The sequence below is a fragment of the Stylophora pistillata genome, chromosome 5, assembly GCF_964205215.1.
Source record: "Stylophora pistillata chromosome 5, jaStyPist1.2, whole genome shotgun sequence".
Taxonomy (NCBI): Eukaryota; Metazoa; Cnidaria; class Anthozoa; order Scleractinia; family Pocilloporidae; genus Stylophora; species Stylophora pistillata.
The window spans coordinates 16146429-16207482 of NC_142523.1; the positions used below are offsets into that span (position 1 = coordinate 16146429).

General features: G+C 38.9%; 3 protein-coding genes and 1 pseudogene across 3 annotated transcripts; all 4 read left to right on the forward strand.

Annotated features, from left to right (window-relative positions):
- The first annotated feature begins 1554 nt into the window (after positions 1 to 1554).
- Positions 1555 to 8482, forward strand: LOC148730540 (uncharacterized). Its single transcript, XM_088761304.1, has 3 exons — positions 1555 to 1729; positions 7399 to 7806; positions 8025 to 8482. The coding sequence occupies exons 1-3, from the start codon at positions 1601 to 1603 to the stop codon at positions 8373 to 8375; spliced, it is 888 nt and encodes a 295-aa protein (XP_088617430.1). The 5' UTR covers positions 1555 to 1600; the 3' UTR covers positions 8376 to 8482.
- A 22047-nt stretch (positions 8483 to 30529) lies between these two features.
- On the forward strand, positions 30530 to 34276 carry LOC148730541 (uncharacterized). The gene is made up of 3 exons (XM_088761316.1): positions 30530 to 30727; positions 32643 to 33047; positions 33266 to 34276. The coding sequence occupies exons 1-3, from the start codon at positions 30599 to 30601 to the stop codon at positions 33623 to 33625; spliced, it is 894 nt and encodes a 297-aa protein (XP_088617442.1). The 5' UTR covers positions 30530 to 30598; the 3' UTR covers positions 33626 to 34276.
- Positions 34277 to 51028: 16752 nt separating this feature from the next.
- On the forward strand, positions 51029 to 52039 carry LOC111319353 (collagen triple helix repeat-containing protein 1-like; annotated as a pseudogene).
- Positions 52040 to 57963: 5924 nt separating this feature from the next.
- On the forward strand, positions 57964 to 59550 carry LOC111344992 (uncharacterized). Its single transcript, XM_022952249.2, has one exon. The coding sequence runs from the start codon at positions 57964 to 57966 to the stop codon at positions 59548 to 59550; it is 1587 nt and encodes a 528-aa protein (XP_022807984.2).
- Positions 59551 to 61054: the final 1504 nt, after the last annotated feature.

Below are 61054 nucleotides of genomic sequence, written 5' to 3' on the forward strand. Positions count from 1 at the left end.
ACTAATTTATTCGTGTTTTTCTCGTTACTATGTTCCCAGCAATCACGTAGCTCCTTTTTCTACCTTTAAAAGCACACACAATCCACAATTCCCCCATTCGCTCCGACGAAGGGCTAACGCTCGAAACGTCAGCTTTTATAATCGTAACGGTGGCCAATTTACCATTTCAACTTTGTTGATTTATTCAAATTATTTCGTTACCCCCACCGACGCAGCCCCAAACAGTTTCTTTAGACACTATCAGCCTTTATTCACTTTCATAAATGGCTGCCGGATTAATATTCTCTTGTTTAAATTTAAATTAGCCCTTCTGGCCTCGCTTGAGATAATGTTTCTTTTGAATTTTGTACTGGAGAACGAGGCCAGAAAGGCTAATTTAAATTTAAACAAAAGAATATTAATACGGCAGCCATTTACGAAAGTGGTCTATAAATCGTGCCAACAACTAATCGCTGATCGTTTATAAAATAGTTATGAAAACTTTTAAGTTAAAACTATTGATGAGCGTAATTATTGTTATCATCACTAGAAGTTTCAAGAAAATTTTGTGTTCTAACCTCTCGGAATTAAGTTAGATTTTTAAATAAAAGCGGGTTAACTATGGAATATATTTAATTCCCTACTGTACCAGCCAGATTTGCGATCATCAATCTGCTAAATTCATTGTTTTCGAAGCACTTGGGACTGCTCTATATATATTTAACTAGAAGGCAGTCATAGGCCATTGCAATAGTTTTCGAGAAAACGACCACCAGCCCCTTCTGGTGAGCACAGGCTACAAACAAAATGTCGCCAATTTTTAATGCGCATACGTTAGCGTGAAGTTATATCTAGGAAGAAGTGAAAATAGAGCACTTTTCGGCGCTAAAACGCGCTTCAGGTCTCCAGGAACACCACACTTTACATCCGAAGGCTTTCCCGCTTTTGTCCTCCCACATTTTTCGAATTACAACACGGTTATCTGTGATATTAATAACGAGCTAGGTCAAACTAACTTAATCACCTATAGCTATTTCCTCATTCAGTCACATTATTGTTTCAGTCAAACAAGATACTTGGTAAGACACGTCTGCAATGTGCACCTGATGATCAAAACTCATTCATGAACGGAGTTTAAGGATTAAAACTATGATCTCGCCTCAGAGTGAATCTAACGCACGGCGTTTAAAACGTTTAAGAATTGATGCAGACTACGTGAAACTGTCCAAAGACCAAACTAAGATCATGTCACACAGCATATCAAATGTCTCTTCCTTCTTAATATGTCACGTTTGATAAGAAGTGGAAACTTAACCACGTGGCCCAGATGTTGAGAGTAGTTTCTCTAAACTTATGGGGATTATTTGTCAATACGTGCTTGACCAATGAACGCGACAAGGATATCAGAATTAAGTTTTTTACCCGTGTGTGATTTCAAGTAGTTTCAGACTTCCCGTTATCATTTAGCTCTGTCGCTTCCTTAATTAAGTTCTCGATTTAGCCTGGTAACTAACAGTTTACATTTCAAGGAAATTCTGTAGGATATAAAAATGCACACACATTGGAAGATATTTCATAACGAACATAAAGTATTCAAGCAAAGTAACCATCCGGGCCTAGTATGACGAAGCTTCTGATAGTCGCTGCTTTGTTATTTTTTTTACCCAAACCAGGAGTAAGTTCAATGGGAACAACTACCAGTCCTCAACAACAGAATCCTCAGGCTGACGCTGACAAAGAGCCATGTCAGGTAAACTTTGTGCTTTATTCTAGTAGCTCTCAAGAGCGGTTGAGACTCACGCGAATTAATTAAATCTTATGCTCTTGCGCTGAAACTATTATTTCTCACGCATTTAAAGTGCTACTGAAACGAAATTTTCGTATCTAAAATATTTGCTCTAACTTGTAGTTTTGAATATGCTGATCATTATGAGATAATTTGCCTTGGCCAAAAAGAAGCGAAAGATATCTTTTTTAACCGCTCAAATCCAAAATTTTACACAAAACCATGTCCGGGCCCTGGTACCGAGCGAAATGGATTGATGACGTCACTGGTTGTGTTCAGTCCGATAGCGTGGTTTATTTCACTCACTGTTTGTTTGTATTCGGGGGCGAAGGAGATAGCAGACATTGAAGTTTTGTCAAGTGAATCTTCTTCTGAACGAAGCGAAGTTGTCTCCAGTAGCGAAGACGAAGATGGTGGCGTAAAATGGGGTTGATAGGCCTACACGACTCCCAAGCGTGTGTTTAGAGTAGCCTATTCAAAGTTTAGCCCTCACGATTATGTCTTTGAGCGACCGCCCTCTTTTGTAAGCTACGAGCGGCGGATTTTTGTATAGTTCGCTCAGTAGTGGTTGTGTTTCTATTAAATGCCAGTTTTTCATGAGAATTTGCTTTATGTGTGGCACTCAGTACGCACTTCAGGGATTGCGTCTTTTTCGAATCGTTCGCCTTTGTAGATGTACAGCTATTTTTTTTACTGTCTCGATCGTTAAGTTGTCTGGATTGCTTTCAGCTTGCGCCACGCGTGCTGATTCGATCGTACTACAGTTCTTAGTGTTCAGTGTTCCAGCCGTTTTGGCTCGTTTTCTTTTCTTTATTTCGGTATTAAAACGACCGATTTCACGTTCATAGAAGCACATGATCGCCTTTACTGTTTCTTGCTCCGCGTTGTTAAGGATTTGCGTTATCTCATTTTTTAAATCCTCGTCTGCTCTTAGTTTGGCCCTCGCCCTATATTGTAGGGATTCTGGGCATGTTCTGCAAGGCATTTGGTACAGAGGGATTTGTTCGTTATCCTCAGACTTGCCGAGTAGATCATCTTCAGTGGCGGTGTCGTATGAGGCTTCCATGTTTTCTTCATTCTCTGAATGGCATTGCTTTGGCCCGGGGCGTTTAGTAGCCCATCTTCCGTTATAATGTCTTTCGAAATTTTCTGTTGATGGTCAGGCAAGACCGCGGTTTCGATCCTAATCTTGTGGATCTCGTCAGTTGCCGATTAACTAAATAGACTAGTAGAGATTCGTTCTCGGTATCAGTCGGGAATTTTGCTTCCTATCCAGGCGAACCTCTCGCAGATAGCCAAGATGCCGATGTGGCCGCCGATGAATAAGACGAGGATGGCATTTTGCCCGAAATCCTCCTTTTCGGCCTCCCAACATGCAAGCCACACTCCATGCTTAGACCCCTCTTTCACAGAAGTACACAACCAGTGACGTCACAGGGCTGTTTTGGCCGCGCCAAGATGGCCGCCAATTTTGATCTCAGCCGATCAACTTCGAATGCTTAAAAATGTACTTTCCGGTATGCGTTGGCCCAAAAAAAGTACACAGCGTTTGCAAATAACGTTCAAACTCTATTATATTGCAAAAATCTCGGATATGAAAATTACGTTTCAGTAGCACTTTAAGGTTTCTGATTAAATTCTGATTACATATAATGAACTCCTTGTTTCCTTTGTGCTCGCTTCGAACAGTCTCGTTCAGAATAATGAAATGTACGTCTTAGCAACTAATTTATTTTTATTTATTCGTGTTTTTCTCGTTGCCATGTTCCCACCAATAACGCAGCTCCATTTTCTGCCTTTAAAAGCACACACAACCCACAATTCCTCTATTCGCTCCGACGAAGGGCTAACGCTCGAAACGTCAGCTTTTGTAATCGTTACGGTGGCCAATTTACCATTTCAACTTTGTTGATATATCCAAATTATTTCGTTACTCCCACCGACGCAGCCCCCAACAGTTTCTTCCGAAACTATCAGCCTTCATTCATTTGTAATTTATATTTTACTAAAAAATTTTACAGGGGGGCATGGCCCCGTATCCCCACCTTCAGGAAAGTAATCCCTGCGGTGTCGCAATCGAATGCTATGCGGTCCAAATCCTCACTCTTCGCCACCAACTCAACTTTAGAGCTCCTGAAAATAAAAAAACCAGGAACTAAAAACAAAATTACCACTCATGTCTGCCAAGCTGAGTGCAAGAAAAATCGTTCATCCATCATTAGCTTTGGAAAATTTGTTGATAGTCTCATAAACATTAACATTTTTATCACAGTGAGTTGCCTTGCCATTGAAAACTAAACAGGGGTCGTAGTGAAAGTCATTTTGCTAGAGTCTGTGTGCCAAACCAGCACTGTTGTTCTTTGACTCTGACAAGCGTCAGATGGTGACATATACCAGCTTCATTCAAAAAATGTTTCAAAGTTTGCTTGAAAATCTTTTAAATTACATTTTTCATTATACGCAAATAAAGTAATATTCGGTGAAGTCTCTTTCTTTAATTAACAGTACCCCGGTTTTCTATACTACCAATTCGCTGAATGATCGTTCTGCTTATGGAGGATTTTGCCGGACAGTACCTGCTATTGCCACTGCGCACTCCATCTGCGCGTATGCCATTGTCGTGCATGCTCGGGTGGAAAAACTCGTCTCCCGTAATGATCACGCAAGAGACTAAACGCAATGAAAGGGATGTTTAACCCTATAATTTACGGGTCAAATTGGTTTAATCGTGCTGCCTTTGGTTAAAACCGGAAAAGAAAATTTATTGGACCATTGATCCCCATAAAAAAAAAACAAGAGGAAAAAATTAGAAATAATATTTTACCCATTGACTTCAATCAAACAGCACTTTACGGGCATACCATAGAGTAGACATGATATTTTCTGGGCTGTGGAAAGGTCAGATTTTCACTAGGCCTTACTTAAAGTAATATAGTTCGGGTTTCACTTTATAGCCATAATTCGCATCGCACCTAAGAATCGGAATGTCGTTGATTCAAAATCTATTCCGTCGCTTCTAAGACTTTGATATCAATTATTTTCCGAACAGAGTATTCGATGGCATTTTCACTCTTCATTTTGAGCCCCAGAAGTCAGAAAGGAACGGAAAATCCTATCTGAAAATTTTTTTAAGTCCGCTGCGTGGACTTCAGTTTAATCATTTGCCGGTTGTGATCGCATTAGTACTACTTAGCCTGGGGAGGTAGGGGGAAAGCCTCTCTCACACGAGACAATCGCGCTACATGGGTGTCAATGTGTTTCCTCATAGGGGAAGTGTTAGGAAAGCTTGAGCAAAATGTGACGACAAACGAATGAGTTGCCAGTAATCGATCCTTGTGTTTGCGCAATGATTTCTGGGACCGCCACGGGGCAAACATGGCATTCATTCTTTATTCACACTTATTCTACTAAAAAATACAACAACGAGAAAGAGAAAAAGTAGCAAAAAAAAAGAAGAGAGTTCTAACTATACACGAGTTTACACAAAGCAGTGGAAAGAGTGTCTAGTAGCCAAAGGAGCCAAGCTTTCGAGTTGGCTACTACGAGCATCCCGCTAGAAAGAAATTATAGGAGAGAGGTTATCGCTCTTTAGCCGCTGTTTTATCAGAAATTGATTCGGGTCACGTTGATACAATGGAAGCGTAAGTTTTTGTTTGAACAGTTACGAAATATGTGGTAAAAAATCGACCGATAAACTTTTCACCATGCGCAAGGTATATTGCGACATCCTTGATGGTCTCAAAATTTCGAAATATTAGCTATGAATCGCCAAGAAACAACTCGTTTAAGCCTTTTCAGTTTTGTTTAATTGTGTTAAGTGTACCTCTAACTATTTTTAATACAAAAGAGCGCTGAAACAGCTACCTCAGATCAGCACGAAATTGAAATTGTGTGCGTGAGCATTAAATATCATCGTGATACGCTGAAGTAATTAAACACCTACATTGCTTAATTATTAGTTGTGATCTATAAGAACGAACCAGCGACGATAATCGGCTAAAAACTGAACCTTTTCTTCTGCGATGATGAGTAGTTACAAATGGGTCGCTTAAGGAGCGATACACAACTGAATTTATGTCTACAGGGATTACTGTAGAAGGTGCTGCTGAGGTTAAGGGATGTTTTAAATGTAATAGAACAAGATGCGATCTTTGTCGCAATTTCTTGGTTGAATCGAATTCACTTTAAAAGTTTTCAAACAGGCAAAAGTTACAAGATACGATCGAAACTTTCCTGGGATTCTAAGAACATCATTTATTTGGCTTCGCACAAGAGATGTTGCCTACAATACACTGATTCCACAACAAATGACTTTAGGGTTAGATTTCGCAACCATAAGTCTGCTATGGTCACTAAGAAAAAGACCTGTGAAGTAGCGGTACATTTCAACAAAACACCACATGATTTAAGCAATGCATTGATCAAGTGCAGGCGACCGTAAACAATTCAGGTAACATCGAGAAACTTTTAATTACCAAACATGCATATTGGAGCGCACAGTTGTTCTTTCTGGCACCTTTCAGCTTGAATAAGCGCCAGGAATTTCACTCCGAAAAAAGAATGAACTATGATTAATGTGGAGAATTTTTTCAAATTGGGCGGGCTTGTGACACTGCTAAAATATTTGACAACAAAGGGCAATAATTACTGAAAAACAATAGCAATTTCGCGTACGATGCCCAAATCAAAATCAAAATTGTTAATCGTGCTACCTATGGTCAAAACTGAAAGAAAATCTATTGGACAATTGGTTCCCATACAAAAACAAGATGAAATGAGAAATGATATTTTACACATTAACTTCAATCAAACAGCACTTTACGGACATACCATAGTGTAACCATGATATTTAATTTACCGGGCTGTGGAAACGCCAAATTGTCACTGGGCCTTAATTACTTAAAGTAAAGGCTGATAGTATACTATAAAGTAGTATAGCTCGGGTTTCACTTTATAGCCATAATTCGCATCGCATCGAAGAATCGGAATGTCGTTGCCTCGGAAACTTATTCCGTCGCTTCGAAGACTTTGATATCCATTACTTTTCGAACAGAGTATTCGATAGCATATTCACTTTTCATTTTGAGCTCCAGAAGGTCTATTGAGGTCGGAAAGGACCGACCTTAAAATTTTGAAAGTCGGCCGCATGGACTTCAGTTTAATCATTTGTTGTGATCGCATTAGTACTACTTAGCATGGGGAGGTTGGGGGAAAGCCTCTCTCACATAAGGCAATCGCACTACGCGGTTGCCAATGTGTTTTCTCACAGGGGAAGTGTTAGGACATCTTGAATAAATTGTGATGACAAATTTAAAAAAACCTCAAATAGCTTAGAAAACGTGTGATGACCGCTTTTTTAAGGCACCGAACAACAGTTAGACCTCTACAAACACACAGTTAATTTTCCATTCAGGGAAAAAACTGTTTTGCCAGGATTTATGATTGTGTAAGTGAGAGTGATCAGTATTAAGCATTAAGTATTTTATTTTATTCTATGATTTTATTTTATAAAATCCCCTGATGAGTGAGCAATCACGAAATAGGCTTTTAGGGATGAAAGCGTAGTCTTTGTATTTTTTCTTACTCAACACTCAATCTACCACGTCGGTCCGATTACCTTTTTTTCTTTCCAGAAATCCATCTTTGCTCGGGGATTTTCAGGGATTCCAGGATCCAATGGCATACCAGGAATGCCGGGAATTCCTGGGTCCCCGGGGTTGCAAGGACAACAGGGAAAAGATGGAGCCAAGGGAGAGCCTGGTGCCAAGGGACCAAGAGGCATGACAGGGACAAGAGGAGAAAAAGGAAATCAAGGGTCACGTGGTAAAAATGGTGTACCTGGAATGATGGGAATAAAAGGAGATAAAGGCAATGAAGGGTCACGTGGCAGCGGTGGACCGCCAGGAATGAAGGGTGTGAAAGGAGGACTGGGGCGTAAGGGAGAGAAAGGAGAAAGTGTGAATAGTGCAGTGTCACAGACCAACTGGAAACAGTGTGTGTGGAAAAATATGAATGATGACAGAGATAGTGGAAAGATCAAGGTATAGAAATATCTAGAAGATGCCATAAAAGTATTTGGGAGTTGGATTAAATAAACATTTTTAAAATTTTAAAATGGAAGTTAACAAAATTAATTTGTATTCAATTCTGTGCTTCATAGCAGGGAGGAAAATTACAAAGTCATTGAATTCTTCCCTAATGTGTACCATTATTATAAAAGTTTTTTGCAAGGATATTGTCTTCTTCCCATTTGTTCCAGGATTGCTCATTCAACAAGCTACAGTCTGATACAGCCATTAAAGTCTCATTCCAGGGAAATATGAGAGTCTATGGCAGGGATCAATGTAACCGGTGGTTCTTCAAGTTTAATGGAAATGAATGCAGTGGACCAATGACAATTGAGGCTGCTGTGTACAACTCTTGGCCATCTGGTAATCCCCAACTGCTTCACCACAGATCATTTGAGGGATTCTGTGAAAACATCCCACAAGGCAGGGTTACTGTGGAGTTATGGGTAGGAAAATGTCCCAGTGGTAGTACACAGGGTGATGCCTACACTGGATGGGAATCAGTATCCCGAATAATGATCGAGGAAGTCTCTAGAGCCTAGTCCTAATTACTCCTGTCGTTTTCATACAAGGAACGGTGAAGACTATTCCATTTTGTTTTTTCCGTCATCCTGGCTCTCAAGATTTTCTCCAAGAGCCATAATTGGGACTAATTATGGACCAGTTATGGCTCTTGTTTTCTCCTATTATCGAAGTCCCGAAGTAAATAATATATTCTTTTATGTCGCTGAAAATGTTTTCTCTGAACATGTCTCCTACTTTTCGCGTGAACGAGATATAAGATGACTTCATTTTATTAACAGAGTTAACAAGGTTGCTGATCTCTTTTCAGTCGCGTGCTAGACTTCGCCGAGATGAGGGACTACTCGTAGTCTATAATTTACAAGTTTTCACCAAAGTGGAGGTGTTAGATATTTAACGAGCTGTGAAGGGGTGGAGTAAATATCCACCCTAGAATTGAAAAGTTATTTTCGTATAGCACAAAAAGATGAATTTAACTCGTTTATTCCTGCAACAGTTACGATATTTTCGGGCGCAAATTTCGTGTGCGTTTCCAAGAGGTGAATATCAAAAAATAATCGGAACTTGAGTAGTCAATCAGAGCGCGCCCTAAATGCTATCCAGTGTCTCGGTAAATACCAAAAGCAATTATATTATCATTACCATTGTCATTAACAGTACTATTATTGTCATTAATGTTATTATCAAAGAATTCTTTTAAATAAAAGTTAATCGTGCTCGAACATCCTGCAGCTACAAAGCTTGGTCATATTTCAGCCATTATTCATTGACCAGCCGGCTAGATCAAGTGACATGTATTGGTGGTTCCGTTTACTGATAGGAACTTACCTCAAAGAATTTGTTAAACTTAACATAAAGTGTGCTATCAACCTCTTGGAGGCTAGATTTTGAACTGAAGCGCGGGGTCACTATGCTAAGTTTAGAAAGACGAGTTGACCATGGAATACATGTAACTTCTTGTTGTATCAGCCAAATCTGTAGTTATTACTCGGCTAAATCCAATACTTTCGTAACGCTGAGAAATTCGCTAGATATTTCACGTAGCGAAAACTTCTCTAATTCCAAAGAAGGCCAAGGCCACTGAAAAGTAACAAAGATAAATCATGGCGGCAATTTTGGGCATAATGCTATGGTCAAAGTATTGAGCATAAGGCGGGATGATGACTTAACTTCATTTACAGTTAACTGTAGCCTGAGAATGTCAATGGTAAGCCTGGTCTGCTTTTCTTGTTTCCACTCTAGAAATTTGATGCAGCAAAACGTTGTGTTCTGAACTCTGGTAGACCTTTATTGTTAGCAAGGGGGAGGGGATCAGCTTTAAAAACTGTCCACGGTGGCCAATCAAATCAACTGTTCAAACCAATTATCTTGCAATACACCTTACTGATACAGCCCCAGGTTTCTTTAGAAAACTACCCTCTTTGAACATCTTGCCCTCTTTTATCCTGCGCACGCCCGTTTTTCAAATTACAGCACTGTTATCTGTGATATTAACACTGAAGGTGGTAAAACTAATGCTATCACTTATCTCGTCAATCAAACCGGTTATTGTTCCAGTTTTATTAGATACTCAGCAAGCCAACTTATTAGGACCTTAGGAGGGAAACTATAGCCTGAACAAGTACGCTGAGTGCAAGGCACCACATAAGCGCTAGAGCAGGGACGATGGGGGCTGTAGCCCCCTCCCCCTTAGAACAAAAATTTGGGGGAAAACAACCCCCTCTCCACGTTTTGGTGCCGAAATATCGCTTAAAATTTCCAAATTATTTAGTCTCGTGATTTTTTTCACAAATCGTTACATCAGCATCGTGCTTGTCAAAATAATATGTTGTAAAACATTTTTTGAACAGCTCCGCAGTTCAACTGCAGCAATTTCCGTTAAACTGGACAGCACATCTATAGGAAATTTGGGAGCGAAATCGAATGCGAAGCTGAAAGATTTTAGGATGTGCTATTTTAGAATCTGTCTTGAATACGTGAACACTATAACCGACTGGAGTTCAAAACAATGTTGGGACGCTAGTAGGAAAGTACCTTAAGCAAACTCGTCAAGCGGAAGGCGCGAAGAGCCTTGGATCACATAGATCAAAGATTAATCTTTAATGTATCATACCTAGCTGCTGCAACGTCTGGTTTCTCTCACTGATTAATTCAAGCTCTAAAGTCTTACTCCAACTCAACTTCAACCCCTGACTTTTAACTTCATGATAACTCCAAATACAACTTATCGCTATCAATCGAAAGCTAGACGCTTATATTCTCACTTGGTTGTGTTCTCTTAACTTTGAAAGTTGACACCATACCTGTGACTTTTGCGTGATTTTATGACCGTGTGATAAACAATCTACCCCATCAGAGGCTTAAATCAGTGATAAACTCCACGATCAGAAAACAATCACTGATGCTAACCTTACGTAAGAGAATATGAACAGTTCAAACTTTCTTGCCTTACGCTGATAACAAGGCGTTATTAATCAAGCTTGTTCGGTTAAGATGGCTGGAAATTGGCCGAGCTCTTTTTTCGCATTTCTATGGACGGAGACAAGGTCGAGTTCCATAAAAATTCGAAAAAAGAACCCGGCCAATATCCAGCCATCTTGACCGACCAAGCTTGGTTAATAAAGGATTTATTATATAGCAAAAAGATTTCGCTTTATTGTTTACTTCGAGAGCCGAGAAAGAGAGCCAACTGTGTTTGTAGCACAACAAACGCACGAGAGTTGTTTCTGTTTTCTTTGTTGTGACTATCTTCTGCCGCTCTTTGCGTTTCCATCGCCGAAATTCTCCAAGAATTGCGAAAGTATTTCTAATTCTATTCTTTTTGTGGTTTTTCTTTTTTTTTCTTTTTTTTTTTTTCTTTTTTTCATGCGCGGAATCAATGCAGGCTATCCCGAGGGGGCAAGGTGGCCACATCCTTCCCGCTCGGATAGCCAATCAGAACACAGGAATCGCTTCATGTGGCCCACGCACGCTGTGAGCGATGTAATACTTAGTTCTTATTAACCGAGCGGAAGGTCTGTATGGGAGAATCTTGACCGAGGTCGTTACTACAGACCGAACGCAGTAATGTCTATACCAGCGACCGAGGTCAAGATTCTCCCATACAGACCGACCTAGTTCGCTTATTAAGACGTTTATCATATGGCCGTGTCTTATATGCCAATTTTTTATATTCTTTGTACCTTTTTTTTTCTAGACCGGTCTAGATGCCGGTCTAGATGGGAAAATCTAGACCGCTTTCAATATTGATTTCAGCCAATCAAATTCGTGAGTTAGGTAGTTCCCAGTCCTTGTGAGACACAGTCATACAATAAAGCAGCTTAATGCCCTATCTAGATAAAACACATAAGTTAATGATAATTGTAGAAATATCATAGTTGAGAACAAATCAACAAGAACCATAAAAAATAGCATCTTTAATTTGAACTACGCAACACAAATATGCAATTTGTATCATTAAGAGGTTTTGAAGATGAAATTCTACCACACCGCCTCATGATAATAGTTGATCAAACAGAAGGTGTTTAAAAAGTTTTGTCCAATTTCAGAATTGATCCAGAATACATGAGTATCAAAATCGACCAAAGTACAAATAAATATGATATCGGATTCTTCAGGTCTGCTTGCCTCAACACCTAAGTGACATAAGGACTTGACCACTTTTATCCCACCGCACATTGCAAACTACAGCATTCTTAATTGTGAATAACAAGTCAAACCAACCTGAGTGTGCCATCACCCGGCCTGTTTCCTCAATTAAACACATAATTAAATCACATGAACAGATTTTGAAGATGAAATATATTTACACCGCGACGGTGTGGATCTAACACGCGATGTTTTATACTATTAATTTAGAATTCATCAAAACAAAATACATGAAAAGACAAATGAACATCATAGCACAGACTACGTTTGAACAGAATAGGAAGATGGCATTGCCCGTTTGTTTTCTAGATGATTTAGATGAATCCATAGGAAACATTGGTCAGTAGGTGCTTCATTACGGATGTTAGCTGTCTCTTCAATCAAACACATCGTCATTTAAAAGACTTGATGTAATAAGTCTTGAATTTCATTATCCAATGATCCAGTTTTTAGTAATAGCAATTAATATTAAAAACTGGATCATTGGATAATGCAATTCAAGACTTTTTATTGGCTTAGCCATTATGGTATATGAGCCAATACACAATAATTTAATATCTGTACAATGTAACATCCGGTTTCTTATTACAAAATAAAGTCGAGAAGATTTGTCTAATATCTTAGGAGTGTTTTTTTTTAATAAAACAATTATTCCACTCGCGCTTGTTGGATATGAGATGATTGTAGCCAACTCGGCGCTAGCGCCTCGCTACCTATCATCTGTCTCATATCCAACGCGCGCTCGTGGAATAATTGTTAATTATTAAAAACTGAATCATGGCATAATGCAATTCAAGACTTTTTATTGGCTTAGCCATTATGGTATATCAGCCAATATACCATAATCTACAAATATGGCAAGCGTACGCGCCAGCTTAAAATCAAAAGGGAGCTAAAAAATCCATTTTCTTCTTACAAAATAATAATTTCTTGGGGACGTTTTTAATAAAACAATTATTCCACTCGCACTTGTTGGATATGAGATGATTATAGCCAACTCGGCGCTACGCGCCTCGTTGGCTATCTATCACCTCATATCCAACGCGCGCTCGTGGAATAATTGTTAATTATATTATTATGATACTTGTTATTGTCAATACTATTGTTATCATTAATGTTATTATCAAAGAAATGTCTTTAATAAACAATTACGAAGGAAGTGCCTATCCTTTACTTCAACTTGTTCATGGTGAAACATTCTGCAGGTATAAAGCATGGTGTTTCAGCGACTAATTTTCAACCGGCCGGCTAGATCGAGCGACAGCTAATTGGCGTTTCCTTTTACTACCAAGAACTTACCTCAAAGAAATCGTCAGACCGAACACTGACAATGAATAAAGGCTGAAAGTTTCTAAAGAAACTGTGGTGCTGCGTTGGGGGGGGGGGGGGGGGGGGTAATAAGATAATTGGTTATATCAACTAAGTTGAAATTGTAAATTGGCCACCGTAACGAATAAAAAAGCTGACGTTTCGAGCGTTAGCTCTTCGTCGTTACGTTGGCCAATTTACAATTTCAACTTAGTTGATATAACCAATTAACATACAATGTGCTATTAACTTTTCGGAATCTTGATCTAGAAATAGAAGGGGAGGGTCACTTTAGAAAATAGACCATAGAATACATGTAACTTGTTAGTGTTTCAGCCAGATCTGTAAATCTGTAATTATTACTCTGATAAAACTATTACATTCGTAGCACTGAGAAATGCATTATATATTTCACGAAGAGAAAAGTACTCTCGATTCCAAAAAAGCCTAAACGAGTAAATGACAACTTCTCCCCTCCGAAAGAGCACTAGTTAGGAAAGGTCAGATAAATTATGCCAGAACAATGACTTAACTTAATTCATTAAAACTCCCTTGATGTTACAGTTTACCAAGAGATAAATTCTGTAGCCCGAGAAATGTCAACATTGGCCTGCTTATCATGTAATACCCCTCACTGACACAGCATCAGATTTCTTTAGAACATAACCTCCAGCCGCTCGTTGCTGATTACAACACTGTCATCTGTGACATTTGATAAAGGGGTCAAACTAACTTAATGGTATCACATTTCTTCTCAATCATTGCTCCAGTTTAATTAGATACTCAGCAAGCCAACTTATTGGGACGCCAGGGGGAAACTATATCCTGAATAAATAATGTGCCGCTAGCACTATAAACACAAATGGTGGAACAGAGTTTTCAGAGTTAATTCTCTGTTCCACCATTATAGCCTGAATAAACAAGCTGAGTGCAAAGCACTAAATTGGCGCCGGAGTAGTGGTGGAACTTTGGGGGCTAACAACCCTCCCCTCCCCCCCCCCCCATATGCACGTTTTCATGCTGAAAATATCGCCAATGCAGCATAAAATTGGCAAAATATGTAATGTGGTGATTTTTTCACGAATCCTTATATCAGCATCGTGCTTGGCAAAATAATATATTGCAAAACAGTTTTTGAACGGCTCCGGCCTATGTCGGAGAAGTTTTTCAACTGCTGCAATTCTCCATCAAACTAGAAAGTGTGTCGATAGGAAATTAGACATGATTTTAAAGTTTTTCTCCGTGGGAGCCCAATCGAATGCTAAGCTGAAAGATTTTAGACTGTGCCGGAAAAAATAGAGATATATTTCATCCATCCTGTTTGTTCCTGTAAGTCCTTTGGATTTAGCGGTACATCTGGGATTTCCGGTTGATGAAAAGTAAATTACTAAGGACCAGCAAGCACAGATAGCCCAAACTCAGTTGTAATCAACAAGAGCATTTTCTCTAGTCAAAACATGAGATGTGAAAAGGCAGTCTCATTAAGAAAAACATAACAACTTGATTTGAAGAAGGAGGCTTCGATCCAGAATACAGTGCATTAATAACGTAGGCGGAAACTAGCTTAATCAAACTTGCTAAGCGGAAGGGACAAAGAGTCTTGAATCACAAGAGGTTCTTCCTTGATGTATCATGCCTTGTTGCTAGAACGTCTCCGGTATTTTCCCTCTGGTTAATTCCGTCTCTAACTCCAAAATTAGACTATAACTCCACCTACAACTTATTTATTAATATAAAAAAACGCTTCGTACTTTTGTTCTCATTTGCTTCTATTCTTCACCTTGTAAGGGGACACCACATCTAACAAATAGCGGCACATATGACCGTGTGATAAACAATCTGAAACACTAAAAGTTAAAGTTAATGATAACCTCTATAATCTGAATAAACTCACAGATGTGAACCTTACGTTCATCAAAATGCTTCAAGTCTTCTGCAAATCTTTAAAACACTTAAAATAATGATGATCTGATAGAAATAACACATTCAAGAACGGATCACATGAACCACAAAAAATCGTTCTTCATTTTATGAACTACACAACACAAGTCTGCAATTTGTACCACCAAAACACATCGACTGCCTCGTGATAAGCGTGGACCAAACACACGGTGTTCAAAACGTTACGTGCTACTTTAGAATCGCTCCAGAATACATGAATACTGTAATCGACCAGAGTATAAAACAGTGTTAGGACGCTAGGGGGAAACTACCTTAAGAAAACTCGTTAAGCGAAAGGTATGAAGAGTCTTGGATCACGAAGCACAAAGCTTTTCGTAATGTATCATGCTTGCTGCTACATCGTCTAGTTTCTCTGATTAACTCAAACTCTAAACTCTTACTCCAATTCAACCTCAACTACGTTTGACTTCATTTGACTATTGACAGCTCCAACCACAACTTATCACCATCAACCGGCAAAAGCTAGGAACTATGTGGTCAAAATATTTAATTCCCTAGGAGATATAGGGTTCCCCTGGGAAACACCCATTTCCTGCATTTTTTGCATAATTAATTAGCTAAATTTGCATTGCTGCTGACAAACTGAAAGTCCATCTGTAAATTGAATCAACTGGGTTGTATTCTATATCTATCAGGCTTAAAGAAAATTGAATTTCTTTAACTTTTTCTTTTCATTTCTTCCCTTACCTCTGGCTTACGTAAAGACGACTTTTTCCGGTTTTGACAAAGTCCAAAATTTAGGGTACTTTAAAGCCCAATATCTCCGATGATCAACCACTTCTGATCTTTATTCTTGTATGGGCAGTGAAAGCCATCACTGGACTTCCAAAATCGGTAATAAAATTTATGGGCAATCTATTTTATAACCCATGCTGACGTGAAATCCACATCTACCTCCGGCTTTTTAGTCTAATCATCAAAATTCCGTACACCACATCTTTGTTTTACTAACTTAAAATAACTTGAAATTTCCAAGAAAATTTGATGGATCAAGTATTTGATATTATTACATCACTCGCAGTGCCTGCGGGCAAGATGAAGCAGATCCTGTGTTCTGATTGGCTACTCGAGTGGGCAAGATGGGCCCATCTTGCCCACTTAGTATTGCCAGCATTGAACGCACGCATGAAAAAAAAAATTGAAGCAGAACTACGTTCATAATTCTTCAATTTCGGCGATGTAAACGCAAAAAAGTGGCAGAAGATAGTTAAAACAAAGAAAACAGAAACGACTCTCCTGAGTTTGTTGTGCTACAAATACAGTTCGTCTTCTTTCCTGGCTATCTAAGTGAACAAGTCATTCTTAATTCGTAATAAAGTGAAATCTTTTTGCAATATAATAAATCCTTTATCAACCAAGCTTGTTCAGTCAAGATGGCTGGATATTAGCCTCATTCTTTTTCCACATGGACCTTGACTTCGTCTCGGTTCATAAAAATGCGAAAAAAGGAACTTGGCCAATATCCAGCCATCTTTACCTCGCGCTTCGAGGTTAACAATGCATATATATTAGACAGTATACTCAAAGCAATCTTTAATAATATATTGAAGTTAATTATTCTTAAGGTAGCTCGTACCGGTTTTCGTCTTTTTGATGGTTTGTAACTTTGAAAGAATACAACAGAAAGACTGACCAAGGCCAGTTGAACACTTTTACGGGGTTGAATTATATAATCATTGGTTATCCAAAAATAGGTGTCATTTCGTCACAAGCAGTTTCCATGGCAACGCTTTCATAGGCTTATTCAGACGTATTTTTTAGCTTGTAACTTAAATAATTCGAAAACTAACCCGGTGGCCCAATGATTTTTTTTCAGTGATTGCTTTTGGCACTTGAAAAGGAAAATACACAAAGATTTTAAAAAAATTCTACGGAACGGAATTTCAGAAAATCTAGAAAAAAGACAATTTTCAGACAACGCAAATTTCCTTCCGTAGAGTTTTCTATTTTTTTTTTTCTGATGATTCCTTTCGACGTTATTATCATATTGGAACAATAAAAAGAAGGGGTCACCGGACTTGTTTTCATGCAATAGCTTTCGTGAGTTTAGCAGTTTCCACGCGCGTTCTCGCGCATTTAAAAATCTGGATTCTATAAGATCGACATTTGCTCATGATCTGTTATAGTTACCGCTGACAATTGCGTGTGCTCGCGCGCGCGCCTACGATCTGATGTTTACAGACGTTTACAGCTAATTAAGAAAATCATTAAACAGCTGTCAAAGATAGCCTCCCGGGCTCATCTTAAAAATCCTACACACGACTTCTGGCCATGTCATATTATTCTCCTTTAAGTTTCAAAGTCTTCCTCCACTTCAGGTAGATTATCCTTCACTGGAGTTCTTCTTTTTTCGCCGTCGCAAGATTTCATATCGCTTGAATATTTCTTTTAAATGTGAAGTGAAGCAACCTTTACTTGTCCAAAACTCGTTTTCTGTATCTTAGTTTCTATCTCCTGCATTCACAGAAGTCGCTTAACACATCAAACACAAGCTCTTAGGTAAACTTCTCACAAAAGTAGAAAAAATTCCACGCGCCGCCATTTTTGTTTTGAATTTTCATCTTTTGATCTCGCGCTTCTTTCGCACGTTTCTCTCGCGCGCGTCACGCGTCCCGCGTCCCGCACGAGGAAACTGGTACGAGCCACCTTAAATGACAGCTGCAAACATTTTATTTGATAACTTTCGTATTCATCTGTAATGGTCAAGATCTGTTGGAAAAATAAACTGGATGTGTCAAAGAATTTTGAGAGATGTCTGATGTGAAGTTTTTCCATTGCTTTGTATTTCTCTATGTGGCTGGGCGCTCAGTAATTTTGCTGCGTAAGTTTCCCTAACAGTAGCCCTCGCAGGGCTTTTTCAATTTCAGTTCAGTAGTTTATGAACTGCTATTATTATCTGTTATCTCTGGATAGATGATGGACTTCATTGAGGGTGAGTTCCTTAAGGAGCAAGTGGAATCCATCAAGAAGTTCTCTGACTTCGTCACCAACTTGAAACGTGTTGGTCCAGGACTGGGTGAATTCCAGTTCGATAAGCTGACGCTGGGTGATGATGACTAAGGGTTGTCAGCAACGTCCCTCCTCAGACAGATGGGCTCTAGACATTAATTCACTTAAACTGGATTTGCCGGTATGTCACCTTTTTTTTCGTTGACTTTTTTTTCTGTTTTGATTTAGTATTATTTTTGTTTCATATTTTTTTTTCACAGTAAACATGTACATGTACTGGTCATGAAAGTTCCTGTCAATGAGAAGATTTTTGCCCATATGTTTGTCAAAGGTTGAACATTAAAGAAAAGAGGAGAGCAATCGTATGTGTTTGTCTACTGTATTCCCTTCACAAGCTGTACCTCTGCAAGCAGAGTAATTTTTTTCCTTGTTCAAAAGGAAATCTGACAAGAAGAAATAGAGCGTTTTCACTCACGTGACCAAATTTCTTTATCGTCATAGTAACCGACTTCATCCGCCATGTTGGTGTTCCATGATAATCAGCTGTGAGTATTGTGATAGGAAACATTTGGAGCACATTTTACGGTTTTGAGAAGACAATAGTGTAATATTTATATTTTCTTTATCACGGTCCTTTGCCTTGTCATTAGCTGTGGGAACAAAACAGGGAAGAAGTGGTCTAACGTAGAAAAAGTAATGTTTTTTCGTGTCCCACGTGTTCAGTATAGTAAAGGAGAGTACACCGAAGAACTTACTTCTGAGCGAAGAAGAATGTGGATCTGTGCGATAAGTAGAGATGGACTTAACTGATGATATTTAAGAACGCGATAGGGTCTGCAGCCGGCATTTCGTTTCAGGAGAAGCTGCGAAAGATTGGGATCGATTCAACGTAGACTGGGTCCCTACCCTCAATCTTGGGCATTCAAATATGCAGGTCCATTGCATCGGGCAACTATTTTATTTTCACTATAATAAAGTGGGTATTCTTTCTCTCCAAAAATGTTTTAATTGTAGATGTACCTCAAGCAGTCTAAAATTTATGAAACATTTTCAATACACCAGATTTTAAAGACTGATATAAATGGTTTCTCATTTTAGGGACATCAAATTGCATTGTTTCAGGGTATATACCATAAGCAAGGCATGTAGCAAAGGTGGCAGCAAATACTACACAGTCACTGCTATTTGTCTGTTGTTGCACAGGGACAACTTGAATGCTAGTAAAATTTGAACGTCCAACAAGATTGAGTACCTGCTCTTGTACTTCATTTAGAATAATGTTATGATACAAACTGTCATACAAGTTGACAGTGCCATCTTCACACCCTACTGAGCTTACACATACCCAGTGGGCTTTACCAGTATGCAGAATCTGAATAAATTCCCCAATAACCTGATTGAAGTTTCTAACAGGGCCCAAAGTTGGTCTCTGAAAGCCCTCCACATCTGGATTAATGTTTCTTAGACAAACATGTACTTCATGGATAATATCACAGTCAAGCCAACCATTGGGTGACGAAATCAATTGGTAATGCCCATCATTCAGCTTTGGAAGTGATGCTCTCTTTTCTGAAGAGCACTTTGAAACACCAGTTATCACAACACTATCATCAGATGTATTGAAAGAGTCATAACACAGGGGCGTAGCCAGGATTTTTCAAAGGGGGGGGGGTCACAGAGGCTACTCACCATTAACACCGCTCCTCTCCCGCGTGTATCAGCGGGCTCAGTCGTATTATCGAGGCATGAAGGCCCACATTAACTAAGTACAAGAGCCGTTGACGAAAATACTTTACAAAAAAAAACCAAATTTTAAAAAAGTGGGCTTTTCAACAATGGCTTTTACGGCCAAGATATTGTTATGGTGTTTTCGCCACCTGAATATTGTAGGTTGTTTGCTCTAAAGAAGGCCTACCAAGGGGGGGTCACGGGCACCCCAGGACCCCCCTCCCCTGGCTACGCCCTCGTAACAACCTTTGTTCAGTTTTTCCTCCTGATTTACACACCATACATTCCCAAGTTGTCATTGCATTGTTCAGCATCCGCTTGAAGTATAAGTAAGGCAAATGAAAAAACTTTCTACCTTGACAAAATGGGTTCTGGCATTTCAGCAGTTTATCTGAACACATGTGCATGTGCATGTGCAGATAAAATCTAATTTGAGAGCTTCATCCAAAATATCTCTCGTCTGTTTGCATTTTGATTTTTCATTTTTGGCTGCTGGTATTTTTAGACACAGGGGACAAAACCACTTGTTGGGTACTTTTGTAATTTTCAAACAAGATAAATGAAAAGTAGAGATGGGACATGCTTGGTTTGTGCATATTACCACTGGCCCTCTAGTTGCCAGTCTGCAAAAACAAGCAGAATTGGCATCAGGGGATGAATGAGACAAACTTCACTTTTGAGTATACCACCTTCCCAAAATTTCTGGTAGCACACAGTATCTCCAGAAGTGATTAAGTTTGGAAACAACAGAGTGCCAGTGGCTGACATCAGGCAAAATTCTTTCACAGAAGAGATCAATTTGCTCACGAAAACCACAAACAACAAAGTCACAATAAAGCTTTTCAGCAGTGAATATTTACTGCTGGATTTGGTAAAAGTAGGCATGCTCCCTTTTCAGACTTGAATCTCCATTTCTGACTTCAAACAAGAGTTGCATTTGTTAATATACTGCTCCAAGTCTGTATCCTTTAAACAATAGGGGTAGTTGACCTCCCCACATCCATTCCCACAGCAATCACATCTACACAAAAAGTCAGGTGTGGCATGTAACCATGGATATTGTTTATTGATAAACGTGCCACATTTCGTTACCTGAAAGTTGATGTGCTTTTCCTTCATGATCTTTTCATAAGTCTCAATAGCAACACTTTCATGTTTACATCCATGTTCTGTAGACTTCTATACGCCTTAAAATGGTCCTTACTGTAATAACTCGTGTCAAGCACCAAAAACAACAATAAATCCATCGATTCGACCAGAGGCAGGCACTCTGGATCGTATTTTTTTGTCTGATAACAAGAGAGGATCGATACTAACACAAGAAATTTTCTCTAAATAACGTATTTTCACGTGGGGATCGAGCGTGTTCGCATAATCTGAGAGAGGATATCCCGCCATGTTGAAAAATGTGGAACACCAACACGGCGACTCAACTTTCCCGCGAAAAATGTGAGGTCATGTGAAAACGCTCTATAGAAACCTAGCAACTTTATCCTTAGGCTTTGCTCTTGCAAAGGGAATCTGATATTGCAAATAGTATTGACCCGGTATACCTGATGTTAACATCAGTATGCATATTCTCCATACTGTTCTCTGTAAGTTACAAAACTTTTCCCGTGTTCATGATCAGTCCGCGCGGGACTGGTAATTTACGTCTTGTATTGTTTATATTATGGTATGGACCATGTGCTCGGACCTCCAGAAGTCAAGGTTCGGTCCTAAATGTTTGTTTATTTTTCTCATGAATGTTTTCTTCACGTTTCCTTCGAGTCCACAAATCTTGTAAGTATGTTGTCACTGTAGTATTTTCGTTTCGCTTCGTTTTGTTTACGTTTGTTTCCTTTTGTACAGTCAAACCAGATCTTCGTGAAATTAACAACTTATTCGAGCATTCAAGTCTACATTCTCTATACATTTGCTAAAGTCCTGACAAGGAGAATTTAGGAGGGATAAACAACAGGTTATTAGATAACAAGGGATAATCAACAGGTTATTAGATAACAAGGGATAAACAACAGGTTATTAGATAACAAGCCAACAACTCCTACATTGCTATATCATGTTACACCTGATTTCCACTATCAGTTCTTTCTTCAGGAGTATACTTCCTTGTTTTAATGGCATTAAGAGTCTTTACAGGAAGAATTTGTTTTTCTGAAGGTGGTGGATGTGACAATGCCTTCAGTAAACTAAAGCGCCCTTGAGTCCCCCTTAAGTACATTCGGTACGACGACTGCTTGAGTATGCAACATAAATTGTCCTCTGTATATGTGGTTAAATCTAATATACATACTAAAAACCATCTCTTTGTCACGTGCATCTTCCGGAAAGCATGACCTTGAAACATGAGGATAACTTTATTTCAGGAGGGTAACGCATGACAGTAATTCAATTGATGAATTAGTGACCCTAAATCCTAAAAATACCATAATTAGAGTGTATATGAATTAATTTGAGGATTATAAACAGGTCTAAAAAGAATGCAAGCTGAAAACTATATAAAATAAAGTATGCCACATGGGTTGGGTTAAAATACATTATGCTGCCTGGGTTGCCTCGGTTTCACGATTGAAACGTGGGCAGGTGAGATTTAATTTACAATCACATTCCGACGAGTGTGGACAAAACCTGGCCTAGGCCATGGCCTACCCTGTGGCCTACCCTATGGCCTACCCTATGGCCTACCGGTGGTCAGATTTTTAAGAACATAAAAATAACTCAGTAAGATTCGAACGAATACGCTGGTGTACAATTATCCGTCTCTGAAAAGGGTATACTAAGAGGTCGCTAACACGATTTTCAACGTCCGAGGGAACGAAACGCTGCAAATATCACAGCACTCAACCATAACGGTAGGTTAAGGGGGAGGGGAGAGAAGGGGCCAATATTGCGTGGTCGCATAGGATATACAAAATGGCGGCTTTATGATGCAGGCTGTCAGTTGGTAACATATAGTGGAGTGCTGGTGTAAAAGTGTAATGAACGGCGTTATGTTGGAGAGCATACATATCCAGGTAAGAAAACGCAAACATTACGTGCCAGGCCAATTTTTTAAGTGCCCTCAAGTGCTGTAGAGTATTGAATTTGCAACGAGCACCCCCGGACACGCATACATCGCCGTCGTAAAGATTTCGCAAACTTTACTTGCTTTTCCAAAGAAAGGGCCAGTATTGCACTAATTTGAAAGGAGAGCTGATATGATGATGTTAGCCCGAAAGTTGCGTTTAACCGGCTTCTGTTCCTCGATTTCCTTATTCTATCAGAAGGTTAAGAAATTTTGATCAGAATGTGGCCGCCAAAACAGCAGAAGAAAGTCGTTGGTTAGACAGAACTCAGGAAAACGTTGAAAAGTTTCCAGGAATGCTATCCTTTTAAAAATCTGACCACCGGTAGGCCACAGGGTAGGCCACAGGGTAGGCCATGGCCTAGGCCAGGTTTTCTCCACACCCCATTCCGACTAAAATGTTCTACTTCATCATAGCATTTTAGGAAATGTCTGTACAGGGCCTTTCTTTACGCAGCAACTGCTGTTGCCTTTTTCTAGGTTAGTAGGTAGCTGGTTCCACAGCGTTATCTCGGATATGCTGAAGGTCCTCCCTCCCTTGGTTTTGCAATTGAAGTGAGGGCAGGCGAGGTTTAATGTACTAAAATGACCAGTTTGTGAGTGTGGCTCTGCATTAAATTTAATTATGTGATTGTGAGTGAATAAAATTGTTATTATGTACCATCGCCCCTGTGTGTGAGGATTGTTTTACTTAAAATACCCCCCACAACCAGAGATTTAAGGGGTGCCCAAAAAGTAACTCAAAACATTCTTAAAGGAGACACATTTCACAACAGCAATTCTGTCTCCAATGAGACTGTCAAAAGTGGACAGTCAGCTAGCCCATTAAACCATAGCTAAACTAATCATTCAGCCACAAAACTAAAACTTCGACCAAAGCATTGAGAATCTAAGAACAAATGAAATAGTAAAGTGTCACGAAAATGAATATAAAACAACTTTAATGAAACATCCCAACTTGACTCTTACAATAACCTCTCCTCAGTTGTTAAAATCTTCCCCCGCTTCCCAATAACAGCGGTACCATCCAGCAGTACCTCAATTCCAACAGATGCAAGCCAACGGTAATATTTCTTTCATTAACACAAATGAATGAAATGATAAACAATTTTTAATTAATCATATCAATATCATTTTTCTGTCCTTGCAGTCTCAGACGTTCTTTTTGGTAGCCTTGCAGTCAAACATATCAACAAGGATAGCCCTTCCATGGGAGATGACGAGGGTGTCTCGAAAACTCAGCCCTCGAAAACTTAGACCCCAGACCCGAAAAACTCAGACCCTCTGGGAGCCGACTTGTTTACTGTTCGTCGATACAATGGCATTACATGCACTGATCATGAAAATTATCTGCCGAGAAAAGAAAAAAATCCTTGCAGTGTTAGATACATGCAATGATCATGAAAATTGTACTCAACATTCGTATAGATTTTTCTTTTCGTTATCGTATAAGCCAAGTTTATATCCACAACGTGTCTTGTCGTTGGAAGCCATTCGCGAGGTGTGTTGCGTGATGGTTTCCTGTACAAATACAGGACCGGCGTCACGCGACAGTAGCGGAGATAACCTTTCGCGGTCCTTATACTTCGAGAAATTCTCGCGATTGAGTCTCCTGCATTGAATTTTGAGCAGAATAGACCATTAATGGTCGAGGAGAAGTCGTTTTTGTTAAACGTAAAATTTTTCCTTGTTTTCCCAAAAAAAAAAACACTCTTTCTATTCGTTAATCATTAAAGTTCTGGTGACGTGTTTTCCCGCCACTTTTTCATTTTACATTTGGTCATGCATGGCGGTCAAAGGTTTAAGGTAAATAATTCATAATTTCCGATTTGAAGATGGCTTTTAAGTTGCCTTATTTTACCAAGAAGGCAACTGTAAATAAGGTGACTTATTTACCGCAAATTCGGAATGAAGACTTTAAGGAAATTGGAATCGTCGGACGCGGTTCGTTTGGAGTTGTCGTCAAAGCTAAACATCTCGTTCACGGCCACGTGTCAGACCACAGGGCACCCATGCAATCTGTTTGTGTAGCCGACCGTTGTTTTATAGTGAATGTACCAGATTTACCGTTTACATCACCTAGAGTGATATATTGCTGACTATGTACATAAATCATTGATAAATAAACGTTGAATTACTTTACCTGTGGTGCATAGTCGTCCTTTTGCCTCAAAAATGTTTTTTTTTTGAGCGATTGTGAATAAGTCTGATTTCGTCGTTAATGTAATGCATTAAAGAAAGACAAGGGTGGAAGCCTTGTTTGAAAGAGTTCAAGCGCCCGAGCGATTTTGAACCCGAAAATCGCATCGCTCCGCTTTCAAACTTCGCAGCATTGAGGTCAAAAGATGCACGATTCTTCTCGTAACTTCCAATCGAAAATCCATCCAAACGGACCGGAGCTAGCCCTCGAAGAAAATCAAAATCCCACAGTATTTTAGCGTCTGGGATGCGTAGCAAGATTCTCATATGCCAGCCAGAAACCGCAATTGCATTAAAAGTAAACAGGTCACCCGGCAACATAAAGAGGCCGAACCAGGCTTTTGATGAAAGCATAGGAAATATCGCTGCACTTTCCCATGCGCACTTCTCGCAGACAAGCGACGAATAGCTAGGCCTTGTCACAGCGCCATCTTTACGGGTAGGCAAAGCGGTCATAAATTACATTGTTTGTATGAGATGGCAAATAACTTTTCCCAAAATCAAATTTTACGCAATTTATGAATCGCAACGTTTAAACACTGAGCAGAACATTGTATTCACCAAGTTTGGAGAATGTAGGTTCGATAGAAGACGCTCAATTAATTTTTCTAATTTTCCATACATTTGTCTGTAATTTTCCGCGCCGCCCCTTCTACCCTGCGAAAATTTCGGTCTGTGCATTCAAAGTCTTTTAAACGATCAGCCGGGTTTGCAATATTTGAATACTAAACAATCTGTTTCCCTGTTCATTCATTGGCGGACGCGAACAATGGGCGAAAATGTAAGTTGCTTCCGGTGAGCGTCAAGACACATGACCTGAGTCTGGTGGGTAAACTGTTGAGGGGTCACTAAACGCCAATGGTTCCCCACCCTCGTTACATATTTTGAATTGGTCCTCGTTTAACGTCGTCCAATCAGAAAAGGGAAATTAACGTGACAGTTTCTCGCTGGCACATGAGAATCTTGCTACGCATCCCAGACGCTAAAATACTGTGGGATTTTGATTTTCTTCGAAGGCTAGCTCCGGCCCGTTTAGATGGATTTCCCATTGGAAGGTACGAGGAGAATCGTGCATCTTTTGACCTTAATGCTGCGAAGTTTGAAAGCGGAGCGATGCGATTCTCGGGTTCAAAATCGCTCGGGCGCTTGAACCCTTTCAAAACAAGGTTTCCAACCTTGTCTTTCTTTAATGCATTACATTAACGACGAAATCAGACTTATTCAAACTCGCTCAAAAAAAAAACATTTTTGAGGCAAAAGGACGACTATGCACCACAGGTAAAGTAATTCAACGTTTATTTATCAATGATTTATGTACATAGTCAGCAATATATCACTCTAGGTGAGGCAAACGGTAAATCTGGTACATTCACTATAAAACAACGGTCGGCTACACAAACAGATTGTATGGGCTCCCTGTGGTCAGACACAGTGGTTGTGAAGAAGTTACTGGAGGACAGCGGACCAGCAGGAATTCATCAAAGAGGCTAGAATGCGTCCTAGCCTTGAGCATGAAAACGTTGTTTCATTCAAAGCATTCTGCCAAAGGCCTTGTGCTATCATGTGGGGATATGTATCTTTTGATTTTTCGCCGTTCGGTGATGACATCGATAAAAAAGTGCATAGCCTTCAAGAATTTCTGGGTTTCGTGGATAAACAAGATGCATTGGAAAGCTTTAATGAGTGTGGATTCGTCGCTAAGATTGCCAAAGATGTGGCCAGTGGCTTGCGTTACCTCCACAGTAAGGACATTACTGACATTGTGCATAGAAACCTGAAAACTGCTAATGTGTTGGTGAGTAACCAACATTATAGCAACAGTACAAGCGAAGAAGATCTCTCCAAAGAACTGCAGGAAAACCCCATCATGTGCAAAGTAACCGACTTTGGGGAAAATCTGATAGATTACCAGTAGTCAGTGGTGTACCGCAAGGGAGTGTACTAGGAGCATTATTATTTAGCATAATTTGTGTAAACGACCTTCCAAACATCTGTCAGAATTGTTCAACTCAATGCTATGTGGACGACACAAAACTTCTATTATCCTTTAGTGCGAATGATTCTGCCAAACCTATAGAAAGAGTGAACTCTGATCTACAACGTATACGCGATTGGTGTTTCGACAATTGTTTAATGCTTAATCCTGAGAAGACTAAACTGATGGTCTTTGGCAGTCGAAGAATGTCTCTTAAAGTTCCAGACTTTAAGTTGTCCCTGCTCGGAAAGGAAATCATCCCAGCTCAAACAGTCAAGTATCTTGGTGTTATTTTCGATCCCACACTATCCTTTGACAATCATCTGCGACTTTCTCATCTTGCATGTCGAAACTATCCCAACTAAGTCTCATTAGATTCGCCTTTAACAAAGATCTGTTTGAAACTATAATTAACGCCCTCGTTTTCAGAAAGATGTACTACTGTTCGTTAGTATGGTCGTCCACATCAGCTTGTAATGTTCATAAGCTACAATATGTTCAAAATTTTGCCGCCCGAATTATTTGCAATGTGAAGAAGTACGATCATATTTCTTCCACATTAGGGAATCTACGCTGGCTACGGTAAAAACAATCCTGTACTATCGTGACGCTACCTTATCATTCAAATGTAAAACGGGCTAGCTAGGTCCCATTTTGATACCCATGGCTACTGGGACCTAGCTATGCCAATCTTTTTGTAGGTTTTGTCGAACACCAATTTTTCAGCCAATACAACGGCTCCAAACCTGAACTCTACGGTGGCTACATCGACGACTGTATCGGCGCCACCTCCTCTACCAGAGAGGAGCTGACTCAATTCATAACCGCAGTCAGTTCTTTTCACCCGGCTCTGAAATATACCTGGGAAATTTCTGGCAATTCTTTATCCTTTTGAGACATCAAAGTTTCAATTGAAGGCAACGGTTTATGCACTAGTGTGTATTACAAACCTACAGACTCGCATAATTACTTGTTGTATTCGTCTTCTCCGCATCCATCTCACGTTAAGAATTCCATTCCTTTTCCTCAGTTTCTAAGACTTCGTCGTTTATGTAGTGATGACCCTGATTTCCACCACAAATCAGAGTCAATGTGCCAGTTTTTCGATAAACGTGGTTACCCTGATTCTGTCGTTCAAGCGGGTTACCACCGCGCCTAACTTATTGATCGACATTCAGCACTACAAACGTCACAAAAGGAAGATTCCGACCGCATTCCATTCACTCTCACGTTTCACCCTCATAACCACTCAGTTAAATCCATCATTCTTAAAACCTTTAAATTACTTCAAAACGATCCAGAGACAAGCACTATCTTTACGCATCCTCCGCTCATTTCATTCAAACGCGACAAAAACATAGGCAATTTTTTGGTCAGAAGTTCTTTTCAGACTAATGACCAACCATGCACTTTTAAATGCGCTCGTGCACGATGCAAAACGTGTCCTTTCATTCACAACACTGAGAAAATATCGGGACCCAAACGATTCATTAAGATCACCTATCACTTCACGTGCACCTCCGCCAATGTAATCTATTGCATAACTTGCACTTATTGCAAAAAGATTTACATCGGCGAAACAGGCAGAAGACTAGGTGAACGATTCCGAGAACACCTTCGCGACGTGGAGAGAAATGACAAGGACACATCGAAACCAGTCGCTAGACACTTTAATTTACCTAATCATTCTAAGCAACACATGGCAATCTGCGGTCTTTCCTTACACTTAGGTAGCACAGAAAGCCGGAAAACTCTTGAACAAAAGCTCATCTTTCAAACCGGCAGTCTAAATCCCACAGGTATCAACGAACGCTTTTCATTCCACTAATTTATTCGTGTTTTTCTCGTTGCCATGTTCCCACCAATCACGTAGCTCCTTTTTCTGCCTTTAAAAGCACACACAATCCACAATTCCCCTATTCGCCCCGACGAAGGGCTAACGCTCGAAACGTCAGCTTTTATAATCGTAAAGGTGGCCAATTTACCATTTCAACTTTGTTGATATATTCAAATTATTTCGTTACCCCCACCGACGCAGCCCCAAACAGTTTCTTTAGAAACTATCAGCCTTTATTCACTTTCATAAATGGCTGCCGGATTAATATTCTTTTGTTTAAATTTAAGTTAGCCCTTCTGACCTCGCTTGAGATAATGAATTCTTTTGAATTTTGTACTGGAGAACGAGGCCAGAAGGGCTAAGTTAAATTTAAACAAAAGAATATTAATCCGGCCGCCATTTACGAAAGTGGTCTATAAATCGTGCCAACAACTAATCACTGATCGTTGATAAAATAATTATGATAACTTTTAAGTTAAAACTATTGATGAGCATAAATATTGTTATCATCACTAGAAGTTTCAAGAAAATTTTGTGTTCTAACTTCTCGGAATTAAGTTAGATTTTTAAATTAAAGCATGGAATATATTTAATTCCCTACTGTACCAGCCAGATCTGTGATTATCAATCTGCTAAATTCGTTGTATTCGAAGCACTTGGGACTGCTCTATGTATTTAACTAGAAGGCAGTCATAGGCCATTGCAATAGTTTTCGAGAAAACGACCACCAGCCCCTTCTGGTGAGCACTGGCTACAAACAAAATGTCGCCAATATTTAATGCGCATACGTTAGCGTAAGATTATATCTAGGAAGAAGTGAAAATAGAGCACTTTTCGCTAAAATGCGCTTCAGGTCTCCAGGAACACCACACTTTACATCCGAAGGCTTTCCCGCTTTTATCCTCACACATTTTTGGAATTACAACACGATTATCTGTGATATTAATAACGAGCTAGGTCAAACTAACTTAATCACCTATAGCTATTTCCTCATTCAGACACATTATTGTTTCAGTTAAACAAGATACTTGATAAGACACGTCTACAATGTGCACCTGATGATCAAAACTCATTCATGAACGGAGTTTAAGGATTAAAACTATGATCTCGCCTCAGAGTGAATCCAACGCACGGCGTTTAAAACGTTTAAGAATTGATGCAGACTACGTGAAACCGTCCAAAGACCAAACTAAGATCATGTCACACAGCATATCAAATGTCTCTTCCTCCTTAATATGTCACGTTTGATAAGAAGTGGAAACTTAACCACGTGACCCAGATGTTGAGAGTAGTTTCTCTAAACTTATGGGGATTACTTGTCAATACGTGCTTGACCAATGAACGCGACAAGGATATCAGAATTAAGTTGTTTACCCGTGTGTGATTTCAAGTACTTTCAGACTTCCCGTTATCATTTAGCTCTGTCGCTTCCTTAATTAAGTTCTCGATTTAGCCTGGTAACTAACAGTTTACATTTCAAGGAAATTCTGTAGGATATAAAAATGCACACACGTTGGAAGATATTTCATAGCGAACATAAAGTATTCAAGCAAAGTCACCATCCGAGCCTAGTATGACGAAGCTTCTGATAGTCGCTGCTTTGTTATTTTTTTTACCCAAACCAGGAGTAAGTTCAATGGGAACAACTACCAGTCCTCAACAACAGAATCCTCAGGCTGACGCTGACAAAGAGCCATGTCAGGTAAACTTTGTGCTTTATTCTAGTAGCTCTCAAGAGCGGTTGAGACTCACGCGAAACTATTACTTCTCACGCATTTAAGGTTTCTGATTAAATTCTGATTACATATAATGAACTCCTTGTTTCCTTTGTGCTCGCTTCGAACATTTTCCAACAGTGGGAAGTCTCGCTCAGAATAATGAAATGCACATCTTAGCTACTAATTAATTTTTTTACTGAAAAATTTTATAGGGAAGCATGGTCCCATATCCCCACCCGCTCCAAGAAAGTAATGCCTGCGGAGTCGCAATCGAAGGCTTTGGGATCCAAGATCTCACTATTTGCCACCAAATCAATTCTAGAGCTCTTAAAAACTAAAAAATTTAAAAACTGAACAAAGACTTTTACCACTCATGTCTGCCAAGCCAAGTGCAAGACAAATCCTTTATCAATCATTAGTTTTAGAACATCTGTTGAAAGATATGATTTCATAAAGATTTACATTTTTATCACAGTGACTTGCGTTGTCATTGAAAACTAAACAGGGGTCAATCTTCGTAGATTGATCGTCGATGGAAGGAAACAATACACAAAAGATCGTCGTGACAGTCATTTGACTACAGTCTGTGTGCCAAACCAGCCCTGATGTTCATTTAAACGTTTTATGGGCTTTTTTTCCTACGCTTTCTCTCGTTGACAAGCGTCGGATCGTGACACCGGATACCAAAAAATGTTTCAAAGTTTTTTAAATTACATTTTTTATATATACGCTAATAAAGTAATTATATTTCGGTGAAGCCTCCTTCTTTAATTTTCATTGCCCCTGTTTACCATACAACCTATTAGCTGAATAATTGTTCTGTGTATGGGGGATTTTGCTCGCTATTGCCACTGCGCACTCCAGCTGCGCATAAGCCATGTTCGTGCATATTCGGGTGGAAAAACTCGTCTCCCGCAATGATCACGCGAGAGAGATCAGCCACGATGAAAGGGATGTTTAGCCCTATAACTTACGGGTCAAATTGTTAATCGTGCTACCTATGTCAAAACTGAAAAGAAAATCTATTGGATAATTGGTTCCCATAGAAAAAGAAGATGAAATGAGAAATGATATTTTACACATTAACTTCAATCAAACAACACTTTACGGACATACCATAGTGTAACCATGATATTTAATTTACCAGGCTGTGGAAACGCTAAATTGTCACTGGACCTTACTTAAAGTAGTATAGTTCGGGTTTCACTTTATAGCCATAATTCGCATCACATCGAAGAATCGGAATATCGTTGACTCGGAAACTTATTCCGTCGCTTCTAAGACTTTGATATCCATTAATTTTCGAACAGAGTATTCGATAGCATATTCACTTTTCATTTTGAGCTCCAGAAGGTCTATCGAGGTCGGAAAGGAACGGAACATCCGACCTTAGAATTTTGAAAGTCGGCCGCATGGACTTCAGTTTAATCATTTGTTGTGATCGCATTAGTACTACTTAGACTGGGGAGGTAGGGGGAAAGCCTCTCTCACACAAGGCAATCGCACTGCGCGGTTACCAATGTGTTTACTCACAGGGGAGGTGTTAGGACACTTGAATAAAATGTGATGACAAATTAAAAAAAACCTGAAATAGCATAGAAAACGTGTGATGACCCCTTTTTTATGGCACCGAACAACAGTTAGACCTCTACAAACACACAGTTAACTTTCCATTCAGTGCAAAACCTGTTTTGCCAGAATTTATCATTGTGTAAGTGAGAGTGATCAGTATTAAGTATTAAGTATTTTATTTTATTCTATGATGTTATTTTATAAAATCCCCTGATGAGTGAGCAATCACGAAACAGGTTTGTAGAGATGAAAGCGTAGTCTTTGTATTTTTCTAACTCAACACTCAATCTTTCTCGTCGATTTAATTGCCTTTTTTTTTCTTTCCAGAAATCCATCTTTGCTCGGGGATTTTCAGGGATTCCAGGATTCAATGGCATACCAGGAATGCCGGGAATTCCTGGGTCCCCGGGGTTGCAAGGACAACAGGGAAAGGATGGAGCCAAGGGAGAGCCTGGTGTCAAGGGACCAAGAGGCATGACAGGGACAAGAGGAGAAAAAGGAAATCAAGGGTCACGTGGTAAAAATGGTGCACCTGGAATGATGGGAATAAAAGGAAATAAAGGCAATGAAGGGTCACGTGGCAGTGGTGGACCGCCAGGAATGAAGGGTGTGAAAGGAGGACTGGGGCCTAAGGGAGAGAAAGGAGAAAGTGGGAATAGTGCAGTGTCACAAACCAACTGGAAACAGTGTGTGTGGAATTATGCTGATCATAGAGATAGTGGAAAGATCAAGGTATAGAAATATCTAAAAAATACCATAAAAAAATTTGGGAGTTGGATTAAATAAACATTTTTAAAATTTTAAAATGGAAGTTAACAAAATTAATTTGTATTCAATTCTGTGCTTCCTAGCAGGAAGGAAAAGTACAAAGTCATTGAATTCTTCCCTAATGTATACCACTATTATAAAAGTTTTTTGCACTGATACTGTCTTCTTGCCATTTGTTCCAGGATTGCTCATTCAACAAGCTGCAGTCTGATACAGCCATTAAAGTCTCATTCCAGGGAAATATGAGAGTCCAAGGCACTTCAGATAAATGCAACCGGTGGTTCTTCAAGTTTAATGGAAATGAATGCAGTGGACCAATGACAATTGAGGCTCTTGTGTACAACCATTGGCCATCTGGTAATCCCAATCTGCTTCACCACAGATCATTTGAGGGATGTTGTGAAAACATCCCACAAGGCAGGGTTACTGTGGAGTTATGGGTAGGAAAGTGTCCCGGTGGTTATACACAGGGTGATGCCAATACTGGATGGGAATCAGTATCCCGAATAATGATCGAGGAAGTCTCTAGAGCCCAGTCCTAATTACTCCTGTCGTTTTCATACAAGGAACGGTGAAGACTATTCCATTTTGTTTTTTCCGTCATCCCAGCTCGATCTCAAGATCTTCTCCTATAATCGAAGTCCCAAAGTAAAAAATATATTCTTTTATGTCGCTTAAAATGTTTTCTCTGAACATGTCCCCTACTTTTCGCGTGAATGAGATATAAGATAATTTCGTTTTATTAACAGAGTTAATAAGGTTGCTGATCTCTTTTCAGTCGCGTGCTAGACTTCGCCGAGATGGAGGGACTACTCGTAGTCTATAATTTACAAGTTTTCACCAAAGTAGAGGTGGTAGATGTTTAACGAGCTGTGAAGGGTTGGAGTAAATATCCACCCTGGAATTGAAAGTTATTTTAGTATAGCACAAAAAAATGAATTTAACTCGTTTATTCCTGCAACGGTTACGATATTTTCGGGCGCAATTTTCGTGTGCGTTTCCAAGAGGTAAATATCAAAAAATAATCGGAACTTGAGTAGTCAATCAGAGCGCGCCCTAAACGCTATCCAGTGTCTCGGTAAATACCAATAACAATTATATTATTATCATCATTGTCATTAACAGTACTATTATTGTCATTAATGTTATTATCAAAGAATTCTTTTAAATAAAAGTTAATCGTGCTCGAACATCCTGCAGGTACAAAGCTTGGTCATATTTCAGCCATTATTCATTAATCGGCCGGCTAAATGAAGTGACATATATTGGTGGTTCCGTTTACTGATAGGAACTTACCTCAAAGAATTTGTCAAACTTAACATAAAGTGTGCTATCAACCTCTTGGAGGCTAGATTTTGAACTGAAGCGCGGGGTCACTATGCTAAGTTTAGAAAGACGAGTTGACCATGGAATACATGTAACTTCTTGTTGTATCAGCCAAATCTGTAGTTATTACTCGGCTAAATCCAATACTTTCGTAACGCTGAGAAATTCGCTAGATATTTCACGTAGAGAAAACTTCTCTAATTCCAAAGAGGGCCTAGGCCACAGTGAAAATTAACAAAGAAATTAAAACTTGTCCTCTCTGAACACCAGCTAGCTAGGGTCAGATAAATCATGGCGGCATTTTTGGGCACAATGCCATGGTCAAAGTATCGAGCATAACGCCGAGATGATGACTTAACTTCATTTAAAGTTAACTGTAGCCTGAGAATGTCAATGGTAAGCCTGGCCTGCTTTTCTTGTTTCCACTCTAGAAATTTGATGCAGCAAAACGTTGTGTTCTGAACTCTGGTAGACCTTTATTGTTTGCAAGGGGGAGGGGAACAGCTTTAGAAACTCTCTACGGTGGCCAATCAAGTCAACTGATCAAACCAATTATCTTGCAATACCCCTTACTGATACAGCCCCAGGTTTCTTTAGAAAACTACCCTCTTTCAACATCTAAGGACTTGCCCGCTTTTATCCTGCGCATGCCGGTTTTTCAAATTACAGCACTGTTATCTGTGATATTAACACTGAAGGTAGTAAAACTAATCTTATCACTTATCTCGTCAATCAAACCGGTTATTGTTCCAGTTTTATTAGATACTCAGCAAGCCAACTTTTTAGGACCTTAAGAGGGAAACAAGCACGCCTGAACAAGCACGCTGAGTGCAAGGCACCACATAAGCGCTGGAGCAGGGAGGGACGATGGGGGCTGTAGCCCCCTCACCCTTAGAACAAAAATTTGAGGGGAAAGCAACCCCCTCTCCACGTTTTGGTGGCGAAATATCGCTTAAAATTTCCAAAGTATTTAGTCTCGTGATTTTTTTCACAAATCCTTATATCAGCATCGTGCTTGTCAAAATAATATGTTGTAAAACATTTTTTGAACAGCTCTGCAGTTCAACTGCAGCAATTTCCGTTAAACTGGACAGCATATCTATAGGAAATTTGGGAGCGAAATCGAATGCTAGGCTGAAAGGTTTTTAGGATGTGCTATCTTAGAATCTGTCTTGAATACGTGAACACTATAATCGACTGGAGTTCAAAACAATGCTGGGACGCTTGTAGGAAAGTACCTTAAGCAAACTACATACATACATACACACATACATACATACACACATACATACATCCTTTATTTGGTAAAGCAGGTTGAGGAAATGGCAGCAAATGCTGATGTGAACCTGCTATCTACTAATAAACAGCTAAAAATATACACGTCTCCTAGTATGAATAATCATACGTATCAATAATACATTATATATACGGGTAGGATAAGTAAGTAAATATATATATATATAAATATTAGTATCAGTCAAATTAACTCAAACAATGCGTTTAAAGGAAAATAAATACAAAGATAAGATTTAAATTAAAAAATTTTAAATAAATAATAATTGTAATAATAATAATAAGATAACAAGATGGCAAACTAGATATCAGTGGTACTTAAATTCGTCACTGATATTGTTGGTAGCAGTGGAGTTTGAGCCGAATTTAATTTGGTCAATGCATTTATAGAATTTCTTAATACTAGCCTTAAAAGAAGAGTAACTAGGCTTAGACTTTAACTGACTAGGTAGGCAATTCCAAACAATACTAGCGCGATGAGTGAAAGAATTATGCAGGGCTTTGGATTTGGGACATTTAAGAGCAAATCTTAAGTTATCTCTTAAATTGTATGAAGTCTGGTGCTTTGTAAATAAACTGTTTTTCAGGAGCTAGGTTATGAAACGCCTGGTATGCAATATAGGCAAGTCTTCTCTTATACATGTAATGTATAGATGTCCATTTTGCTATGCTAAGAACTTCATGTTTTGGGATATTTGTGCTGATCTTGTGAATCAGTCTGGCAGTACGGATGTGCGAATCCTCGAGGTCGGCCAACAAGTTGGATGATCCCCACAAAGATATACAATAAGTTACGCTTGGCAGAATACCTTTGAAGTAAATAGAATCCAGAGTGGATCGGTTGAAGGTCCTCATCTGTTTAAGTTTAGAAATCTTTGCATTGAAGTTTGAGTTCACCATTTTAATACGAGGAGACCAGTTAAGATTGTTGTCAAGTTTGACTCCTAAGCAAGATGAGCTGAGAACCCAGTTGATTGGTTTATCGTCTATAGTGATTTGTCTAATTGGGCCGATGAATGGTATTTTTGAGAAAAACATGACTTAATAAACTCGTCAAGCGGAAGGCGCGAAGAGCCTTGGATCACATAGATCAAAGATTTTTCTTTAATGTATCATACCTAGCTGCTGCAACGTCTGGTTTCTCTCGCTGATTAATTCAAACTCTAAAGTCTTACTCCAATTCAACTTCAACCCCTGACTTTTGACTTCATGATAACTCCAAATACAACTTATCACTATCAATCGAAAGCTAGGCGCTTATATTCTCACTTGGTTGTGTTCTCTTAACTTTGAAGGTTGGCACCACACCTGTGATTTTTGCGAGCTATTGGCATATATGACCGTGTGATAAACAATCTACCCCATCAGAGGCTTAAATCAGTGATAAACTCCACGATCAGAAAACAATCATTGATGCTAACCTTACGTAAGAGAATATGAACAGTTCAAAGTTTCTTGCCTTACGCTGATAACTAGGCGTTATTAATCAAGCTTGTTCGGTTAAGATGGCTGGAAATTTGCCGAGTTCTTTTTTCGCATTTCTATGGATGGAGACAAAGTCGAGGTCCATAGAACTGCGAAAAAAGAACCCGGCCAATATCCAGCCATCTTGACCGAACAAGCTTGGTTAATAAAGGATTTATTATATAGCAAAAAGATTTAGCTTTATTGTTTACTTCGAGAGCCGAGAAAGACAGCCAACTGTGTTTGTAGCACAACAAACGCACGAGAGTTGTTTCTGTTTTCTTTGTTGTGACTATCTTCTTCCGCTCTTTGCGTTTTAATCGCCGAAATTCTCCAAGAATTACGAAAGTAGTTCTAATTCTATTCTTTTTTGTGTTTTTGTTTTGTTTTGGTTTTTTTTTTTTTTTTCTCATGCGCGGGATCAATGCAGGCATCCCGAGCGGGCAAGATGGCCCATCCTTCCCGCTCGGATAGCCAATCAGAACACAGGATTCGCTTCATGTGGCCCACGGACGCTGTGAGCGATGTAATAATTAGTTCTTATTTACCGAGCGGGAGGTCTGTATGGGAGAGTCTTGACCGAGGTCGCCACTACAGACCTCACTGCGTTCGGTCTGTACCAGCGACCGAGGTCAAGATTCTCCCATACAGACCGACCTAGCTCGGTTAATAAGATGTTTATTGTATGGCCGTGTCTTATATGCCAATTTTTTATATTCTTTGTACCTTTTTTTTCTAGATCGGTCTAGATGCCGGTCTAGATGGGAAAATCTAGACCGCTTTCAATATTGATTTCAGCCAATCAAATTCGTGAGTTAGGTAGTTCCCATTCCTTGTGAGACAGTCCTACAATAAAGTAGCTTATTGCCTTATCTAGATAAAACACGTAAGTTAATGAAAATTGTAGAAATATCATAGTTGAGAACGGATCAACAAGAACCATAAAAATAGCATCTTTAATTTGAACTACGCAACATAAATATGCAATTTGTATCATTAACAGGTTTTGAAGATGAAATTCTACCACACCGCCTCATGATAATAGTTGATCAAACAGAAGGTGTTTAAAAAGTTTTCTCCAATTTCAGAACTGATCCAGAATACATGAGTATCGAAATCGACCAAAGTACAAATAAATATGATATCGGACGCTTCAGGTCTGCTGCTTGCCTCAACACCTAAGTGACATAAGGACTTGACCACTTTTATCCCACCGCACATTGCAAACTACGACATTCTTAATTGTGAATAACAAGTCAAACTAACCAGAGTGTGCCATCACCGGCCGGCCTGTTTCCTCAATTAAACACATTATTAAATCACATGAACAGATTTTGAAGATGAAATATATTTACACCGCGACGGTGTGGATCTAACACGCGATGTTTTATACTATTAATTTAGAATTCATCAAAAAAAATACATGAAAAGACAAATGAACATCATAGCACAGACTACGTTTGAACAGAATAGGAAGATGGCATTGCCCGTTTGTTTTCTAGAAGAATTAGATGAATCCATAGGAAACATTGGTCAGTAGGTGCTTCATTAACGATGTTAGCTGTCTCTTCAATCAAACACATCGTCATTTAAAAGAGTTGATATAATAAGTTTTGAATTGCATTATCCAATGATCCAGTTTTTAATAATAGCAATTAATATTAAAAACTGGATCATTGGATAATGCAATTCAAGACATTTTATTGGCTTAGCCATTATGGAATATGAGCCAATACACCATAATCTAATATCTGTACAATGTAACATCCGGTTTCTTCTTACAAAATAAAGTCGAGAAGATTTTTCTAATATCTTAGGAGTGTTTTTTAAAAAAAAAAAAAAAAATTATTCCACTCGCGCTTGTTGGATATGAGATGATTGTAGCCAACTCGGCGCTACGCGCCTCGCTGCCTATCATCTGTCTCATATCCAACGCGTGGATAACTGTTAATTATATTATTATGATCAGTGTTATTGTCAATACTATTGTTATCATTAATGTTATTATCAAAGAAAAGTTTTCAATAAACAATTACGAAGGAAGTGCCAATCCTTTACTTCAACTTGTTCATGGTGAAACATTCTGCAGGTATAAAGCATGGTGTTTCAGCCACTAATTTTCGACCGACCGGCTAGATCGAGTGACAGATAATTGGCGTTTCCTTTTACTACTAAGATTTTACTTCAAAGAAATCGTCAGACCAAACACTGACAATGAATAAAGGCTGAAAGTTCCTAAAGAAACTGTGGTGCTGCGTTGGTGGGGATAAGATAATTGGTTATATCAACTAAGTGGAAATTGTAAATTGGCCACCGTAACGAATAAAAAAGCTGACGTTTCGAGCGTTAGCCCTTCGTCGTTACGGTGGCCAATTTACAATTTCAAGTTAGTTGATATAACCAATTAACATACAATGTGCTATTAACTTTTCGGAATCTTGATTTTGAAATAGAGGTGGGGGGTCACTTTAGAAAATAGACCATAGAATACATGTAACTTCTTACTGTTTCAGCCAGATCTGTATTTATTACTCTGATAAAACTATTACTTTCGTAGCACTGAGAAATGCATTATATATTTCACGAAGAGAAAAGTACTCTCGATTCCAAAGAAGCCTTTACGAGTAAATGACGACTTGTCCCCTCCGAAATAGCACTAGTTAGTAAAGGTCAGATAAATTATGCTAGAATAATGACTTAACTTATTCATTAAAACTCCCTTGATGTTACAGTTTACCTAGAGATAAATTCTGTAGCCCGAGAAATGTCAACATTACGCCTGCTTATCATGTAATACCCCTCACTGACACAGCATCAGATTTCTTTAGAACATAACCTCCAGCCGCTCGTTGCTGATTACAACACTGTCATCTGTGACATTTGATAAAGGGGTCAAACCAACTAAATGGTATCACATTTCTTCTCAATCAGCACTCCAGTTTAATTAGATACTCAGCAAGCCGTAAAAATCTTGAACAAAAGCTAATATTTCAAACCGGCAGTCTAAATCCCACAGGGATCAACGAACGCTTTTCATTCCACTAATTCATTCTTGTTTTTCTCGTTGCCATGTTCCCACCAATAACGTAGCTCCTTTTTCTGCCTTTAAAATCACACACAACCCACAATTCCTCTATTCGCTCTGACGAAGGGCTAACGCTCGAAACGTCAGCTTTTGTAATCGTTACGGTGGCCAATTTACCATTTCAACTTTGTTGATATATCCAACTCATTGGGACGCTAGGGGGAAACTATAACCTGAATATATAATGTACCGCGTAGCACTATAAACTCAAATGGTAGAACAGAGTTTTCAGAGTTAATTCTCTGTTCCACCATTATAGCCTGAATAAACAAGCTGAGTGCAAGGCACTAAATAGGCGCCAGAGTAATGGTGGAACTTTGGGGGCTAACAACCCTCCCCCCCTGCACGTTTTCATGCTGAAAATGTCGCCAATGCAGCAGAAATTGGCAAAATATGTAATATGGTGATTTTTTCACGAATCCTTATTATCAGCATCGTGCTTGGCAAAATAATGTATTGTAAAACAGTTTTTGAACAGCTCCGGCCTATGTCTGAGAAGCTTTTCAACTGCTGCAATTCTCCATCAAACTAGAAAGTGTGTCGATAGGAAATTAGACATGATTTTAAAGTTTTTCTCCGTAGGAGCCCAATCGAATGCTAAGCTTAAAGATTTTAGACTGTGCCGGAAAAAAAAGAGATATATTTTATCCATCCTGTTTGTTCCTGTAAGTCCTTTGGATTTAGCCGTACATCTGGGATTTCCGGTTGATGAAAAGTAAATACAAAATTACTAAGGACCAGCAAGCACAGATAGCCCAAACTCAGTTGTAATCAACAAGAGCATTTTCTCTAGTCAAAACATCAGATGTGAAAAGGCAGTCTCATTGAGAAAAACATAACAACTTGATTTGAAGAAGGAGGCTTCGATCCAGAATACAGTGCATTAATACCGTAGGGGGAAACTAGCTTAAGCAAACTTGCTAAGCGGAAGGGACAAAGAGTCTTGAATCACAAGAGCTTCTTCCTTGATGTATCATGCCTTGTTGCTAGAACGTCTCCGGTATTTTCCCTCTGGTTAATTCCGTCTCTAACTCCAAAATTAGACTATAACTCCACCTACAACTTATTTATATAAAAAAACGCTCCATACTTTTGTTCTCGTTTGCTTCTATTCTTCACCTTGTAAGGGGACACCACATCTAACAAATAGCTGTACATATGACCGTGTGATAAACAATCTGAAACACTAAAAGTTAAAGTTAGTGATAACCTCTCCAATCTGAATAAACTCACAGATGTGAACCTTACGTTCATCAAAATGCTTCAAGTCTTCTGCAAATCTTTAAAACACTTAAAATAATGATGATCTGATAGAAGTAACACATTCAAGAACGGATCACATGAGCCACAAAAAAATCGTTCTTCATTTTATAAACTACACAACACAAGTCTGCAATTTGTACCACCAAAACACATCGACTGTCTCGTGATAAGTCTGGACCAAACACACGGTGTTCAAAACGTTACGTGCTATTTTAGAATCGCTCCAGAATACATGAATACTGTAATCGACCAGAGGATAAAATAATGTTAGGACGCTAGGGGGAAACTACCTTAAGCAAACTCGTTAAGCGAAAGGCATGAAGAGTCTTGGATCACAAAGCACAAAGCTTTTCGTAATGTATCATGCTTGCTGCTACATCGTCTAGTTTCTCTGATTAACTCAAACTCTAAACTCTTACTCCAATTCAACCTCAACTACGTCTGACATCATTTGACTACTGACAGCTCCAACTACAACTTATCACCATCAACCGGCAAAAGCTAGGAACTATGTGAAAATAATTGGTCAAAATATTTAATTCCATAGGAGATATAGGGTATCCCTGGGAAAACCCCCATTTCCTGCATTTTTTCCATAATTAATTAGCTAACTTTGCATTGCTGCTGACAAACTGAAAGTCCATCTGCAAATTCAATCAACTGGGTTGTATTCTATATCTATCAGACTTTAAGAAAATTGAATTTTTTTAACTTTTTCTTTTCATTACTTCCCTTACCTCTCGTTTAAGCAAAGACGACTTTCTCCGGTTTTGACAAAGTCCAAAAATTAGGGTATTTTAAAGCCCAATATCTCCGATGATCAACTATTTCTGATCTTTATTCTTCTATGGGCAGTGAAAGCCATCACTGGACTTCCAAAGTCCAGTGATGGCTTTGGGCAGTCTATTTCATAACCCGTGCTGACATAAGATCCACAGCTACCTCCCGCTTTTTATTCTAATCATCAAAATTCCGTACACCACATCTTTGTTTTACTAACTTAAAACAACTTGAAATTTCCAAGAAATTTCCCAGAGAATATCGTTTAAACATGAACGAGGAGAGAATCTTTGAATGGTGCAAGTTGAGCCCTTTTGAGAACTTTTTTTGCAGCCATATTTGGATTATTCTCGAGGAAACGCAGCGGTTGACGATGAACATCAAGGGCGCATTTAGTCGAACTTTCTGACAAATAAATCTAGGAAGAAACTCGATACTACATACATGTCTCTGCGGTGCCTCAGTTGCAACTTTTGGCTTGATATCATTTGTTAGATAAGTAGCCATATTGTCAACAATGTACCAGATTCGATTTGCTTCGTTGCCTTGTTGAAATATTAAACGCAGACAGCTCTCGGAAAGATCCATCAAAATGATTCGTCTTTTACGGCGTGATACTTATCGACTTACATGATATTTGTTGGGGGCAAAAAGCTAATTTGATGCCCTAAAAGCTGATATTGATCAAAAGGACAATCCGCCGACAGAGCTGAATAACGTATGCGCATGCGCTAGGTTTTGCCGCGGAAACAAGGATTTTGAGTCGTTCGCATGGTTGATTTTTTATTCTGTTGCTTCGAGGCTTCGTTTTCGTTGCCGCTTTTCTTTTACAGAACAACCTCCTAAAAACTTGGTACACCCCTAAAAGTTTTCAAAAATTAATTTTCTCCTTAAAACCTCTGGAAATAGGAAAATGCCTTGTACGAAAACAGAGTTCCTCAGTTTTAGAAGTCAGCCCTTATTAGTTTTCGATAATTTCGCTAAATTTAGACCTAGAACACATGAGCCCGCGTTGTTGACCGCATACCAACTGAAGTAAGCATTCATTATTCAGCTCTGTCCAATCCGCCATCTTTGATCAGATCGCGCCTTCAATTTTGTTCAGTGGTCAACTTTGACATTTATTTGGTATGTTGTGTTTCTAGTCTACAAAGTTTAAAATGTAACAAAGATATACGGCCACCAATCACGTAGCTCCATTTTCTGCCTTTAAAAGGACACACAACCCACAATTCCTCTATTCGCTCCGACGAAGGCCTAACGCTCGAAACGTCAGCTTTTATAATCTTAACAGTGGCCAATTTACCATTTCAACTTTGTTTATATATTGAAATTATACCAAAATATTTGCCTTGTTATTTTTTAAGCTTGAGATCGTTGCTGGTTCACCGAAAAGCAAATAAGTCTGTGATATATTGGTCTCCTCACAGCACAGGGAAAAAAAAGAAAATGGTTAAAAAACTGACACGTTCACAGAAATCACTTACATATTGTATCCGAGGTTTACTGCATACATTTGATATGTAATCTCTTGCGGTGTACTGTCTCTGACTGCATAATTCTGGCAGCCTATTTGCCCCGGCCACATTGTAACCGATTATAAGACTGATACACGCTCGACCGCTGAATAATATTTCCGGCTTGATAACGGATGGCGCAGCGTTGATCACGTAGACGGAGGAACTAGGGGAACTAGTTTACCACGAGATCCAGTGATTCTTTAGCAACATTCCAACATTGTATGTGTTTGGAAATCAGCAATGTTTATTTTTAGTAAAGGATAAGGATGCACCAATGTCAAAGTTATCCAATTCAATAAAAAATGATAATGGATCAGTTTGAAAGAATATATCTATCAGACTTGAATGCCACAGTGATAGTCACACTACCACCGACTTTCTTTGGTCGAATATCCTATCAAGACTTAAGGTTACTTCCACCTTCGCGGGCGTCCTTAGGAAAAAACTCGTACGCGCGCTACTTTCATTAAATCCTTGCAAATTACACATCAGAAGAGAGCTTAATAAATGCAAACTACGACAAAAATATAATTTAAGTGAGTTTTTCTTTTAGGAAATGTGACGGGTCGGCAAAACCGTGATATGAATGTTTATAGACAATAGTGGAAGGATCATGGTATAGAAATATCTAGAAAACTACATCAAAATTTGAGAGTTGGATAGCCCATCTCTGAAAAAGACTCCTTTAGAAATGCTAGCGTAATAAAAATGTTTAAAAAGAGTTAAGATATAAGTTAATTGCTGTAGAATTAATTTGTATTCAATTCTGAGCTTCATAGCAGGCTGGAAAAGTACGGGGTCATTCAATTCCTCCCTATACCAGCATCAGGAAAGTTTTCTTTTTCTTACGCTAACACTTTCTTCTTGCCATTTGTTCCAGGATTGCCCTTTCAACAAGTTGCAGTCTCTCACAGTCATTAAAGTCTCATTCTAGGGAAACACGAGAATTCGAGGCACTTCAAGTAAATGCAATCGGTGGTTCTTCAAGTTTAATGGTAACGAATGCAGTGGACCGATGTCAATTGAGGCTGCTGTGTACAACTATTGACCATCAGGGAATCCAAGTCTGCTTCATCACAGATCATTTGAGGGATACTGTAAAAGTATCTCACAGGGCAGGGTTACTGTGGAGTTATATGGGTAGGAAAGGGTTTCAGTGGTAACACACTGGGTGATGCTTACACTGGATGGTCATCAGTATCCCGGATAATTATAGAGGAAGTTTCTAGAGCCCAGACCTTATGGCTCCAGTCGTTTTCATACAGGGAATGGTGAAGAATTTTCTGTTTTTGACTTTTCTCATCATCTTAGCTTTCGAAGGTGTAGTCTGATCGTCCGGGTGAGTGTAGTCCTGAGAAGGACTGTTGTCGGTGGCAGTGACTGACGTTTCGACAACCTGTGCGGAAGTCATCATCAGAGTCAAGTGAATGATTGTTGTCAGTAGAATGTTCTTATTCCAGTTCGTGTGAAATGATCGGTTGCTTTTGCCGTGATGTTATTGGCTGTAAGACTCAAGTGACGTAAGTCGGTCGTGATTGGTCTGTTTCGGTCTGTCGGTAAAGCTAGGTTGTTCTTTTTCGGTCATTTGTGATGTTTATGTCGTGAATGAGTCGTTTGTATGGGGCGGGTAGTTGTTGACATCTGTTTAGGGGAGTCTGTTCTAAGTTAGTAAACCAGCTTTCCAGAGTCAGTCATTGAAAATAGTCAGTGCTGTAGGTTAGGCATTGCGCAGAGTCCCAGTCAATGTTGTGGTTGGTAAGTCGATGGTGTTCAGCAATGTGATTGCTGACATCACCTTTCCTCGTCGCCCGTCTGTGTTCAGTCAGTCTTGTTGTGAGGTTTCTGCCAGTCTCACCGATGTAGGAGGCTTGGCAGTCGGAACAATTGATCTTATAAATCGTTCCCTGTCTGTTCCTCGGTTCGTCTTTGTCTTTAATGTTGGTTAGTAACTGACGAAGTGTGGTGATGGGTTTGTGGGCGACGCGGATATTGAAGGATAGTAAGATGCGCGAGATGTTTTCAGACATGCCTTTTATGTACGGTATGGTTGCTGTAGTCGTAGGGGTTGCGGTGTCGTTTGTTTCGGTAGTGGTGGTGGGTCGGTGAGTGTTTCGTCGGATGAAGTCCTTGTTGTAGTTGTTCTTCGTAAAAACACGGTGAAGGTATTTGTTCTCGTCGGATAAGCTGTCTGTCGAGTCACATACTAGTTGTGCGCGTCGTGTTAGAGTTCTGATAGTTGTGGCTTTGTGTGATGTACGGTTGTAGGATGACTCGTCTAGTAATCTGCTAGTGAAACTACTGGTTAATATATTTAATACTATACAAACGATACAGCAACACCACCAAACTGCACACCATGCTACTCACCAATAAGCTATTACACTCGAAAATTACCAAATAATAATAAATTTTAATGCCATCAAAAATATACTTATATATGTATATATATATATATATATATTTTTTTTTTCTGTATTTCAATTTTTACAGTTTATGGATTCCAACACGATCATTACATTCTTATACATTTATGTACCTTGAGCTATTTTTAAACTACATCGCAATAATTCTCATAAATATAGAGAAGACATCCCTGATGTTCTTTCCTTATCACTTTAATTCCATTTCGAGACTGTAGTTAACCATTAAAGCCACTATGTATATAATTCTTAGGTAGTTTATTAAAGAATCTACCTTATTCTTCTCTCATTATAATCTTTCGACATTTTTCTTTGATAGTCTCAAAGAATTTTGTAATCTATCTTAGCTCATTATTGCATTTTAACTCATAATTGTATTTTAATCTTGCTCATTACACTTATTTTTATACATAATTCTTGTCAAAACTCGAATTTGTTATAATCGTTCTATACTTATAGCCTTTCCTTTTTTGCGGGGCTTTCTCCGCACTATCTCCATCAAAAACTGTCTATTTGTTACTAACATCTATTTTATATTGTAAAAGTATGCAGAACAATTTAATCCACTTAACTCTTGGTATGCTCTATGCTTTATTTATTGTGTCACATCTACTCTAGCTATTGTCTACATTGATAGATTGGATGCATCTACTCTAGCTATTCTCTACTTAAATAAATCAATACAATAATTGTTCTCTTTCCGATCTTTAATTTATTTCACTCACCGTTCGACATCATACTTTTCGGCGAACCATTCACAGCAAAGATGGATCGATGCATCCCAACAGTTAATCACTTTCCACAGCCAGATTAGAACGAAAGATCTCAACAATAGGTCCTCGCCGTCTTCCAACAACGTCCGATAACCTTACATCGACGTCTCCTTTCAATTCCTTCTGCTAACGCACGCAATTATCTCCTTTATCTCTAGAAATAATTCGTTTTCTAGACATCTCGAGGGTCAAAATCCCTTTTACGACGAAGATCGATTGAACACTCTTCATCAATTTCCCAAGAGCAATCGCGCGTTACCCGTACGTCATAAGACTCACGCAATTCGATCACGCCATTCTGACGTGACCGTCCCAGATTAAGATCTCTCAACTCCGCTATTTCGCGACACGGAGCCAGTAGCGAAAATCTTTTTTCGTTATAAATATATTTTTTCCTTTGGATATTAAGGATAAGGCAGCTCCCTCTCATATTTCTCAAGGTATCTATCTTTATTTTCTTCATATAAATAATAATAACACACCTCCCCTCTTAATTCTAATTCCCGTTTCGTGACACTTCCGTTCAGTGTACACACACTTGAAATTATTATTTTTGTTTTTTGTTTTTATTCATTTAATTATTTTCCTTTTAATATACATTGGTATTCTCTTCTGTATTAGCACCGCATTCTGTTTCTCTGCATGAGCATTGCATACTCTTCCGTAATATCTCAAAAAGATTTTTTTTTCTTTTAATTTGTTTACATAAGTTTTCTCTCCTATCATATCTGAAATTTTTCTTTATTTAGTATACATATTTACCTCCCTCTATATTATAAAAACTGTATTTATATATAAATTTTTTTTTTTTTTTTTCCTTTGGAATAGGTTCCAATCACTTTCTAATTTCTCACTATATTTGTGTAGTTTTTCTTGCTTTCTTCAACAAGGACTCGGCACGAGGATGTCGGGCATTGACCTGGTACCAGGTTAGAAACATCCTCGCTCGGTTGTGCTTTGCCTCTGACGACTCACAACCATAAGGAGCCTTGGTGCCGATGCATCCTTCTCTCCTCACCCGGCCGGTTTGATTTCCTTTTCTCTCCATCTTTGGGCAGCTTTTGTAGACACTTCGCATCTTCTTTCACCACTCCTCGATCAACACTGCTCCTCCTCTACCTATATCCTTCCAATTCCTACAGTCTCCTGTCCATAAAAATAATTGTAAAAGGAGAATACTTTATTTCATCAATAATAAAAAAAATTTTTTTTTTCCCTATTTTATAAACCCCCTTTCCCTTCCTACAGTCAAAAACAGACACCCCATTCCACAAACCCTTAGCAAACCCTTACCTATGACTAACCTTTCCCCACTACAACCCTAATCTAGCACTAACACTAATCCTAAACCTAATCTAACACTAACCCTAACACTAACTAACACTAACCCTAATCCTAATATAATTCTAATTCAACAAACCCTAAGCAAACCCTTGCCTATTACTAACCTTTACTCCACCCAAACCCTAACCCTAAACCCAACCCTAATATAACCCTAACCCCAACCCTAACCCTTACTAACACTAACCCTAACCCTAATAAATCTCTAACCCTAACTATAATCAAAACTCTAATAAAAAATAAGCAATTTAACCCTAACCCTAAATACTTCGCCCCCTCTTTCTAATAGTTACTCTTAGATAATATTTTAACTTCATTTTATTTTATTTTATTTTGATTTTATTTACTTATTTATTTATTTATTTTTTTTATATTTTAATAATAATATATAACATATATATTTTTTCACAATTTTAAATTGAGTTTAGGAGCGTGCTGTTGTTACAGAAGTCGCTCCCTCAATTTTAACACCTAACTTTTATGTTCATTTTACACACTCATTCCCACCCTTGCATATGCTTTGTTCCTTTTTTACCCACTGATCACGAGTTTGCTCATCAGTGGAGTGGGAACCCATTTTCATGGGATCCCATACATCAACACCAAGGGAAGCCACAAAGGTTGCTAGTGAAACTACTGGTTAATATATTTAATACTATACAAACGAATCCTCAGGCTGACGCTGACAAAGAGCCATGTCAGGTAAACTTTGTTCTTTATTCTCGTAGCTCTCAAGTCTCCTGCATTGAGCGTGAATTAATTAATTCAATCTTATGCTTTTACGCTGAAACTATTATTCTTGATTAAAACTGTTCTGGTGAAGTATCAATATGCTGCTGTAATTAAGTACCCATAAGATTCATTTTCCTCCTACATATAATCAACTCCTTGTTCCCTTTGTGCTCGCTTCAAACATTTTCCATCAGCGGGAAGTCTCGCTCAGAATAATGAAATGCACGCCTTAGCTAATAATTTATTTTTTTACTGAAAAATTTTATAGGGAAGCATGGCCCCATATCCCCACCTCCAAGAAAGTAATGCCTGCGGTGTCAGAATCGAAGGCTTTGAGGTCCAAAATCTTACTATCTCCCACCAAATCAACTTTAGAGCTCTAAAAACTAACAAATTTAAAAGCTGAAAAAAGACTTTTACCACTCATGTCTGCCAAGCCAAGTGCAAGACAAATCCTTTATCAATCATTAGTTTTAGAACATTTGTTGAAAGATATGATTTCATAAACATTTACATTTTTATCACAGTGACTTGCCTTGCCATTGAAAACTAAACAGGGGTCAATCTTCGTAGATTAATCCTCGATGGAAGGAAACAATACACAAAAGATCGTCTTGACAGTCATTTCACTAGAGTCTGTGTGCAAAACTAACCCTGATGTTCATTTAAACATTTCATGGGCTTTTTTTCCTACGCGTTCTCTCGTTGACGAGCGTCGGATCGTGACAGATACCAAAAAATGTTTCAAAGTTTTTTAAATTACATTTTTCATATATACGCCCATAAAGTAATATTTCTGTGAAACCTCTTTCTTTAATTTTCATTACCCCTGTTTACTATACAACCTATTCGCTGAATAATTGTTTTGTGTAGGGGGGATTTTGCCCGCTATTGCCACTGCGCACTCCAGCTGCGCATAAGCCATGGTCGTGCATGTTCGGGTGGAAAAACTCGTCTCCCGCAATGATCACGCGAGAGAGATCAGCCGCGATGAAAGGGATGTTTAGCCCTATAACTTACGGGTAAATTGGTTTAATCGCGCTACCTATGGTCAAAACTGAAAAGAAAATCTACTGGAAAATTGGTTCCCATAGAAAAACAAGATGAAATGAGAAATTATATTTTACACATTAACTTCGATCAAACAGCACTTTACGGACATACCATAGCGTAACCATGATATTTAATTTACCGGGCTGTGGAAACGCCAAATTGTCATTGGGCTTTACTTAAAGTAGTATAGTTCGGGTTTCACTTTATAGCCATAATTCGCATCGCTTCAAAGAATCGGAATATCGTTGACTCGGAAACTTATTCCGTCGCTTCTTAGACTTTGATATCTATTATTTTTCGAACAGAGTATTCGATAGCATATTCACTTTTCATTTTGAGCTCCAGAAGGTCTATCGAGGTCGGAAAGGAACGGAAAATCCGACCTTAAAAGTTTGAAAGTCGGCCGCATGGACTTCAGTTTAATCATTTGTTCTGATCGCATTAGTACTACTTAGCATGGGGAGGTAGGGGGAAAGCCTCTCTCACACAAGGCAATTGCACTACGCGGTTGCCAATGTGTTTACTCACAGGGGAGGTGTTAGGACACCTTAAATTAAATGTGATGACAAATTTAAAAAACCTGAAATAGCTTAGAAAACGTGTGATGACCCCTTTTTTATAGCACCGAACAACAGTTAGACCTCTACAAACACACAGTTAATTTTCCATTCAGTGAAAAAACTGTTTTGCCAGAATTTATGATTGTGTAAGTGAGAGTGATCAGTATTAAGTATTAAGTATTTTATTTTATTCTATGATTTTATTTTATAAAATCCCCTGATGAGTGAGCGATCACAAAACAGGTTTGTAGGGATGAAAGCGTAGTCTTTGTATTTTTCTAACTCAACACTCAATCTAGCACGTCGATCCAATTACCTTTTTTTCTTTCCAGAAATCCATCTTTGCTCGGGGATTTTCAGGGATTCCAGGATCGAATGGCATACCAGGAATGCCGGGAATTCCTGGGTCCCCGGGGTTGCAAGGACAACAGGGAAAAGATGGAGCCAAGGGAGAGCCTGGTGTCAAGGGACCGAGAGGCATGACAAGGACAAGAGGAGAAAAAGGAAATCAAGGGTCACGTGGTAAAAATGGAGCACCTGGAATGATGGGAATAAAAGGAAATAAAGGCAATGAAGGGTCACGTGGCAGCGGTGGACCGCCAGGAATGAAGGGTGTGAAAGGAGGACTGGGGCCTAAGGGAGAGAAAGGAGAAAGTGTGAATAGTGCAGTGTCACAGACCAACTGGAAACAGTGTGTGTGGAAAAAGGTGATGACACAGACAGTGGAAAGATCAAGGTATAGAAATATCTAAAAAATACCATAAAAAATTTGGGAGTTGGATCAATAAAACATTTTTAAAATTTTCAAATGGAAGTTAACAAAATTAATTTGTATTCAATTCTGTGCTTCATAGCAGGCAGGAAAAGTACAAAGTCATTGAATTCTTCCCTAATGTGTACCATTGTTATAAAAGTTTTTTGCACTGATACTGTCTTCTTGTCATTTGATCCAGGATTGCTCATTCAACAAGCTGCAGTCTGATACAGCCATTAAAGTCTCATTCCAGGGAATTATGAGAGTCTCTGGCAGTAATCAATGTAACCGGTGGTTCTTCAAGTTTAATGGAAATGAATGCAGTGGACCAATGACAATTGAGGCTGTTGTGTACAACTATTGGCCATCTGGTAATCCCAATCTGCATCATCACAGATCATTTGAGGGATGCTGTGAAAACATTCCACAAGGCAGGGTTACTGTGGAGTTATGGGTTGGGAAGTGTCCCAGTGGTTATATACAGGGTGATGCCTACACTGGATGGTTATCAGTATCCCGAATAATGATCGAGGAAGTCTCTAGAGCCCAGTCCTAATTACTCCTGTCGTTTTCATACAAGGAACGGTGAAGACTAATCGAAGTAAATAATATATTCCTTTATGTCGCTGAAAATTTTTTCTCTGAACATGTCCCCTACTTTTCGCGTGAATAAGATATAAGATAATTTCGTTTTATTAACAGAGTTAACAAGGTTGCTGATCTCTTTTCAGTCGCGTGCTAGACTTCGCCGAGATGGAGGGACTACTCGTAGTCTATAATTTACAAGTTTTCACCAAAGTGGAGGTGGTAGATGTTTAACGAGCTGTGAAGGGGTGGAGTAAATATTCACCCTAGAATTGAAAAGTTATTTTAGTATAGCACAAAAAAATGAATTAAACTCGTTTATTCCGCAACGGTTACGATATTTTCGGGCGCAAATTTCGTGTGCGTTTCCAAGAGGTTAATATCAAAAAATAATCGGAACTTGAGTAGTCAATCAGAGTGCGCCCTAAAACGCTATCCAGTGTCTCGGTAAATACCAATAGCAATTATATTATTATCATCATTGTCATTAACAGCACTATTATTGTCATTAATGTTATTATCAAAGAATTCTTTTAAATACAAGTTGATCGTGCTCGAACATCCTGCAGGTACAAAGCTTGGTCATATTACAGCCATTATTCATTGACCAGCCGGCTAGATCAACTGACATGTATTGGTGGTTCCGTTTACTGATAGGAACTTACCTCAAAGAATTTGTCAAACTACAATTACAATTTATCACTTATAGAGCGCTATTTACAATGACAGATTAACAGCGCTTTACAACCAATCCTAACCCGCCCATCCCACCCCAGGGGAGGACATCCATCACACAGTAATCTCGTGCGTGGGAAATCAACGTCTCCTACCCCTAACCCTGTAGGAGACGGGACCTCCATTTATTCGTCCCTATCCGAGAAGACTAGAATATCTAACCATTTCTTGATGTTATAGAAAGGAAGCATATTCTTCTCAATTATTTTAAGACCTTGAGTGTTGGTCCGGCCGGGGCTCGAACCCTCGACCTCCCGCACAACAGTCCAGCGCTCTATCCATTGAGCTAACCGTAGTTACATAAAGAGTTACATAAAGTGTGCTGTCAACCTCTTGGAGGCTAGATTTTGAACAGAAGCGCGGGGTCACTATGCTAAGTTTAGAAAGACGAGTTGCCATGGAATACATGTAACTTGTTGTTGTATCAGCCAAATCTTTAGTTATTACTCGGCTAAATCCAATAATGAGTAACGCTGAGAAATTCGCTAGATATTTCACGTAGAGAAAATTCTCTAATTCCAAAGAAGGCATAGGCCACAGTGAAAATTAACAAAGAAATTAAAACTTGTCCTCTCTAACGAACACCAGCTAGCTAGGGTCAGATAAATCATGGCGGCAATTTTGGGCACAATGCAATGGTTAAAGTATCGAGTATAAGGCGGGATGATGACTTAACTTCATTTACAGTTAACTGTAGCCTGAGAATGTCAATGGTAAGCCTGGCCTGCTTTTCTTGTTTCCACTCTAGAAATTTGATGCAGCAAAACGTTGTGTTCTGAACTCTGGTAGACCTTTATTGTAGCAAGGGGGAGGGGATCAGCTTTAGAAACTCTCTACGGTGGCCAATCAAATCAACTGATCAAACCAATTATCTTGCAATACCCCTTACTGATACAGCCCCAGGTTTCTTTTGAAAACTACCCTCTTTGAACATCTAAGGACTTGCCAGCTTTTATCCTACGCATGCCAGTTTTTCAAATTACATCATTGTTATCTGTGATATTAACACTAAAGGTGGTAAAACTAATGCTATCACTTCAGTTATCTCCTCAATCAAACCGCCAAAACAGCATGAACTGGAACTCGCTTTTCGCTATGGACGAAAGCAATCTGCGTAGGATTATAGAAGATTACATTCATCAAGGGTATGAAAATAGAGTTATTATCGACTTTTTTAAGGAGCAGCGTGGTACTGTCATCAGTTCGCTGCAAAACATGGTTTCGGAAAGGTGAACAAGCAAAGGATGGAACGAGTGTTGGCGGGAAACTAAGAACTATTACCCAGTCTTCCTTGGCGTTGCGTTCCAATTTTTTTTGCTTGCGTTTTCTTTTTTTTATTTGTTTGGGTTGCATAATTTATTTGCTGCAGTATTTTTTGTTTGCGTTGCATTTTTTATTTGCTGCGGTACTTTTTTTCTTTGCGTTTTTATTTTTTTTATTTTCTGCAGTATATTTTTTAGTTGCTGCAGTATATTTTTTATTTGCTGCAGTCTATTTTTTGTTTGCGTTGAACCTTCTGGGCCCCCGTATATATGACCTACGTCCAGTCCAGTTCTCGAATGAATTTTTCTTCAACATCTAAAGTATAAATTATATAACTTCGTGGCACAGGAAATTCTCAAAGAATGAACTGTTTTCGGTTTAATTTCTCAACAACCTACTTTTCTATGTATTCTGTGAGCTTCTGTACTTCTAGGATTAAAACGTTCGAGCCAAAAAAAAGATTTCCGAAGCTTTAAAAAACAAAACAAACCACTCATCACACTGACTAGCTTTTGGATCAAGGTTCAAAATTATCGGAACTTTTGAGATCATGGATCACAAATATAGATAACAATAGGAAATATGTATATCATGGAATCTAAAACCTGAGTCAATATTTTTTTCGATTGAAATGCATTCGCTTATCTTTTTTTTCATAGAGATATATTTCAACCATCCTGTTTGTTCCTGTAAGTCCTTTGGATTTAGCCGTACATCTGGGATTTCCCGTTGATGAAAAGTAAATACAAAATTACTAAGGACTAGCAAGCACAGATAGCCCAAACTTGTAATCAACAAGAGCATTTTCTCTAGTCAAAACATGAGATGTGAAAAGGCAGTCTCATTAAGAAAAACATAACAACTTGATTTGAAGAAGGAGGCTTCGATCCAGAATACAGTGCATTAATACCGTAGGGGGAAACTAGCTTAAGCAAACTTGCTAAGCGGAAGGGACAAAGAGTCTTGAATCACAATAGCTTCTTCCTTGATGTATCATGCCTTGATGCTAGAACGTCTCCAGTATTTTCCCTCTGGTTAATTCCATCTCTAACTCCAAAATTAGACTATAACTCCACCTACAACTTATTTATATAAAAAAAACGCTCCGTACTTTTATTCTCATTTGCTTCTTTTCTTCACCTTGTAAGTGGACACCACATCTAACAAATAGCGGCACATATGACCGTGTGATAAACAATCTGAAACACTGAAAGTTAAAGTTACTGATAACCTCTACAATCTGAATAAACTCACAGATGTGAACCTTACGTTCATCAAAATGCTTCAAGTCTTCTGCAAATCTTTAAAACACTTAAAATAATGATGATCTGATAGAAATAACACATTCAAGAACAGATCACATGAGCCACAAAAAAGTCGTTCTTCATTTTATAGACTACACAACACAAGTCTGCAATTTGTACCACCAAAACACATCGACTGCCTCGTGATAAGCGTGAACCAAACACACGGTTTTCACGGCTATTTTAGAATCGCTCCAACACATGAATACTGTAATCGATCAGAGTATAAAACAATGTTAGGACGCTAGGGGGAAACTACCTTAAGCAAACTCGTTAAGCGAAAGGCATGAAGAGTCTTGGATCACAAAGCACAAAGCTTTTCGTAATGTATCATGCTTGGTGCTACATCGTCTAGTTTCTCTGCTTAGCTCAAACTCTAAACTCTTACTCCAATTCAACCTCAACTACGTTTGACTTTATTTGACTACTGACAGCTCCAACTACAACTTATCATCATCAACCGGTAAAAGCTAGGAACTATGTGAAAATAGTTGGTCAAAATATTTAATTCCCTAGGAGATATAGGGTCCCCCTGGGAAAACCCCCATTTCCTGCATTTTTTGCATAATTAATTAGCTAACTTTGCATTGCTGCTGACAAACTGAAAGTCCATCTGCAAATTCAATCAACTGGGTTGTATTCTATATCTATCAGACTTTAAGAAAATTTAATTTTTTTAACTTTTTCTTTTCCTTTCTTCCCTTAACTCTCGCTTAAGTAAAGACGACTTTTTCTGGTTTTGACAAAGTCCAAAAATTAGGGTATTTTAAAGTTCAATATCTCCGATTATCAACCACTTCTGATATTTATTATCCAACTACACCTAGACGAGTACAAATAACGCCATAGACGAGTACAAATATCACGCGGTATTTGTACTCGTCTATTGTAGAGTACCGGTTAAACAGGTTTTCTCGCATAGCGTAAGCGAAGAATTGGATTGTAGTTACGGAAAAAAAAACAAATAGCGGACAATTTGAATCATATTTCCGACGACGAAGAGTCAGAATGGCTGGCAAATATAGATCCAAGTTGATTAGATGAATCGAACGAAGAAAAACAGCTTGAAGACCAGAAAATTTCTTCATTTAATGAAGAAAATAGAAACAGCAACACAACAACGCGCCGATTCCGTTCCGCTTCGCATACTTCTGTCACGCACTCCTTGTAAATAAATATCCACGAAATTCGCCGCACTGAAATAACAGTTTGGCGTGTTGCATAATAAATAACTTATTAGACGTTTTGTTGTGTAGTATCACTTACGGGCTCATCAAAATACTGCACAACTCGTAAAAATACTCAGCGATACTACACAACAAAACGTCTAATAAGATATATTTATTCTGGTATGGGCAGTGAAAGCCATCACTCAGACTTCCAAAATCAATAATAAAATTTTTGGGAAATCTATTTCATAACCCGTGCTGACGTGAAATCCACATCTACCTCCCGCTTTTTTGTCTAATCATCAAAATTCCGTACACCACATCTTTGTTTTACTAACTTAAAATAACTTGAAATTTACAAGAAATTTACCAGAGAGTATCGTTTAATCATGAACGAGGAGAGAATCTTTGAATGGTGCAAATTGAGCCCTTTTTGAAAACCTTTTTTGCAGCCATATTTAGATTATTCTGGAGGAAACGCAGCGGTTGACGATGAACATCAAGGGCGCATGTAGTCGAACTTTCTGACAAATAAATTTAGGAAGAAACTTGATAGTACATACATGTCTCTGCGGTGCCTCAGTTGCAACTCTTGGCTTGATATCATTTGTTAGACAAGTAACTATTATATCAACAATGTACCAGATTTGATTTGCTTCGTTGCCTTGTTGAAATATTAAACGCAGACAGAGCTTTCGGAAAGATCCATCAAAATGATTGGTCTTTTAAGGCGTGATGCTTATCGACTTATGTGATACTTATCGACTTATGTGTTTGGGGCAAAGAGCTAATTTGATGCCCTAAAAGCTAATCTTGATCAAAAGGACAATCCGCCGACAGAGCTGAATAACGTATACGCATGCGCTAGGTTTTGTCGCCGAAACACGGATTTTGAGTCGTTCGCATGGTTGATTTCTTATTCTGTTGCTTCGAGGCGTCGTTTTCGTTGCCGATTTTCTTTTACAGAACAACCTCCGAAAACTTGGTACACCCCCTAAAAATTTTCAAATATTAATTTTCTCCTTAAAACCTCTGGAAATAGGAAAATGCCTTCTACGAAAACAGAGTTCCACGGTTTTAGAAGTCAGCCCTTATTATTTTCCTCTAATTTCGTTAAATTTAGACCTAGAACACATGAGCCCGCGTTGTTGACCGCATACTAACTGACGTAAGCATTCATTATTCAGCTCTGTCCAATCCTCCATGTCTGATCACATTGCGCCTGCAATTTTATTCAGCAGTCAACTTTGACATTTCTTTAGTATGTTGTGTTTCTAGTCTACAAAGTTTAAAATGTAACAAAGATATTCTTGCTTTTCACCCACGTGACCCACGTGACCCACGTGGCTTGACCCACGTGGTTTGACCCACGTGGCTTGACAACGGTTGCTATCCGCCATGTTGGTGTCCCTCGACAGTAAACAAATTGATCGGAAAGAGGAGCTAGTGTGAGGAAACGTATGAGAGTTAACTATGGTTTATGCATTGTGTGGGGATGTGGATCCAAAAGTGGCAAACATAAAGGTCTTACATTCTTTCGGATACCCAAAATCATCACTAACCAAGGCGAAGAATACGAGGAACTGACTAGAAAGCGTAGGGAAAAGTGGATCAGTGCAGTAAGTCGTGGCGACACTGCAGGGAAGAATATCCTCGAGACAGAAAGAGTCTGCGGTCGTCATTTTCACCAAGGACAGCCTTCGAAGGACTTCGATCAATTCAATCCAGACTGGGTACCTTCCCTAAATTTAGGAAAGAAAGAATATCGACGTCCAAAGGACATTAAAGCTTCTGTAGAAAGATTTGAGAGAGTTGAAAGGGGACGGAAGGCCGCCATTGAACAACAAGAGCAAGAAGCTACAAAGAAGAGAAAACTTTTAGAACAACGCAGTGATCGCATCTGTGATTTAGACTTTGAATCTGGGGCTAGTACATCAGAAACTACAGAGGAACAGCTAACTGATGGAATGGATACAGATAACTTTTGCGATGAGCAGGGAGCGAAGTGCGAAACTAAAGAGTTTGCACATTCCTCCACACAAACAGAGCCCGAAGTGGCACCAACTGCTGCCAGTGAAGGGACTCAAACTGAAGAGTTTGAGTATTTATTTGAAAGACTTTGTGGCTATAAGGCACCTGGAAGATATTTCTTCGATACCGACGACAAAGTGCGCTTTTATACGGGGCTGCCGTCCATCGAAGTGCTGATGAAAACATTTGAACATGTTGCACCTTCTGTGAACAGGAAAAGCCTTACTCTTGATAAATTTCAAGAGTGTGTAATTGTTCTGATGAAGCTATGGGTTAATGTCCCATTTCAAGACTTGGCCTACCGTTTTTCTATTTCTGTTAGTACAGCTTCAAGGATTTTTTCTTCCTGGACTCGAATTATGGATGCTAGGCTCTCCCCACTTGTGTACTGGCCAGAGAGGCACCAGCTGTGGCACACTATGCCTATGTGTTTCAGATATTCATTTGGAAACAAGGTGACAGTAATCATTGACTATTTTGAGGTGTTCAACGAAAAGCCTTCTAATCTTCTTGCTAGAGCTCAAACATTTTTTTCATATAAACATCACAATACCATCAAAATACTAATTGGTATCACACCTCAAGGGACAATTTGTTATGTGTCTAAGGCATGGGGAGGTCGCACATCAGACAAACATCTCACCGAGAACTGTGGTTTCTTGGAGAAGTTACTGCCTGGAGATTTAGTTATGGCCAACAGGGGTTTCACCATTTCTGAAAGTGTCAGTCTAAAGCATGCTAAGCTGGTGATCCCTGTCTTCACCAAAGGGTTGAAACAGTTGGACCCTATTGATGTTGAGGAGACCAGAGGCATCGACAACGTACGTATCCATGTGGAGAGGGTAATAGGGCTGCTCCGCCGCAAATACACCATCCTAGAAGGCATCCTTCCAACAGATTTTCTTTCCATTAATCCCCGTGGAAGAGTAGACTTTCAAGTTCCTTTAATTGATCGAATTCTGAGGGTGTGTTCAGCACTTGTTAACTTATGCCCTCCTATAGTCCCATTTGACTAGGTATTTTACTTTCTAAGGGTGGTTCAGAAATAGTGGAGCCCAATAGAATGTCTGTTGAACAACATGCATGTGTGATCCTAGTTTCCAGGAACCCAAGCTTACTTTGTAATGAACTTCTTTCAGTTGAAATATGTTTTTTTTTGTTTTCCCTCTTTCTCTTGAAAATATTCATCAGCTCTGTTATCAAAATGCCTCCTTCGCATGCACAAACGCATGGTAAAAAATTTAGGCATAATATAACTGGTTAAGTGTACCATTTAATAGCATAATGCAGTATAATGATTTCACAAAGTATCTTGGCTGAAAATATTGTAATTTTTTTCTTCACTAACCATCTTGGACACCTGTCTAAGCTTTAATTTAATTTTCTGGAGGGAAACTCCCATAACAATTAGAGGGGGTCTTAAAATAGAAATCAGCCCCTTAGAGATGGAAAAAAATAGGTGGGGCTAAGTGATTTTGCACCCTGAGAAATGTGAAATAAAAATTTAAGTTTTCCCTAAAAAAGGAAATATCTTGGATCTAGTAACTCTTGAAAGCACTGTGGGTGAAACTATGAAGCTCTGTCAGTATCAATAAATCCCCTGGCTGAACCCTCCCTCAGGAATACGAAAGAATTTGAACACCCTAAAGGCATAGCACTTGGGGGTGGTTTATTGCCCAATTTATGGATGGGACAAGCACCCCTGTCATGTTTAAGGAGACCCCCACAACTCCCCCCCCCAAAAAAAAAACAAAAATAAAAACAAAAAACAAAAAAAACTTGCATACTATCAAACAACTCATGCAAACAGAAAAAGAACTAATTTCCCAAGTGGTATGTCACTGGTAAATATTGGTATTTAATTATCTCAATGTCAGTTGGACCACCACCAGATATCCCATTGTTCAAATTTGGTATTGATTCCATCTTTCCAATAAATAGGGCAATAATTTCATTGGACTATCCTGGTAAAAATTTAATTAATTCCCAATATTTACCCATAATATACCACTGAAGCAAACACCTTTTTTCCCTGTGATATGAAGAATCTCAAATTCTATTGGGCCTATTTACCCCAAAAGATATGGTCATCCAGCCCTTACATCTATGACTAATTTGTTCCTTTGAATTCTTGCATCCTATAATAAACAAGTATTGCTCTAGGTTTGTCCATGTTACTACCAAAATACTGAGAAATTGCTCATCTTCCCATTTCTCAGACATTCAGCCAAATGTGAACGCATTCTTGAGGGATCAAAGGTTACCTGCCTAGGGTCTCCACCATTAGCAAGATAGCAGGCAAAAGCAATGGCAAAAATGCCACAGTCATTACCATTATTTTGCCGTTGAACTGGTGCATAATTGAGTGAATTCAAACGACCACCCAGAAGATCATTTCTTTGATCTACCACTTCCTGGCAAATGACATCTTGATAGAGACTGTCATATAAATTTGCATCAAGAGGTTGGCAGCCAATATTACTGACACACACCCAATGAACAGAACCTGTATGTAAAATC

Coding starts and splice junctions, on each gene's coding strand:
- LOC148730540 (XM_088761304.1), top strand. CDS start 1,601: ATGACGAAGCTTCTGATAGTCGCTGCTTTGTTATTTTTTTTACCCAAA. Junction 1,730..7,398: donor CTGACAAAGAGCCATGTCAG/GTAAACTTTGTG, acceptor TTTTCTTTCCAG/AAATCCATCTTTGCTCGGGG. Junction 7,807..8,024: donor GAGATAGTGGAAAGATCAAG/GTATAGAAATAT, acceptor CATTTGTTCCAG/GATTGCTCATTCAACAAGCT.
- LOC148730541 (XM_088761316.1), top strand. CDS start 30,599: ATGACGAAGCTTCTGATAGTCGCTGCTTTGTTATTTTTTTTACCCAAA. Junction 30,728..32,642: donor CTGACAAAGAGCCATGTCAG/GTAAACTTTGTG, acceptor TTTTCTTTCCAG/AAATCCATCTTTGCTCGGGG. Junction 33,048..33,265: donor GAGATAGTGGAAAGATCAAG/GTATAGAAATAT, acceptor CATTTGTTCCAG/GATTGCTCATTCAACAAGCT.
- LOC111344992 (XM_022952249.2), top strand. CDS start 57,964: ATGAGAGTTAACTATGGTTTATGCATTGTGTGGGGATGTGGATCCAAA.